Below are 72089 nucleotides of genomic sequence, written 5' to 3' on the forward strand. Positions count from 1 at the left end.
ATTATTTTGTGATTGTACATGTGTACCACGTAGTCACGTTCCATTGTTTGTTTATTTGATTTATTGTTATTAGCTTAAGTTTCACTTTGGAATAAATACATGGAACTCAATATCCGCTGCGCCTTGGTGCCATTCTTACGACAACCGTGACAAGTACGCAGTATAAACACAATGGGACAACGTAGGAGTCATACCGCTCAGTAAGAAGACTCGTTCTGTCTCCTCGAGATTAACGTACTTTGGTGCGAAAAGTGCAAATCAATCCCAGAACAACAGCAAAAGACCTTGTGAAGATGCTGGGAAAACAGGTATGAAAGTATTTATATCCACAGTAAAACGAGTCCTATATTGACAGCAAGGAAGAAGCCACTGCTCCAAAACGTCCATAATAACGCCAGATTACGGTTTGCAACTGCATATGGGGACAAAGTGACCATTGTTATGTTTGGAGGAAATAGGAGGAGGCTTGCAAGCGAAAAGAAAACCATCCTAACCGTGAAGCACGGGGGTGGCAGCATCATGTTGTGGGGTTGCTTTACTGCAGGAGGGACTGGTGCACTTCACAAAATAGATGGCTTCATGAGGCGAGAAAATTATGTGGATATATTGAAGCAACATCTCAAGACATCAGTCAGAAAGTTAAAGCTTGGTCGCAAATGGGTCTTCCAAATGGACAGTGTCACCAAGCATACTTCCAAAGCTGTGACAAAAATGGCCTATGGACAACAAAGTCAAGGTATTGGAGAGGCCATCACATAGCCCTGATCTCAATGCATTAGAAGATTTGGGGGGCAAAACTGAAAAAGCGAATGCGGGCGAGGAGGCCGACAAACCTGACTCAGTTTACAGTTACACAGCTCTGTCAGGAGGAATGGGCCAAAATTCACCCAACTTATTGTGGGAAGCTTGTGGAAGGCTACTCAAAATGTTTGACCCAAGTTAAACAATTTAAAGGCAATGCTACCAAATATTAATTGAGTGTATGTATAATTCTGACCCACTGAGGATGTGATGATAGATATTAAAGCTGAAATAAATCACTCTCTACTATTATTCTGACTTTTCACTTTCTTAAAATAAAGTGGTGATCCTAACTGACCTAAGAAAGGGAATTTTTACTTGGAATAAATGTCAGGAATTTTGAAAAACTGAGTTTAAATGTATTTGGCTAAGGTGAATGTAAACTTCTGACTTCAACTGTAAGTGAGGCAACGTGCCAAGAGGACTAGACTGTAGGGGAAATATAAGAGAGGAAGCTTACCAAGAGGACTAGACTGTATTGGAAATATAAGAAAGGAAGCGTACCAAGAAGACTAGACTTTTGAATAAATACTGTGTACTGCCAGCGTACCAAGAAGACTAGACTGTAGGGGAAATATAAGAGAGGAAGTGTACCAAGAGGACTAGACTTTTGAATAAATACTGTGTACTGCCAGCGTACCAAGAAGACTAGACTGTAGGGGAAATATAAGAGAGGAAGTGTACCAAGAGGACTAGACTTTGAATAAATACTGTGTACTGCCAGCGTACCAAGAAGACTAGACTGTAGGGGAAATATAAGAGAGGAAGTGTACCAAGAGGACTAGACTTTTGAATAAATACTGTGTACTGCCAGCGTACCAAGAAGACTAGACTGTAGGGGAAATATAAGAGAGGAAGTGTACCAAGAGGACTAGACTTTTGAATAAACACTGTGTAGAGAAATACTGTGTACTGCCAGCGTACCAAGAAGACTAGACTGTAGATGAAATACTGTGAAGAGCCAGCTTGCAAAGAGGACTAGGCTGTAGAGGAAATATAAGAGAAGCAGTGTGACAAATGGACTAAATTCTAGGGGAAATATCTTGTAGATCCAGTGTGCCAAGCGGACTAGACTGAAGAGGAATAACTGTGTAGAGCTAGCATACCAAAAACACAAGAGAGTTGGGGAAATACTGTGCAGATCCAGCATGCCAAGAGGACTAGACAGTAAGGGAAATATAAGAGAGGCTCATGGTTATTCTGTGTCTAATGTATGTTTATGTCTATCTAAACCATTACAGTCAACGTAGTTCTGATGTTGGTGCATCTCTATAGCTGAAATAAGCAGGTGAGCAGAGCAGCCTCTAGCCCCTCCCTCCTTGGCATGGCCATACCCACAGTGTGTCCCCCAGAGGAATCCACGCAGAGGTATGGTGGGTATTTAACCCAGAGTAGAGAGGTAACCTGACCTATATGGGTCTGTGTGGCGTTGTATTACTCCATACCTTCTACATATCAGGGGAATGAGGCTCTCTCCGTCTCGTGCTCTGGATCCAAGTCAGGCTGTTAGTCTGGTTCTACTACATCTAGCTGTGGTGGCTGGTGGGTTTGCCTTGCTCTCGTCTACCTCTGTCTCTGCCTCTGGGCTGGAGTCTGTCAGATGCAGGCTCCAAGGCACCCCTCGTCCTCCGGCGTTCTCCCAGGACGGGGACTTTGTCATCGGGGGTGTGTTCTCCATCCACAACTACATGCACACTGTGGATCACAGCTACACCAGGCTGCCTGAGCCCCTGCAGTGCACAGGGAGGTCAGTGAGCGCAAGAGGGAACAGGGGACAGGACTGTGGTTGTGTGGGGAGAGAGATACATTGTGTTTTAAAGACATGGGGACAGTGTGTTTAGAGACAGATAAATTGTGTTTTAAAGACAGGTGAACAGTGTGTTAAAGATAGAGAAACAGTGTTTTAAAGACAGAGAAACAGTGTGTTTGTATCTGAGAGAGTAGATAAAGCCTACTGTTACAAAGTGTCAAATTTCCAAATGAAGGCTATTGTCAGGACTTCCACCGAAGTTGGCTCCCCTGCTTGTTCGGGCAGTGCTCGTGTCACCATCCTACTAGCCCGCCACCGATCCCTTTTTCGTTTGTCTGTTTGTTTTGTCTTATTAGTTTCACCTGTGTTTCTGTTGTTTGGTTTGATGAGCTTCCCTATATTTAGTAGGTGGACCCGCCCTTGTTTTCTGCAAGATTGTCTTTATGTTACGTGTATTTTAGGTGGATTTATTTTCTTAACTTGGCACCCTGTGTTTCTTGAGTTGTCACGTTGTATGTCCGTGCCCTGTATTGTTGGGCTTATCATTTTGTGTGCCGAAGTAAAGAGCACTTTACCCCAGTGGAACTCTCTGTGTCTGATTCCTTCACCCACCTAGTCCCCGTGACAGCTATACTACAATGTCCTCAATTACCGATATCAAATGTGTAGGCATGTAAACAGTGAGGAAAATGAGGCTAGATATGAAGATGTTTGCCCTCGTATAACCATATATTCTATCGGCTAGTTTACCATTTAGTCAAGAAGTGCTCACTCACCTACCTTCTATTTACAGTTTGGATACTCGTGAGTTGCGCTTCTCGCGCGCCATGGTCTTCGCAGTTGAGGAGATAAACAACAGTTCAGACCTTCTACCCGGTGTCACACTCGGTTATCAAGTGCACGACTCGTGCACTTCGGTCCCCATGGCCATGAATGTGGCCTTCCAACTGGCTAACGGCCTGGACCCCATGTTTGATACTGGAGAACAGTGCTCGGGGTCGGCTACCGTGACAGCTATCGTGGGTGAGTCTGGCTCCACGCCAACCATCAGCATGTTGCGCATCATCGGCCCTTTCGGCATTCCTCAGGTAAACTCCTGTGGACAGAAATAATTCAGCTTCTTTTAATTTACTGTATTCCTACTTTATATTCTCCTCTCTTTCAGGAATGAGTTCTACTTTTATTAATTTACTGTATTCCAACTGTATTCTCCTCTCTTTCAGGAATATACATTTCTGTGTGAAATTATGTAGAGAAATGCATTTGAACGTAGACTGAGAACAATGAGTCTGGAGGACATCTTGCGGCATTAGAACATGATCTGAGGACTATAGGCTAGGTTGTTATGGGAGACCAGGGATTAGTGTCACACCTTTTACTCATGTTTTTCATAGCACCAGTATGTCTTATAATACTATTATCAATATGAATAGAACGACCAAGATAGAAACGGGCAGAAATATGTATCCTTTTCAATCTGGCCCAATGAAAAACAATACATTATTATTATTAATGTCTCCCTAACCTCATACCAAACATCTAAAGAAAAAAAGCAGAAAGTAGCCAATAACTGAGACTCGTTTGGCCGACATGATGATCTTTCTCATGTTTTCGACTGTCTGTTTTTACCAAGGTGAGCCACTTTTCCACCTGTGCGTGTCTGAGTGATAAGAAACAGTATCCAACCTTCTTCAGAACCATCCCCAGTGATCAGTTCCAGGCTGCTGCTCTGGCCCACCTCATCAGGCACTTCGGCTGGACCTGGATTGGGGCGGTCCGTTCCGACTCTGACTACGGTAATAACGGGATGGCTGCTTTCCTACAGGCAGCACAAGAGGAAGGCATCTGTGTGGAGTATTCTGAAGCCTTCTCCCGTACCAACCCACTCAGTAGAGTGCAACGGGTGGCTGACGTGATCCGCAGGTGATCCGTGATTACTTGTGAACTTTTCATTCACACAAATGCAAGACCATATTTATAAAATAAATACTATTGTTATTCATTTCTCTCTTTTCCCGAAGCTGATCTGTGAAACTAACATGATTTGCATATCTTAAGCATGTCAGAAGTGTTGATTAAAACTAATGTTCATGTTCACTTCACTGAGACATTGCAGTGAATGACAAACATGACCAGCATATTAAGCATATGATATACTCATGTTCCCCAGCTCCACAGCACGGGTGGTGGTTGCATTCACAGCCATTGGGGAAATGAGGATCCTGCTGGAGGAGATGGAACGCCTGCCCTCTCCACCCCGCCAGTGGATCGGGACTGAGTCCTGGGTCACTGATCCAGATATGCTGCGCTTCGGTCTGTGTGCCGGGGCCATCGGATTTGGCATCCAACGCTCTGTCATCCCCGGTCTTAGGGACTTCCTCCTGGACCTCTCCCCACAGAAGGTGTCCAACTCTCCCCTGCTGACTGAGTTCTGGGAGGGAGCCTTTGACTGTAGGCTGGGGACAGGTATCTATCTATCTATCTATCTATCTATCTATCTATCTATCTATCTATCTATCTATCTATCTATCTATCTATCTATCTATCTATCTATCTATCTATCTATCTATCTATCTATCTATCTATCTATCTATCTATCTATCTATCTATCTATCTATCTATCTATCTATCTATCTATCTATCTATCTATCTATCTATCTATCTATCTATCTATCTATCTATCTATCTATCTATCTATCTATCTATCTATCTATCTATCTATCTATCTATCTATCTATCTATCTATCTATCTATCTATCTGTCTGTCTGTCTGTCTGTCTGTCTGTCTGTCTGTCTGTCTGTCTGTCTGTCTGTCTGTCTGTCTGTCTGTCTGTCTGTCTGTCTGTCTGTCTGTCTGTCTGTCTGTCTGTCTGTCTGTCTGTCTGTCTGTCTGTCTGTCTGTCTGTCTGTCTGTCTGTCTGTCTGTCTGTCTGTCTGTCTCTCTCTGTCTGTCTGTAGGGACCTCTACAGGTGTTGGGGTTGAAGAGAAGGTGTGTGATGGCAGTGAGGATATACAGCAGCTACAGGCCCCCTACACAGATACATCCCAGCTGCGTGTCACTAACATGGTGTATAAAGCTGTTTATGCCATAGCACACGCCATCCACAGCATCGTTTGTGAAGAGAGAGAAAACTCCACTGTGAACTGTGACAAAAACCTCAATGTGAAGCCAACACGGGTGAATGACAAGATGATAATGTTCTGATTGATATGTTTATTTCAACTACATGTATGAAGGCCTAGGAGTTCTCATTATACTTTACAACTTGTTCTGAAGTAACGCATCTGATAAATATATGAGGTGAATTAATGTTCTGTTTCTCTCTCTCCCTCACTCCATCTCTCTCTTCCCTTCTAACCATCTCTCTTCTCACCTCTCCATCTCTCTCGTCCCCTCTCTCCCATGCCCTTCCAAACTCTAGGTCCTGGAGAGATTAAGGAGGGTGAACTTCTCTCGTAACGGGTACCAGGTGTCTTTCGATGCCAACGGGGACCCAGTGGCCACCTATGAGCTGGTCAACTGGCAGATACGGGAAAGTGGGAAGATGGAGTTTGTGACAGTGGGGCTCTATGATGCGTCCCTGTCTCCTGACCAGAGGTTTGACATCAACAGGGAAATCACCTGGGTAAAGAACAGTACAGAAGTACCTGTGTCAGTGTGCAGTGAGAGCTGTCCCCCAGGCACTCGTAAGGCTGTACAGAAAGGAAAGCCTGTATGCTGTTATGACTGTATCCAATGTGCAGAGGGAGAGATCAGTAATAACACAGGTAGGACTATAGGAACAGTTGTGTAGTAATTTCTATCACGGTTTACTAAGTATTGGTTTATTCATATTACCAGCACGACAAAGGTAGTATCTGTCAATCATGTTCCTGTTCTTATTATCTTATGTAAGCAGCACATTAATTAAACATTCTTTATTGTAACCTGACAAAGTGCAGCATTGTGGGACATGTATTTGTAAAAAATTAGACCTGAATCTATTATTATTAACATTTGATGTCTGTTGTTTTGTCCTGGTCAGATTCTTCAGACTGTCTGATCTGTCCCGAGGAGTACTGGCCCAACGCTGAGAGAGACCTCTGTATCCTTAAGCCTGTGGAGTTCCTGTCCTTCCACGAGGTTCTCGGAATCATCCTGACCGCCTGCTCTGTGGGCGGGGCTTGTCTGGCCATCGCCACTGCAACAGTCTTCTACCACCATCGAACTTCGGCCATCGTCAGGGCCAACAACTCTGAGCTGAGCTTCCTGCTGCTCTTCTCCTTGACTCTGTGTTTTCTGTGCTCTCTTACTTTCATTGGCCGGCCCTCTGACTGGTCCTGTATGCTGCGTCACACAGCGTTTGGGATCACCTTCGTTCTCTGCATCTCTTGTGTTCTGGGGAAAACAATAGTGGTGTTGATGGCCTTCAGGGCTACGCTTCCAGGCAGTAGTGTCATGAAATGGTTTGGTCCTCCACAGCAGAGATTGACTGTAGTGTCATTCACGTTTGTCCAGGCTTTGATATGCACTCTGTGGTTGGTCCTGTCCCCTCCCTTCCCCATTAAAAACCTCACTACCTACAAGGAAAAGATCATTCTAGAGTGTGATGTGGGTTCAGCTATTGGTTTCTGGGCTGTGTTGGGCTATATAGGACTCCTGTCTCTCTTGTGCTTTGTGCTGGCTTTTCTGGCTCGGAAGCTGCCTGATAACTTCAATGAGGCCAAATTCATCACCTTCAGCATGCTCATATTCTGTGCAGTCTGGATCACCTTTATCCCAGCTTATGTCAGCTCTCCTGGGAAGTTCACTGTAGCTGTGGAGATCTTTGCCATCATCACCTCTAGCTTTGGGTTGTTCTTTCTATTATTTGTTCCTAAATGCTTTATTATTCTGTTCAGGCCGGAGAAGAACACCAAGAAACACCTCATGGAGAAGACATCCAATGATATACATTATTAAGAAATGATTGAGTGGAAAAAACATTGTAACGTTCAGTTATATGGTTTATCATACAGTTAGGTAGAACTACTCTGACAGAGATGACCAACAATTTAGCAGATAATCATTGGTAAATGTGTAACTAGTAACATGACAGGTTCACTTTAGATATTCCAATGTTATGAGTGATTGTTCAAATCTAGAGTGTTAAAATCTAATTTGACCTGCTAAATGATGTGAATAGCAGTAGTCTACAGAGTGGAACCACTTCCATGTTGTTGGAGAAAAGCTTTATTCCTGAATGAATTGATATAACATTGAAGTGCATGTGTTCAATTTATAATGTAATTCATCATATTATGTATTATAATAATATAACACACATTTTCAGATACAGTTGAAGTCGGAAGTTTACATACACTTAGGTTGGAGTCATTAAAACACATTTTTCAACCACTCCACACATTTCTTGTTAACAACCAATACTATTATAGTTTTGGCATGTCTTTTAGGACATCTACTTTGTGCATGACACAAGTAATTTTTCCAACAATTATTTACACACAGATTATTTCACTTATAATTCACTGTATCACAATTCCAATGGGTCAGAAGTTTTCATACACTAAGTTGACTGTGCCTTTAAATAGCTTGGAAAATTCCAGAAAATTATTTAATGGCTTTAGAAGCTTCTGATAGGCTGATTTACATCATTTGATTCAATTTGAGGTGTACCTGTGGATGTATTTCAAGGCCTACCTTCAAACTCAGTGCCTCACATCATGGGAAAATCTAATGAAATCAGCCAAGACCTCAGAAAAATAATTAAATAAAGTCTGGTTCATCCTTAGGAGCAATTTCCAAATGCCTGAAGGTACCACGTTCATCTGTACAAACAATAGTATGCAAGTATAAACACCATGGGACCACGCAGGCATCATACCGCTCAGGAATAATACGCGTTCTGTCTCCTAGAGATTAACATAGTTTGGTGCGAAAAGAGCAAATCAATCCCAGAACAACAGCAAAGGACCTTGTGAAGATACTGGAGGAAACAGGTACGAAAGTATCTGTATCCACAGTAAAACAAGTCCTATATTGACATAACCTATAAGGATGCTCAGCAAGGAAGAAGCCACTGCTCCAAAACCAGACTACGGTTTGCAACTGCACATGGGGACAAACATCATTATGTTTGGAGGAGAAAGGGGAGGGGTCTTGCAAGCTGAAGAACACCATCCCAACCATGAAGCACAGGGATGGCAGCATCATGTTGTGGGGTTGCATTGCTGCAGTCGGGACTGGTGCATTTCACAAATTAGATGGCATCACGAGGAGAGGAAATTATGTGGATATATTGAGAAACATCAAGACATCAGTCAGGAGATTAAAGCTTGGTCGGATATGGGTCTTCCAAAGTCAAGGTATTGGAGTGGCCACCACAAAGCCCTGACCTCAATGCAATCAAACATCTGTGGGCAGAACTGAAAAAGTGTGTGCGAGCAAGGAGGCCTACTAACCTGACTCAGTTACACCAGCTCTGTCAGGAGGAATGGGCCAAAATTCACCCAACTTATTGGGAAAGCTTGTGGAAAGCAACCCAAAATGTTTGACGCAAGTCAAACAATTTAAGGCAATGCTACAACTTCTGACCCACTAGGAATGTGATGAAAGAAATAAAAGCTGAAATAAATGATTTTCTCTGCTATTATTCTGACTTTTTACATTCTTAAAATGAAGTGGTGATCCTAACTGACCTAAGACAGGGAATTTTTACTTGTATTAAATTTTGAAAAACTGAGTTTAAATATATTTTGCTAAAATTCCAACTTCACTGAGGCAACGTGCCAAGAGGACTCGACTGCAGGGGAAATATAAGAGAGGAAGCTTACCAAGAGGACTATACTGTAGAATAAATACTGTGTGCTGCCAGCATGCCAAGAGGACTAGACTTTAGAATAAATCACTGTATGCTGCCAGCGTGCCAAGAGGACTAGGCTGTAGAGGAAACATAAGTGTGGCAAAATGCAAAGCGGTCTTGGCTGAAGGGGAATCACCGTGTTGAGCCAGAACAAGAGGACTTGACTGTTGGAAAATATATGAGAGCCAGCATACCAAGAGGACTATACTGTAGGGGAAATAAAAGAGAGGAAGCTTGCCAGGAAGACTAGACTGTAGGGGAAACACCGTGAAGAGCCAGCTTGCGAAGGAGACTAGACTGTAGAGGAAATACTGTGTAGTGCCTGCATGCCAAGAGGACTAGATTATAGTGGTAAGGGAAGACCCCCATGTAATAAACAAAAATGAATGGCAACAATTTGCCATTGGGCGAAACACATACATGATCGCAAATACCACTCAAATGGATGGCAGTTCATTCAAAGCTTATGGCAAGTGGCATTTGGCAAATGTCAAGTGTCATACAGCAAAATCCCAAAGATGGCGAGCACGCCACTGTACATTTTCATATTGCAAATGGACATGAAGTCAAGAACCAAGGGACAAATTTTGAATATTATTTTATTTTTCTAAAATACATCTCCCTCTACAAAATTGCTTTCTGGACTGTTTTTGGAAGAAGAAAAATTGTCAGTAATGCATATATAGCAACCATATGAACATAACTTTGTCTTTTTTATTGAGTTTGTCCATAAGGCCTATGTTTTGTCCATTCGCAATATATGACGACAGGAAGTCAAAAGTCAGTGAAGCATGGCCAAATGTCATAAGAAATATCCACATGCCATACGTAAGTATTGAAAGTACCAAATCAGGACAAACACAACGATCACAGATAACACAAAAAAATACAGCAACAGATTACATTGACACATAGGTCATTCCCCTAACAGCACAAGAACTTGCATTACCAAAAACAGTTACAAGCAATACAAAAATAAAAATCCTCCAATAAATATTTAAAATGGGCAAGGGGGACAAGAGTCTCAAGTTTATGTTTAGTCTGCAGGCTATTCCATAGGCAAGGAGCTTAACAGGAAAAGGCAGCCATACCCAACTCTGTGGAAATCGCATGGGCCTCAAGTGTAATCCATGCTTGAGACCTGGTTTTAGGAATTCTAATTCTAATATTGATGAGTGATGATAAATAAGAAGGTAGCTTATTCAGAAGTGCTTTATAGACAAACACAAGAGCATGTTGTTCTCATCTCATGGACAGCGAAGTCCAACCCACATTTTGATATAAAACACAGTGGTGAGTTCTGTAGCTAGCACCTGTAATAAACCTAAGTGCGCAATGATAAGTAGCATCCAGCGATTTAAGTGTTGATGCCACAGCATCATAAATGATCAAATGATCATAGGAAGTCAGTTTCCAAACCCAAAGGTCAGTGAACCATGTCCAAATGGCATAAGACATGTCCAAATGCCATACATAAGTATTGAAAGTACCAAATCAGGATGTTATGTCCATTTACCATATATGATCATAGGAAGTCGGTTTCCGAACCCAAAAGTCAGTGAACCATGACCAAATGGCATGTATACTGCCCAAATCATATATATCCCTATGTTAAGCCCTGAATCAACCTAGAAGGTATATTTGTCATGTTTGATGCGAGAGGAGTGGGACTCTCATCTTTTAAAGATTATTTTTTAATCGTCCAAAATGACCAGGGGCGCCTACTCTATTGGTTTGGCACGGGTGAGGGATGCTCCCTTCCTGGCCATGGACCCCTTGCACCCCCATAAAAGCATTTAAAACATTTTCCAAAAATTTGCACCTGGTAGCCTGTTCAGGAAACCTGTTGCACGGATGTCCATTTGCACTGTCTTACAATGGGCATTTACCATCACGAATTATACATGCTCTAATATACTGCAGAAATGCCCAATTTACTGGCCAGTTGAACTCCAGATGGCTGGGCAGTGATAGTGGTTCCTCTCCATCGCTCATTGGTGTTGATTTGATAGTGTCCATTTGGTGATGGTAAATCCCTCATTAAAAACATTGGAAATGTACTATCCATTTCCACTGTGATATAATTGACATTACCTTCATGAATTTGACATGCTCTATTAAACTGGCCAGTTGAAATCGGGATGGCCGGGCAGTGATAGTGGTTCCTCTCCATCGCTCGTTGGTGTTGATTTCAGCATGTCCATTTGGTGATGGCAGAATCCTCATTAAAGCCCTGACTAAGGCCGTGAGGCCGATACTTAAGCTAATGAAAGTTCAGTGATACTATCAAGAGAAGAGAGCAGTATCCTTTTTCATAAATCCCTCATTAAAAACATTGGAAATGTACTGTCCATTTGCAATGTCTTTACCTATAGGTATTTAACTTCACAAATTTGACATGATCTAATATACCGCAGAAATGCCCAATTTACTGGCCTGTTGAACTCGGGATGAAATGCAATGATAGTGGTTCCTCTCCATCGCTCGTTGGAGTTGATTTCAGTCTGTCAATTTGGTGATGGTTAATCACGGTTTAAACTTATTGCAAAGGGACAAAGTCAGCCAGCAAGTCAAAGTCCATCAGTCAATAAGAATTCATTCTGACACCAAACTGATTCCTATTGACACCAAATCCACTTTGTCCAACTCGTTAGAAGCCAACTATCACATATTTCAGGTCAGGCCCATAATTCACAGCGCCTTCTGTTTAGACCACAATAAAAAACTTAAAACACATAGTTACGTTTTAGCCTAGCTGAGGCGACACCGAATCCCGAGTTTCGGCTCGATAGGTCATTCGGAGCCCGAGCAGTGGCCTTAATTTCTGGGCATTGCTATGGGGTCCCTGAAAGAGCTATCGGACAGAAACTTTAGGGTCAATCTGTGGAGCCGGTTTTAATCTAGACTTGTGACTCTGGGACTTTTTTAAATGTGATAATTTTCACGATGGTCAAAATGAATTGAAATCATTGCAAATGTACGAGGCTGTTTCTCAGCCTGAGAACTTTCTAGAGCCACATAACACACTGTGCACGATCAACTTAAGCTCTAGAACATGTATATAAAGAGTTCTAGGTCTGACGGTTCTTTGATAGTTCGAATGCAGGTAACTATTGCAGGCTCTGTGTGTCTTTAAGCCACTCACTGTGTTACTCCCCATTCATTGTGTGTGTGCAATTTCAGAAAATCACAGAAAGTCACAGAAATCACGTAGAGCTCCGAATCGTGTCTCAACGGATTCGTCTGAACACGCCACAACTGGATCTGTAACCTTTTTGGGAAAAACATTTATTGTAAATTATGATAGATAAATGTCTGATTATTTTTTTCCAGACACCGTAGGTTCATGTACCTTGACATGAAGTGGTCAAATTGGTGCTCTATGACCATTTTTGACTGTTAACTTTACTAGGGTAGGGGGCAGCATTTGCAATTCTGAATGAAAAGTGTGGCCAAATTAACCTGCCTGCTACTCAGGCCCAGAAGCTAGGATATGCATATACAGTGGGGCAAAAAAAGTATTTAGTCAGCCACCAATTGTGCAAGTTCTCCCACTTAAAAAGATGAGAGAGGCCTGTAATTTTCATCATAGGTACAATTCTGTCTAGGACTGGGGTTCCACTAGCTGAAACCCCCCGCAACAGTCAGTGAAAGTGCATGGCGCCAAATTCAAAACAACAAACATCTCATAATTAAAGTACCTCAAGCATACAAGTATTTTACACAATTTTAAAGATAAAATTCTCATTAATCCAGCCACAGTGTCTGATTTCAAAAATGATTTATAGCAAAAGCACCACAAACGATTTTGTTAGGTCACCACCAAGCCACAGAAAAACACAGCCATTTTTTCCAGCCAAAGAGAGGAGTCACAAAAAGCAGAAATAGAGATAAAATTTATCACTAACCTTTGATGATCTTCATCAGATGACACTCATATGACTTCATGTTACACAATACATGTATGTTTTGTTTGATAAAGTTCATATTTATATAAAAAAATCTGAATTTACATTGGCGCGTTACGTTCAGTAGTTCTAAAACATCCGGTGATACTGCAGAGAGCCACATCAATTTACAGAAATACTCATAATAAACATTGATAAAGATGCAACTATTATACATGGAACTTTAGATAAACTTCTCCTTAATGCAACCGCTGTGTCAGATTTCAAAAAAACTTTACGGAGAAAGCAAATCATGCAATAATCTGAGTACAGCCTTTAAACAACAAAGCAGCCAAAAAGATACCCGCCATATTGGGTAGTCAACATTACTCAGAAATAGCATTTTAAATATTCACTTACCTTTGATGATCTTCATCAGAATGCACTCCCAGGAATCCCAGTTCCACCATAAATGTTTGATTTGTTCGATAATGTCCATCAGTTATGTCCAAATATCTTCTTTTGTTAGGTCGTTTGGTAAACAAATCCAAAAGCGCGTTCAGGTCGTGCCGAACGTTGGATGAAAAGTTAAAAAAGTTCTGTTACAGCCCGTAGAAACATGCCAACCTAAGTATGGAATAAATCTTTAGGATGGTTTTATTATAAAACTTCATTAATGTTCCAACCGGACAATTCCTTTGTCTGTACAAATGAACTGGAACGTAGCTACCTTTCACATGAGCGCACCAGACCGAGGCTGTGGCACTCTGCCAGACCACTCTCTCAAAGAGCCATTATGAGCCCCACCTTTAGAGTAGAATCCTCAAAACAGGTTTCTAAATATTGTTGACATCTAGTGGAAGCCTTGGGAAGTGAAACATAACTAATATCACCATGTATCTTCAATGTGTGCTGAGTTGAAAAACTACAAACTTCAGATTTCTCACTTCCTGGTTGGATTTTTCTCAGGTTTTCTTCTGCCATTAGAGTTCTGTTACGGTCACAGACATCATTCAAACAGTTTTAGAATCTTCAGAGTGATTTCTATCCAATACTAATAATAATATGCATATATTAGCATCTGGGACAGAGTAGGAGGCAGTTCACTCTGGGCACGCTATTCATCCAAAAGTGAAAAGGCTGCCCCGTATCCCAAAAAGGTTAACAAGACGTTTATCTATAATCCTATGTATAAAACTTGTATTTTTCATCCATTTTCAAGTCCTGTGAGTGCCATCTGATGAAAATCATCAAAGGTTAGTGATTCATTTAATTGTTATTTCTGACTTTTGTGAGCCCTCTCCTTAGCTGGAAAATGGCTGTATGGTTTTCTGTGACTAGGCGCTGACCTAAGATAATCGCGTGGTGTGCTTTCACCGTAAAGCCTTTTTGAAATCGGACACTGTGGTTGGATTTACAAGAAGTGTATCTTTACAAGGGTGTATAATACTTGTATGTTTGAGGAATTTTTATTATGGGATGTCTGTTGTTTTGAATTTGGCGCCCTGAAATTTCACTGGCTGTTGTCGAGGTGGGACGCTACCATCCCACTGGTGCCAGAGAGGTTAATCCCAGAAAATGGACCTTAACTCAAAAAGCGCTGAGGCCTCAATGCCATCTTGTGTCTGGGCTAACAGCCCATTTGGCCAAACCCGTGCCAACTGAGTTTTGTCTTCAAAGTCTTTTCCGTTTAGGAGAAATGGCCATGTCATTTTGATGAAGTTTTGTACATTTGCAATAAGCAGCCAGTCGCCATCTGGTGTAATTTTCAGGAACAGCTGAAAAATTACCAAAATGTGAACATTTTGTAAAACGGAAACTAAATGTCCCAGAAACTTCATTTGATGACTTCCCGGAAGATCTGGCCCTGAGGCACGGCCTAAGGCCGTTGGCGTATTTAAAAAAAAATTGGGGACGTCTAGTAAGGGACAGTACATTTGCAATATGGAGATCATCATCATTCATACAGCAAATGCCATTTGCGTCTCTTATGTAGGAAATTTAAGAGAGGCAGCAAGCCAAGAGGACTAAACTGTAGGAGAAGTACTGTGTAGAGCCAAGAGGACGAGACTGTGGGGGAAATACTGTGTTGTGCCTGCTTGTCAAGGGGACTAGATTGTAGTGGAACTATAAGAGAGGCAGAGTGACAATAGGACTAGACTGTAGAGGAAATACTGTGTAGAGGCAGCGTGCCAAGAGAACTAGACTTTATAGGAAATGGAAGATAGCCAGCTTGCCAAGAGGGCTAGACTGTAGAGGAAATATAAGAGTTTAGTCCATTTGGCAGTGTGCAAAATGGACTAAACTTTAGGGGAAATACTGTGTACTGCCAGCGTGCCATGAAGACTAGACAGTGGGAAAAATACTGCGTAGAGCCAGTGTGCCAAGAGGACTAGACAGTAAGTGAATAAATATATATTTTACCTTTATTTAACTAGGCAAGTCAGTTAAGAACAAATTCATATTTTCAATGAAGGCCTAGGAAAAGTGGTTTAACTGCCATGTTCAGAATGACAGATTATTACCTTGTCAGCACGGGGATTCGATCTTGCAACCTTTCGATTAATAGTCCAACACTCTAACCACTAGGACAACTAAGAGAGGCTCATGGTTATTGTGTGTCTAATGTATGTTTATGTCTATAGAAACCATTACAGTCAATGTAGTTCTGATGTTGGTACATATTCTCTCTATAGCTGAAAGAAGCAGGACCTGACTGGGTGAGCAGAGCAGCCTCTAGCCCCTCCCTCCTTGGCATGGCATTACCCACAGTGTGGCCCCCAGAGGTATCCCCACAGAGGTACGGTGGGTATTTAACCCAGAGTAGAGAGGTATCCTGACCTATGTGGGTCTGTATGGCGTTGTATTACTCCATACCTTCTACACATCAGGGGAATGAGGCTCTCTCCGGCTCCTGCTCTGGATCCAAGTCTGGCTGGTAGTCTGGTTCTACTACATCTAGCTGTGGTGGCTGGTGGGCTTGCCTTGCTCTCGTCTGCCTCTGTCTCTGCCTCTGGGCTGGAGTCTGTCAGATGCAGGCTCCAAGGCACCCCTCGTCCTCCGGCGTTCTCCCAGGACGGGGACTTTGTCATCGGGGGTGTGTTCTCCATCCACAACTACATGCACACTGTGGATCACAGCTACACCAGCCTGCCTGAACACCTGCAGTGCACAGGGAGGTCAGTGAGCGCAAGAGGGAACAGGGGACAGGACTGTGGCTGTGTGGGGAGAGAGATACATTGTGTTTTAAAGACATGGAGACAGTGTGTTTAGAGACAGATAAATTGTGTTTTAAAGACAGATGAACAGTGTGTTTAAAGACAGGTAAACAGCATTTTAAAGACAGAGAAACAGTGTGTTTAAAGACAGGTAAACAGTGTTTTTAAGACAGATACAACTTTTGTTTGTATCTGAGAGAGTAGGTAAAACCTACTGTTACGAAAGGTCACATTTTCAAAATGAAGGCTGTACTACAATGTCCTCAATTACCGATATGAAAGTGTAGGCATTTGTGTGGAAATTGGCTAGATATTAAGATGTTTGCCCTCGTGTAACCATATATTCTATAGGCTAGTTTACCATTTAGTCAAGAGGTGCTCACTCACCTACCTTCTATTTACAGTTTGGATTCCCGTGAGTTACGCTTCTCGCGCGCCATGGTCTTCGCAGTTGAGGAGATAAACAACAGTTCCTACCTTCTACCGGGTGTCAAACTTGGTTATCAAGTGCACGACTCCTGCTCCTCGGTCCCTATGGCCGTGAAAGTGGCCTTCCAGCTGGCTAACGGCCTGGACCCCATGTTTGATACCGGAGAACAGTGCTCAGGGTCGGCTACAGTGACAGCTATCGTGGGCGAGTCTGGCTCCACGCCAACCATCAGCATGTTGCGCGTCATCGGCCCTTTCGGGATTCCTCAGGTAAACTTCTATGGAAAGAAATCATTCAGCTTCTTTTAATTTACTGTATTCCTACTGTACATACTCCTCTCTTTCAGGAATGAGTTAAACTTTTAATTTACCGTATTCCTACTGTATATTCTCCTCTCTTTCAGGAATGAGTTCAACTTTTAATGTATTGTATTCCTACCGTATATTCTCCTCTCTTTCAGGAAATAAATCCTCTTGTCCTGTATTCCAACTGTATTCTCCTCTCTTTCAGGAATAGACATTTCTGCGTGAAATTTTGTGTAGAAAGTTTGGAGAACAATAGGCATTTAAACATGATCTGAGGATTATCTTTCATAGGCTAGGTTGTTATGGGAGACCAGGGATTAGTGTCACACCTTTTACTTATGTTTTTCACAGCACCAGTATGTCTTATAATACTATTATCAATATGAATAGAACGACCAAGATAGAAACAGGTAGAAATATGTATCCTTTTCAATCTGGCCCAATGAAAAACAATACATTATTATTATTAATGTCTCCCTAACATCATACAACACAGCTAAACAAAACAGCAGGAAGTAACCAATATCTGAGACTCGTTTGGCCGACATGATGTTCTTTCTCATGTTTTCGACTGTCTGTTTTTATCTAGGTTAGCCACTTTTCCACCTGTGCGTGTCTGAGTGATAAGAAACAGTATCCAACCTTCTTCAGAACCATCCCCAGTGATCAGTTCCAGGCTGCCGCTCTGGCCCACCTCATCAGGCACTTCGGCTGGACCTGGATTGGGGCGGTCCGTTCCGACTCTGACTACGGTAATAACGGGATGGCGGCATTCCTAAAGGCAGCACAAGAGGAGGGTATCTGTGTGGAGTATTCTGAAGCCTTCTACCGTACCAACCCACTCAGTAGAGTGCAACGGGTGGCCGACGTGATACGCAGGTGATCCATGATTACTGGTGAACTTTTCATTCACACAAATGCAAGACCATATTTATAAAAAATACTATTGTTTTTAATTTCTCTCTTTTCCCAAAGCTGACCTGTGAGACCAACATGATTTGCATATCTTAAGCATGTCAAAAGTGTTAATGCTAATGTTCATGTTCACTTCACTGAAACATTCCAATGAATGACAAACATGACCAGCATATTAAGCATATGATATAATCATGTTCCCCAGCTCCACAGCCAGGGTGGTGGTTGCATTTGCAGCCATTGGGGACATGAGGATCCTGCTGAGGGAGTTGGACCGCCTGCCCTCTCCACCCCGCCAGTGGATCGGGAGTGAGACCTGGGTCACTGATCCAGATATGCTGCGTTTCGGCCTGTGTGCCGGGGCCATCGGATTTGGCATCCAACGCTCTGTCATCCCCGGCCTCAGGGACTTCCTCCTGGACCTCTCCCAACAGAAGGTGTCCAACTCTCCCCTGCTCACTGAGTTCTGGGAGGGAGCCTTTGGCTGTAGGCTGAGGATAGGTATCTATCTATCTATCTATCTATCTATCTATCTATCTATCTATCTATCTATCTATCTATCTATCTATCTATCTATCTATCTATCTATCTATCTATCTATCTATCTATCTGTCCATTTACACATTTATCAATCTATTTGTATCTCTATCATTCTGTCTCTCTCTCTTTCTCTCTCTCTCGCTGTCTGTCTGTCTGTCTGTCTGTCTGTCTGTCTGTCTGTCTGTCTGTCTGTCTGTCTGTCTGTCTGTCTGTCTGTCTGTCTGTCTGTCTGTCTGTCTGTCTGTCTGTCTGTCTGTCTGTCTGTCTGTCTGTCTGTCTGTCTGTCTATCTGTCTGTCTCTCTCTCTGTCTGTCTGTAGGGACCTCTACAGGTGTTGGGGTTGAAGAGAAGGTGTGTGATGGCAGTGAGGATATACAGCAGCTACAGGCCCCCTACACAGATACATCCCAGCTGCGTGTCACTAACATGGTGTATAAAGCTGTTTATGCCATAGCACACGCCATCCACAGCATCGTTTGTGAAGAGAGAGAAAACTCCACTGTGAACTGTGACAAAAACCTTAATGTGAAGCCAACACAGGTGAATGACAAGACGATAGTATAATGTTCTGATTTATATGTTTATTTAGACTACATGTATGAAGGACATTACAGCTGGTTATCTAGTAACACTTCTGATAAACATGTGAGTTAAATGAATGTCCTGTTTCACTCTCTCCCTCACTCCATCTCTCTCTTCCCCTCTATCCATCTATCTCTCCATCCCTCTTCCCCTCACTCCATCTCTCTCTTCCACTCTATCCATCTATCTCTCCATCCCTCTTCCCCTCTATCCATCTCTCTTCACCTTTCTCCTTCTCTCTCGTCCCCTCTCTCTCTCCCTTGCCCTTCCAACCCCCAGGTCCTGGAGAGATTGAGGAGGGTGAACTTCTCTCGTAACGGGTACCAGGTGTCTTTCGATGCCAACGGGGACCCAGTGGCCACCTATGAGCTGGTCAACTGGCAAATACGGAAGAGTGGGAAGATGGAGTTTGTGACAGTGGGGCGCTATGATGCGTCCCTGCCTCCTGACCAGAGGTTTGACATGGAGAAGGAAATCACCTGGGTAAAGAACAGTACAGAAGTACCTGTGTCAGTGTGCAGTGAGAGCTGTCCCCCAGGCACTCGTAAGGCTGTACAGAAAGGAAAGCCTGTATGCTGTTATGACTGTATCCAATGTGCAGAGGGAGAGATCAGCAATAACACAGGTAGGACTATAGGAACAGTTGGCATAAAATGTGTAGTAATTTATATCCCGGTTTATTAAGTAGTGGTTTATTCATATTACTTTCACGACAAAGGTAGTGTCTGTCAATCATGTTCCTGTTCTTATTATCTCATGTAAGCAGCACATTAATTCAACATTCTTTATTGTAATCTGCAGAAGTGCAGCATTGTGGGACATGTATTTGTAAATAAATAAAATCTAATTCTATTATTATTAACATTTGATGTCTGTTGTTTTGTCCTGGTCAGATTCTTCAGACTGTCTGATCTGTCCCGAGGAGTACTGGCCCAACGCTGAGAGAGACCTCTGTATCCTCAAACCTGTGGAGTTCCTGTCCTTCCACGAGGTTCTCGGAATCATCCTGACCACCTGCTCTGTGGGCGGGGCTTGTCTGGCCATCGCCACGGCAACCGTCTTCTACCGCCACCGAACTTCGGCCATCGTCAGGGCCAACAACTCTGAGCTGAGCTTCCTACTGCTCTTTTCCTTGACTCTGTGTTTTCTGTGTTCTCTTACTTTCATTGGCCGGCCCTCTGAATGGTCCTGTATGCTGCGTCACACAGCGTTTGGGATCACCTTCGTCCTCTGCATCTCTTGTGTTCTGGGGAAAACAATAGTGGTGTTGATGGCCTTCAGGGCTACACTTCCAGGCAGTAATGTCATGAAATGGTTTGGTCCTCCACAGCAGAGATTGACTGTAGTGTCCTTCACGTTTGTCCAGGCTTTGATATGCACTCTGTGGTTGGTCCTGTCCCCTCCCTTCCCCATTAAAAACCTCACTACCTACAAGGAAAAGATCATTCTAGAGTGTGATGTAGGTTCAGCTATTGGTTTCTGGGCTGTGTTGGGCTATATAGGACTCCTGTCTCTCTTGTGCTTTGTGCTGGCATTTCTGGCTCGGAAGCTGCCGGATAACTTCAATGAGGCCAAATTCATCACCTTCAGCATGCTCATATTCTGTGCAGTCTGGATCACCTTTATCCCAGCTTATGTCAGCTCTCCTGGGAAGTTCACTGTAGCTGTGGAGATCTTTGCCATCATCACCTCTAGCTTTGGGTTGTTCTTTCTGTTATTTGTTCCTAAATGCTTTATTATTCTGTTCAGGCCGGAGAAGAACACCAAGAAACACCTCATGGAGAAGACATCCAATGATATACGTTATTAAGAAATGATTGAGTGGAAAAAACATTGTAACGTTCAGTTATATGGTTTATCATAGAGTTAGGTAGAACTACTCTGACAGAGATAAACAACAATTTAGCAGGTGATCATTGGTAACATTGTAACTATTAACGTGTAACAGGGTCACTTTAAATATTCCAATGTTATGAGAGATTGTTCAAATCTAGAGTGTTAAAATCTGATTTGACCTGCTAAATGATGTAATTAGCAGTAGCCTACAGAGTGGAACCACTTCCATGTTGTTGGAGAAAAGCTTTATTCCTATATGAATTGATATAACATTGAAGTGAGTGTGTTCAATTGATATTGTAATTCATCATAGTGTATATTATAATAGTATAATAAACATTGTCAGATATATTGGTGTCTTGTCAATGATTGCTTGGCCAGTCAATCCACATTTGTACCTTGTTTTTACATTCTTTACATGTGATTAATTACAGATCACAAATATGCCAAACCTTATTCACATTATTGCAACCCCTTCCACCCAGTGTCCAGTGATGATCTTCTCATGCTTACATCCCCTACTAGAGCAGTTAATTAAGACACACACTGTTCAAGAAGCCAAATAGTTTCTAGTGCAATGTAGAGTACTTCATTGCATTTAAGACCAATTCTTATTTACAATTACAGACCCAGCCAATCCCTAACACGGACGACCCTGGGCCAATTGTGCATTGCACTATGGGCCTCCAAATCACGGCCGATTGTGATGCAGCCCGGAATCAAACCAGGGTCTGTAGTGACGCCTCTAGCACTGATATGCATTTCCTTTGACCGCTGCACCCCTCTGGATCACAAGGACTGTAGTGGGCAGCAACCATTATGAGTTGTGGTTATGAGACACACTTAACACTAAGTTGTTCTTTACTTGCAGTACCAGTCAAAAGTTTGAACACACCGACTCATTCAAGGGTTTTCTTCATTTCTATTATTTTCTACACTGTAGAATAATAATAATGACATCAAATCTATGAAATAACACATATGGATTCAGGTAGTAATCAAAAAAGTGTTAAACAAATCCAAAAATAATTTATATTTTAGATTCTTCAAAGTAGCTTGCCTTGATGACAGCTTTGCACACTCTTGGCATTCTCTCATCTAGCTTCACCTGGAATGCGTTTCCTACAGTCTTGAAGTAGTTCCCAAATATGCTGAGCACTTTTTGGCTGCTTGAGCTGTGTTGGGTCATTGTCCTGATGAAGAACGAATGATAGTCCCACTAAGCGCAAACCAGATGCGATGGTGTATTGCTGCAGATGCTGTGGTAGTCATGCTGGTTAAGTGTGCCTTGAATTTAAAAAAAATCACAGACAGTGTCACCAGCACCCCCACATCATCACACCTCCTCCTCCATGCTTCATGGTGGTAACCATAGATGTGGAGATCATCCATTCACTTACTCTGCATCTCACAAAGACAGTTGGAACCAAAAATCTAAAATTTGGACTCATCAGACCAAAGGACATATTTCCACCGGTCTAATGTCAATTGCTCGTATTTCTCGTATTTCTTGGTCAAAGCAAGTCTCTTTTTATTATTGGTGTACTTAAGTAGTTGTTCCTTTGCTGAAAATTAATTCCACAAATGAACTTTTAACAAGGCACAATTGTTAATTTAAATGCATTCCAGGTGACTACCTCATGAAGCTGGTTGAGAGAATTCCAGTGTGTGCCACGTTGTCATCAAGAAAAAGGGTGGCTACTTTGAAGAATCTCAAATGTATAATATATTTTGATTTGTTTAACACGTTTTTGGTTACTACGTGATTCCATGTGTTATTTCATAGTTTTGATGTCTTCACTATTATTCTACAATGTAGAATGAGAAGGTGTGTCCAAACATCTGACTGGTACTGTATGTAATAACTTTAAATCTCAACTTTGATCATTTCTGGTTTTCCTGTTGTTTCCCTGTCATCCCTTTCTTAGTGTTTTCTTAGTGTTCCTCTCTGGTCTCAGTAAGATGATGTAACATTTAGGGGCAAAGATGCACAGCAGCAGTCCAAAACTAGAGGCTAAGATGGCAAATATCTCCACAGCTACAGTGTACTTCCCAGGAGAGCTGACGTAGGCAGGGACGAAGGAGATCCATACAGCACAGAAGATCAACATGCTGAAGGTGATGAGCTTGGCCTCGTTGAAGGTGTCAGGGAGTTTGCGTCCCAGGAAGGCTAAGAGGAGACAGAGAGAGGCCAGCAAGCCTATGTAGCCCAGCACCAAATAGAACCCTGGGGGCCAGGGCTCCTTACACTCCAGCACTACCATGCCAGTCAGACCCTGGTACGAAGAGTTCTTGAACGGGATGGAAGGAGCCATGGAGAGCCAGCCAGCACAGAGACACACCTAGGAGAAGGAGTGGAACAACAAGTATCATGTGGCTGACCAACATGACAAACATCAAAAGATTATTTAGTAGGACTACTGTTTAATGAGTTCAACGGTTCTACCTGAGGTGCGGTGGAGCAGAGAATCAGTGTCCTCTGCTGGGAAGGTCCGAACAGTTTCATCAGAGCACTGGAGCCTGGTACAGTGGCCCTGAAGGCCAGCAGCACTACTATGGTCTTGACCAGGAGGCAGGAGAGGCAGAGCACGAAGCTAACCCCAAACGCTGCCTGGCGTAACCCACACGACCACGCAGAGGGACGCCCAATGAATAGCAGCGAGCACAAGAAGCAAAGCTTGAGTGACAGAAGAAGCAGGAAGCTCAGCTCTGAGTTGTTGGCCTTGACAACGGGTGTGGCCCGGAAAAGGTGGAAGATGGCTGTGACGGTGGTTGTCGAGACAACACCCAGCAGGGAGAGTGACACCAGGATGATTCCCATGGTGTCATAGAAGGACAGGAAGTCTTCTATCCCAGCGACGCACTTCACCCTGTCTCTGTCTGACCAGTAGAACTCAGGACATCTAGTGCAGTCTACAGAACCTGCATGAGAGGACACAATGCGCACACACATTGGTCTACATGAAAGTATATAGAAATAAGAGCACTACTTTCAAATCGTGGTGCGTTGTGTCACCGTGTGTGTACCTGTCTGGTTGCTGATCGCCCCAGCTGCACAGGGCAGGCAGTCAAAGCAGCAGGGAGGCTCTCCTGGACGACGGGCCTGTCTGCTGCCTGGAGGGCAGGGGGCACTGCACAGAGACACTGGCACCTGGGGAGAGATACAGGGCACAGTCACACACATAGGTCTTCCACTGTGCCTCTTAAATACTGCATAGGGGAGAACACTCTGATTCCACACAAAGGCCCCTCATTTACTTTAGTTCTAGTTAAGTCTTATTTGTGGAAAGTTACTACTCCATTCCACACCTCAGCTTCCAGTACAACCCACCTGTGATTGCCCTCCTATCCACACGATGGCGCTCTCTTCAATCTGCAATTGTTGGCTGAGGGGGGCAGAGCCGTCATAGCTTCCCACCTTTTGGAACTTGATATCTCCACTGCTGACCTTCTGCCAGTTAATAATGTCATAGAGAGGAACTGGCTCCCCGTAGGCATCGAAATGCACCTTTTCCCCAAACTGATTGGTGAAATTCACCCTCTTCAGGTGGTGTAAGAGCTGGAGGAAACCAGAGGGTGAGGGGAGGAGATAATGTCTTAAAAACATGTCACGTAGAAGGATTATTAAATATTACTGGAAATATATTAATAAATAATCATACTTACTTACTCTCTCTCTCTCTCACACACACACACACACACACACACACACACACACACACACACACCCCCTACCTGTCTGGGTGTAAAATATGTGCTGGTGTTACACTTCTCCTGAGCTTGTCCGTGTCCAGTAGGGTCACACTGTAGCAGCTGGTGTAGTGCGTGGGCTATAGCATACACTGCCTTATACACGTTATAGGAGATCCTGACCCGAGACACGTCAGAGTAGCTGCTCTCTGTGTCTCTCAGGTCTTCTGTACCAGTACACATAGCAGTCAGCCCAGAACTCTTTGAGCTGCTGCCCGCCCCAAAATCCAACTTGCAGCCAAACAGTTCCTCCCAGAACATATTGATGAACTCAGACCCCGGTGTGGGCGAGGGCCTGACCTTCAGCAGGAAGTCCCCCAGTCCAGGGATACTGACTCCTGGGAAGGAGAAGCCCAGGGTGCCCTGTAGCAGTGGGTGGAACTGAGGGGAGGTGAGCAGGCTAGCCGTAACCCAGGCCTCGCTGGCAACCCACTGGAATCCTGTAATGTTTCTCGCTGCCAGCTGAGAACAAGGAATTATACCGTTGGTACATTGCTTATCCACTCAGAGAGTTTCTACATCGTTTTATTTAGCACAATAAAAGTAGAAGAAAGGAAGATAAATGAATCCAAATCAAGTAAATACCTGACAGAATATTTTAAAGAGAAGAACTCACCTCAGAGAGAAACTCCAGCAGCTGGCCCTCTGTAGCGAAGGCTACCACCACGCGAGCCCTGGAGCTCTGCAGGGTGTCGGCCATGGCACGTAGCCCAGCTGGGGAGGGTGAATTGGGGATGGTAAGGTGGAACGCCAGGCAGCCTCCCTGGTCCTTCAGCTGCTGGGTAAAGGCCTGGATGCCATAGCGACTGTAGTCGTCCGAGGTGCCCAGGATGCCAACCCAGCGCCAGCCGAAGTGGCTCACCAATTGGACTAAACCCCGAACCTAGGATGAGATAAAGAAGGATTAGACAGAGAGCATGGCATAAGAGAAATTATGGTGGGACATTTTCAGAGCAGCAAAAGCAATGTTTTGAGAGAAACATTTCCCATAAACCTCATTGTAATCTGGCACCGTAATTAAATTTGATATTCTTTCTTTAGCAATTTGCATTATAAGGAGGTGATTATTTAACTGGAGTTTAGTAAACTGAGCAATACATGAAGACATAAAAGTCCACTTAACACATTGCTTTTGCACTACTTATGTCAAACTTTCTCATCGTCCTTCACACCTGGAACAGGTCACTGGGCACAGTCCGCAGGAACGAGGGGTAGGAGAGTTTATCTGTCAGACAGGTACAGGTCGCAAAGTAGCTCACCTGTGGGGAGAACAATATATTATACATGTTAAACTATCTATCTCTGTCTCTGTCTCTCTCTCACCAGTGGGATATTGAAGGGGCCTAGGGTGTGAGCCACAGCCCCTGTAGGGGTGGAGGAGGCTAGACCGACGACAGCAGGTACAGGGGCTCCAGCCAAGCACCCAGGCATCCTCTCCTCCACCCCCTTCTCTATGTGCTCCTCAGTCCTCTTCCCAGTGACCACGGAGAGCGCCCCTCTCAGGCTGGTGTGGACGTGGTCACAGCTGTCCAAGATTCTGTAGCCTAGCCTCACACCTGGCAGTAAGGTTGAGTTACGGTTAATCTCATCCACCGTAAACACCATGGTCATCATCCAACGGAAGGCTCTGTGGTCAAAACTACACAGAGAGGCAGGCAGAGAGAGACAGAGAGAGACAGACAGGGAAAGGGCGACAGAGAGGGAGGCAGAGAGAGAGAGAGAGATACAGAGAGATACAGAGAGATACAGAGAGAGAGATGGAGAGGTAGAATGAGAGGGAGAAAGAGAGGGGCAGAGAGTGAGGCAGAGAGTGAGGCAGAGAGCGAGGCAGAAAGGGAGAGAGACAGAGAGAGAGAGAGAGAGAGAGAGGGAGACAGAGAGAGAGGCAGAGAGGGAGAAAGGGAGACAGAGTGAGAAAGGTTAAGAACAGCAGGAAGACTGTTTGAAAATATATTAATTCCGTGCTCTCGGCTAGATAAAAAATGTTCTCAACAGGAGAAAAGAACATCCCGCCGTAACAATCCACTAATGTACCAAGCAGAACCCTTGCTTCACTCACCCGTTGCACTGTGTGTGTTGGGGCTTTGTCCTGTAGCTGTGCTCTGGCTCTAGGGCCAGGTAGTGGAGAGGGAACAGACCACCTATCACTACGTCCCCCTCAGACTGCAGCTCAGGCAGCTCACTGTCACCCAGACTCACACACCCTAGACCCAGACCAGCCCCAACCCTGGATCCGGACCCACCAGCTGTAGCCAGAGAGGTGGGGTAGAGCACCAGGAGGCTGAGCAGAACCCACAGATGTGTTCTGTTGGCTGCCTGACACAGTGTCAGGACCCAGAAGATACATATCCTGCTAGGTGTCTGTGGAGGTGCCTGCCGCAGTGTCCACTGTTGCTCCATGACGATGGGAGATGGAACAGATGATGCAAATTGGGATATCCCAAAAGACTGTTACCGCAATGTGGATAAAGCCGAGGACAACTTACCTGGCTGGCATGTAGACTGAGAGTGGGTGAGAGAGTGACACTATATAGAGTTTATGTTAGAGAGGAGGGCTCCCTGTGATGTGTGTCAGATAGGTAGACGACCCGCCTTATGAAGGTAATCACATCTGCATCACTGGTTAAACAGATGATTGACAGCAGGCGAGGCCAATCCGTGGGACACACACAGAACCAAAGAGCAGTGCTTGATGACTATCACACTCCAATAGAAGCCCTCATTGTCATGACACAAAATGCTGAACTGCAGGAAAGTACCAAGTCGTGTAATATCAGAGTGCATGGAGACCACTAAACAGATAAGAGGTGAGAAGATACCGATTCACATTCATATCATTTAACACTCTGCAGTTTTTATTATTTCTACATTCCGTAAATGTACATTGTACAATGAAATGAAAGTAATCTCTCTGTAGTGAGATGGAGAGGGAGAGTTGCAGAGAGTCTGTGTTGTGAAAGGCAGACAGAGTAGACAGACTGAGCGCTGTCAGGGGAAAGGGCATTCAGCAGCATTGATATCAGAGAGATAATCAGTGGGAAAAAACACACATGGGGGTGAGCACACACACGCGTGTGTTTCTGTGTGTGTGTGTGTTTCTGTGTGCGTGTGTGTGTGTGTTTCTGTGTGTGTGTGTGTCCGCAGGGAAGCTCAATTGAGATGTGTGAGGCTTTGTGCCCAGATATGTTCCCTGCAGGTGCAGATATGGATGGAGAGTGAGAGGGAGAGGGACAGTGAGAGGAAGAGATAGAGGGAGAGGGACAGGGACAGGGACAGGAAGAGGGACAAGGAGAGGGACAGGGAGAGGGAGAGGAAGAGGGACAGTAAGAGGGAGAGGAAGATGAAGAGGGACAGGTACAGTGAGAGGGAGAGGAAGATGGACAGTGAGAGGGAGAGGAAGAGGGAGAGGGAGAAAAACAACTGTGACTGACACCTACAGGACACAGGGTGAAATAGTTTGGAGGTCATCAATATTTATGTCTCTGACACTCTCGTGTCTCATCACCAACCTGCAACCTCTGACCCCTTGCCACCCCTGCCACATGTCAAACATTTACGTTAACCTACAGTTTCACAGAGACCACTATAAAACAGAGGTAGAGCGAGAGAGAGAGAGATAGAGAGGAGAGAGAAAGAGAGAAAGAGAGAGAGAGAAAGAGAGAGAGAGAGAGAAAGAAAGGCCCCAGAACAGCAACACAATTAGACCCAAACAAATCATGAGAAAAAATTTATTTTATTTTATTTTATTTCACCTTTATTTAACCAGGTAGGCAAGTTGAGAACAAGTTCTCATTTGCAACTGCGACCTGGCCAAGATAAAGCATAGCAGTGTGAACAGACAACACAGAGTTACACATGGAGTAAACAATTAACAAGTCAATAACACAGTAGAAAGTCTATATACATTGTGTGCAAAAGGCATGAGGAGGTAGGCAAATAATTAAAATTTTGCAGATTAACACTGGAGTGATGAATGATCAGATGGTCATGTACAGGTAGAGATATTGGTGTGCAAAAGAGCAGAAAAGTAAATAAATAAAAACAGTATGGGGATGAGGTAGGTAAAAATGGGTGGGCTATTTACCGATAGACTATGGAAAGAATTAACAAAAAAGCTGAGCAAACTAGAATGCTATTTGGCCCTAAACAGAGAGTACACAGAGGCAGAATACCTGTGCACTGTGACTGACCCAAAATTAAGGAAAGCTTTGTCTATGTACAGACTCAGTGAGCATTGCTTTGCTATTGAGAAAGGCCGCCGTAGGCAGACCTGGCTTTAAAGAGAAGACAGGCTATGTGCTCACTGCCCACTAAATGAGGTGGAAACTGAGCTGCACTTCCTAACCTCCTGCGAAATGTATGACCATGTTAGAGACACATATTTCCCTCAGATTACACAGATCCACATATAATTTGAAAACAAATCACATATTGATAAACTCCCATATCTAGTATGTGAAATACCAGATACTGTGTGCCATCATAGCAGCAAGATTTGTGACCTGTTGCCACAAGAAAAGGTCAACCAGTGAAGAACAAACACAGTTGTAAAATACAACCCATATTTATGTTTATTTATTTTCCCTTTTGTACTTTAACTAGTTACATATGGTTAAAACACATAGTATGACATTTGAAACGTCTCCATTCCTTTGAAACGTTTGTGAGATGTTTACTGTTCATTTTCTTATTTTATTTCCCTTTTGTTTCTTGTATATTCATCTTGCTTTGGCAATGTTTCCCATGCCAATAAAGCCCTTTGAATTGAATTGAACTGAGAGAGGTAGAGATGAAGGAAGGGTCTAGATATATATATTTAAAGGCCCATTCACAACCACTCCACAGAGCTGCATAGGATTGTGGGTTGAGATCAAGCAGTCCTCTGCTCTGGTGATGGTGGTTCTCCAACGAGGCCTACTTGCTCCCTCTGGTGGACGGAATGAAGTGGTGAAATACATCATTAGAGTGTGGTGGTTCTCCAACGACGTCTACCTGCTCCCATGCATGGCCCTGCATGGCCTACTGCAGAGAGGACCTTTCAGTGGTGGGATATATTCACACACACACACACACACACACACACATATATATATGGCCTACTTGCTTCTAACGATGTATTTCATGTGCTTCTACACCTGCTTCTGTACAGCACTTTGAGATATCAGCTGATGTACGAAGGGCTATATAAATACATTTGATTTGATATATATATACAGTGGCTTGTGAAAGTATTCACCCCCTTGGAATTTTAGTTTTGTTGCCTTACAATCTGGAATAAAAATTTATTTTGGGGGTGGTTTTGTATCATTTGATTTACACAATATGCCTACCACTTTGATGATGCAAAATATGTTTTATTGTGAAACCTACAAGAAATAATAAGAAAAAAAACAGAACACTTGAGGGTGCATTACTATTCACCCCCCAAAGTCAATACTTTGTAGAGCCACCTTTTGCAGTGCTCCAGCTCCTTCAAGTTGGATGGGTTCCGCTGCAATCTTTAAGTCATTCCACAGATTCTCAATTGGATTGAGGTCTAGGCTTTGACTAGGCCATTCATGTTATGCGTAGCGACACAGGGGAACACAAGAGCAGACTCATATGAGGAAACAGGGATGAAAATAATCAAAATATTTATTGTTACACAGGAAGATATGGAGTGCAGATCCGGGGAAGCTTGGATGAGTTGCAGAAAAAAACAGATGTGGAGACTGAGGTTGGAGTTGGCTGAGTAGAACAGGGTAAACAGGTCCTGAGGGGAATCCAAGGTAGTGGTGGTGAGTAAAATCCAGAGCAAGGTAGTTAGATGGTGAGATGTGGAACAGGAGACAGGAGCCAGAGACAGAGCGGTAACTGCAATACGAGGATAAACAGTGTCAGGCAGGGAAACAGGCACAGCAGAGTAACAGGATCTTGAGTAATCATAAATGGCTAAAATCATGAACTGACTGAGCAGAGATTACGGCAGGCGAAAACCTGAGAAGAATCCATTCAGGAAGTAGAATTTTTGGGGGTTTTGTAGTTTTCTATTCAATGCCAGTACAGTATCCATTGACGTAGGACTCAAATTGCAGTTTCTATTCCTTCCACTAGATGTCAACAGTCTTTAGAAATTGTTTCAGACTTGTATTCTGAAAAATGAGGGAGTAAGAGCAGTCTGAATGAGTGGACCCTGCATTGTCACAGAGCTTTTTCATGCGTGCGACCGAGAGCCTTTCTTGTTTACCTTTTATATTGACGACGTTATTGTCCGGGTGAAATATTATCGATTATTTAGGCTAAAAACAACCTGAGGTTTGAATATAAACATCGTTTGACACGCAATTGTAAATGAGAACTTGTTCTCAACTTGCCTACCTGGTTAAATAAAGGTGAAATGAATAAATAAATAAAAATGTTTTTATGAATTTTACGGATACAATTTTGATTTTTTTGTCTGCCTGTTGTGACTGCGTTTGAGCCTGTGGATTACTGAATAAAACTTGCAAACAAAACAGAGATTTTTGGATATAAAGAGAGACTTTATTGAACAAAAGGAACATTTATTGAATAAATGAATGTCTTCTGAGTGCAACCATATGAAGATCATCAAAGGTAAGTGATTCATTTGATCTCTATTTCTGACTTGTGTAACTCTTCTACTTGGCTGGTTACTGTAATGATTCGTCTGCTGGGCGATGTTCTCAAATAATTGTAAGGTATGCTTTCACCATAAAGCATTTTTGAAATCTGACACCGTGGTTGGATTCACAAGAAGTTCATCTTTAAACCTATGCAAAATAGGTTGTATCTTTTCTGAATTTCTATAATGAGTATTTCTGTATTTGAATTTGGCGCTCTGCAATCTCACTGGAATGATGGCCAGGTGGGACGCGTCCCACATACCCTAGAGAGGTATTAATTAATGCCCTCCTTGCCTGGTCCGTGAGTTTTGGTGGGCGGTTCTCTCTTGGCAGGTTTGTTGTGGTATCATATTCTTTCCATTTTTTAATAATGGATTTAATGGTGCTCCGTGGGATGTTCAGAGTTTGGGATATTTTATTTCAAACCCAACCCTGATCTGTACTTCTCCACAACTTTGCCCCTGACCTGTCTGGAGAGCTCCTTGGTCTTCATAGTGCCACTTGCTTGGTGGTTCCCCTTGCTTAGTGGTGTGGCAGACTCTGGGGCCTTTCAGAACAGGTGTATATATACTGAGAATATGTGACAGATCATGTGACACTTAGATTGCACACAGGTGGACTTTATTTAACTAATAATGTGACTTCTGAAGGTAATTGGTTGGACCAGATCTTATTTAGGAGCTTCATAGCAAAGAGGGTGAATACATACAGTATGTATTACTACTAGTACATACAGTATGTATTACTACTAACACATACAGTATGTATTACTACTAACATACAGTATGTATTACTACAAACACATACAGTATGTATTACTACTAACACATACAGTATGTATTACTACTAGCACATACAGTATGTATTACTACTAACACATACAGTATGTATTACTACTAACACATACAGTATTACTACTAGCACATACAGTATGTATTACTACTAACACATACAGTATGTATTACTACTAGCACATACAGTATGTATTACTACTAACACATACAGTATGTATTACTACTAGCACATACAGTATGTATTACTACTAACACATACAGTATGTATTACTACTAGCACATACAGCATGTATTACTACTAACACATACAGTATGTATTACTACTAGCACATACAGTATTACTACTAACACATACAGTATGTATTACTACTAACACGTACAGTATGTATTACTACTAGCACATACAGTATGTATTACTACTAGGACATACAGTATGTATTACTACTAGCACATACAGTATGTATTACTACTAACACCTACAGTATGTATTACTACTAGCACATACAGTATTACTACTAACACAAACAGTATGTATTACTACTAACACATACAGTATGTATTACTACTAGCACATACAGTATGTATTACTACTAGCACATACAGTATTACTACTAACACATACAGTATGTATTACTACTAACACGTACAGTATGTATTACTACTAGCATATACAGTATGTATTACTACTAGGACATACATTATGTATTACTACTAGCACATACAGTATGTATTACTACTAACACATACAGTATGTATTACTACTAGCACATACAGTATGTATTACTACTAGCACATACAGTATGTATTACTACTAACACATACAGTATGTATCACTACTAACACATACAGTATGTATTACTACTAACACATACAGTATGTATTACTACTAGCACATACAGTATGTATTACTACTAGCACATACAGTATGTATTACTACTAACACATACAGTATGTATTACTACTAGCACATACATTATGTATTACTACTAACACAAACAGTATGTATTACTATTAGCACATACAGTATGTATTACTACTAGCACATACAGTATGTATTACTACTAGCACATACAGTATGTATTACTACTAACACATACAGTATGTATTACTACTAGCACATACAGTATGTATTACTACTAGCACATACAGTATTACTACTAACACATACAGTATGTATTACTACTAACACATACAGTATGTATTACTACTAGCACATACAGTATGTATTACTACTAACACATACAGTATGTATTACTACTAACACATACAGTATGTATTACTACTAACACATACAGTATGTATTACTACTAGCACATACAGTATGTATTACTACTAACACATATAGTATGTATTACTACTAGCACATGCAGTATGTATTACTACTAGCACATACAGTATTACTACTAACACATACAGTATGTATTACTACTAACACATACAGTATGTATTACTACTAGCACATACAGTATGTATTACTACTAACACATACAGTATGTATTACTACTAACACATACATTATGTATTACTACTAGCACATACAGTATGTATACTACTAACACATACAGTATGTATTACTACTAGCACATACAGTATGGATTACTACTAGCACATACAGTATGTATTACTACTAGCACATACAGTATGTATTACTACTAACACAGACAGTATGTATTACTACTAACACATACAGTATTACTACTAACACATACAGTATTACTACTAGCACATACAGTATTACTTACAACACATACAGTATTACTACTAACACATACAGTATGTATTACTACTAACACATACAGTATTACTACTAACACATACAGTATTACTACTAGCACATACAGTATTACTACTAACACATACAGTATGTATTACTACTAACACATACAGTATTACTACTAACACATACAGTATGTATTACTACTAACACATACAGTATGTATTACTACTAGCACATACAGTATGTATTACTACTAACACATACAGCATGTATTACTACTAACACATACAGTATGTATTACTACTAACACATACAGTATGTATTACTACTAACACATACAGTATGTATTACTCCTAGCACATACAGTAAATATTACTACTAGCACATACAGTATGTATTACTACTAACACATACAGTAAGTATTGCTACTAACACATACAGTATGTATTACTACTAACACAAACATGATGTATTACTACTAGCACATGCAGTATGTATTACTACTAGCACATACAGTATTACTACTAACACAAACAGTATGTATTACTACTAACACATACAGTATGTATTACTACTAGCACATGCAGTATGTATTACTACTAGCACATACAGTATTACTACTAACACATACAGTATGTATTACTACTAACACATACAGTATTACTACTAACACATACAGTATGTATTACTACTAACACATACAGTATGTATTACTCCTAGCACATACAGTATGTATTACTACTAGCACATACAGTATGTATTACTACTAACACATACAGTATGTATTGCTACTAGCACATACAGTATGTATTACTACTAACACAAACATTATGTATTACTACTAGCACATGCAGTATGTATTACTACTAGCACATACAGTATTACTACTAACACAAACAGTATGTATTACTACTAACACATACAGTATGTATTACTACTAGCACATACAGTATTACTACTAACACATACAGTATGTATTACTACTAACACATACAGTATTACTACTAACACATACAGTATGTATTACTACTAACACATACAGTATGTATTACTACTAGCACATACAGTATGTATTACTACTAACACATACAGTATGTATTACTACTAACACATACAGTATGTATTACTACTAACACATACAGTATTTATTACTACTAACACATACAGTATGTATTACTCCTAGCACATACAGTATGTATTACTACTAGCACATACAGTATGTATTACTACTAACACATACAGTATGTATTGCTAGTAGCACATACAGTATGTATTACTACTAACACAAACATTATGTATTACTACTAGCACATGCAGAATGTATTACTACTAGCACATACAGTATTACTACTAACACAAACAGTATGTATTACTACTAACACATACAGTATGTATTACTACTAGCACATGCAGTATGTATTACTACTAACACATACAGTATGTATTACTACTAACACATACAGTATGTATTACTACTAACACATACAGTATGTATTACTACTAGCACATACAGTATGTATTACTACTAGCACATACAGTATGTATTACTACTAACACATACAGTATGTATTACTACTAGCACATACAGTATGGATTACTACTAGCACATACAGTATGTATTACTACTAGCACATACAGTATGTATTACTACTAACACATACAGTATGTATTACTACTAACACATACAGTATTACTACTAACACATACAGTATTACTACTAGCACATACAGTATGTATTACTACTAACACATACAGTATTACTACTAACACATACAGTATTACTACTAGCACATACAGTATTACTACTAACACATACGGTATGTATTACTACTAACACATACAGTATTACTACTAACACATACAGTATGTATTACTACTAACACATACAGTATGTATTACTACTAGCACATACAGTATGTATTACTACTAACACATACAGTATGTATTACTACTAACACATACAGTATGTATTACTACTAACACATACAGTATGTATTACTACTAACACATACAGTATGTATTACTCCTAGCACATACAGTATGTATTACTACTAGCACATACAGTATGTATTACTACTAGCACATACAGTATGTATTACTACTAACACATACAGTATGTATTACTACTAACACATACAGTATTACTACTAACACATACAGAAATACTACTAGCACATACAATATTACTACTAACACATACAGTATTACTACTAACACATACAGTATGTATTACTACTAACACATACAGTATTACTACTAACACATGCAGTATTACTACTAGCACATACAGTATTACTACTAACACATACAGCATGTATTACTACTAACACATACAGTATTACTACTAACACATACAGTATGTATTACTACTAACACATACAGTATGTATTACTACTAGCACATACAGTATGTATTACTACTAACACATACAGTATGTATTACTACTAACACATACAGTATGTATTACTACTAACACATTACAGTATTACTACTAACACATACAGTATTACTACTAGCACATACAGTATTACTACTAACACATACAGTATTACTACTAACACATACAGTATGTATTACTACTAACACATACAGTATTACTACTAACACATACAGTATTACTACTAGCACATACAGTATTACTACTAACACATACAGTATTACTACTAACACATACAGTATGTATTACTACTAACACATACAGTATGTATTACTACTAGCACATACAGTATGTATTACTACTAACACATACTGTATGTATTACTACTAACACATACAGTATGTATTACTACTAACACATACAGTATGTATTACTACTAACACATACAGTGTGTATTACTACTAGCACATACAGTATGTATTACTACTAACATATACAGTATGTATTACTACTAGCACATGCAGTATGTATTACTACTAGCACATACAGTATTACTACTAACACATACAGTATGTATTACTACTAACACATACAGTATGTATTACTACTAGCACATACAGTATGTATTACTACTAACACATACAGTATGTATTACTACTAACACATACAGTATGTATTACTACTAACACATACAGTATGTATTACTACTAGCACATACAGTATGTATTACTACTAGCCCATACAGTATGTATTACTACTAGCACATACAGTATGTATTACTACTAACACATACAGTATGTATTACTACTAACACATTACAGTATTACTACTAACAGCATACACATACAGTATTACATCACATACAGTATTACTACTAACACATACAGTATTACTACTAACACATACAGTATGTATTACTACTAACAACATACAGTATTACTACTAACACATACAGTATTACTACTAGCACATACAGTATTACTACTAACACACACAGTATGTATTACTACTAACACATACAGTATTACTACTAACACATACAGTATGTATTACTACTAACACCTACAGTATGTATTACTACTAACACATACAGTATTACTACTAACACATACAGTATGTATTACTACTAACACATACAGTATGTATTACTACTAACACATACAGTATGTATTACTACTTACACATACAGTATGTATACTACTAACACATACAGTAGGTATTACTACTAGCACATACAGTATGTATTACTACTAGCACATACAGTATGTATTACTACTAGCCACATACAGTATGTATTACTACTAACACATACAGTATTTATTACTACTAACACATACAGTATTACTACTAAACATAGAGTATTACTACTAGCACATACAGTATTACTACTAACAATACAGTATTACTACTAACAAATGACAGTATGTATTACTACTAACACATACAGTATACTACGAACACATAAGTACTACTACCCCTAGCAAATACAGTATTACTACTAACACATACAGATGTATTACTACGAACACATACTAACACATACAGTATTACTACTAACACATACAGTATTACTACTAACACATACAGTATTACTACTAACACATACAGTATGTATTACTACTAACACATACAGTATTACTACTACTAACACATACAGTATTACTACTAGCACATACAGTATTACTACTAACACATACAGTATGTATTACTACTAACACATACAGTATGTATTACTACTACACATACAGTATTTACTACTAGCACATACAGTATGTATTACTACTAGCACATACAGTATGTATTACTACTAACACATACAGTATGTATTACTACTAACACATACAGTATTACTACTAACACATACAGTAATACTACTAGCACATACAATATTACTACTAACACATACAGTATTACTACTAACACATACAGTATGTATTACTACTAACACATACAGTATTACTACTAACACATACAGTATTACTACTAGCACATACAGTATTACTACTAACACATACAGTATGTATTACTACTAACACATACAGTATTACTACTAACACATACAGTATGTATTACTACTAACACATACAGTATGTATTACTACTAGCACATACAGTATGTATTACTACTAACACATACAGTATGTATTACTACTAACACATACAGTATGTATTACTACTAACACATACAGTATTACTACTAACACATACAGTATTACTACTAGCACATACAGTATTACTACTAACACATACAGTATTACTACTAACACATACAGTATGTATTACTACTAACACATACAGTATTACTACTAACACATACAGTATTACTACTAGCACATACAGTATTACTACTAACACATACAGTATTACTACTAACACATACAGTATGTATTACTACTAACACATACAGTATGTATTACTACTAGCACATACAGTATGTATTACTACTAACACATACAGTATGTATTACTACTAACACATACAGTATGTATTACTACTAACACATACAGTATGTATTACTACTAACACATACAGTATGTATTACTACTAGCACATACAGTATGTATTACTACTAACATATACAGTATGTATTACTACTAGCACATGCAGTATGTATTACTACTAGCAAATACAGTATTACTACTAACACATACAGTATGTATTACTACTAACACATACAGTATGTATTACTACTAGCACATACAGTATGTATTACTACTAACACATACAGTATGTATTACTACTAACACATACAGTATGTATTACTACTAACACATACAGTATGTATTACTACTAGCACATACAGTATGTATTACTACTAGCCCATACAGTATGTATTACTACTAGCACATACAGTATGTATTACTACTAACACCTACAGTATGTATTACTACTAGCACATACAGTATTACTACTAACACAAACAGTATGTATTACTACTAACACATACAGTATGTATTACTACTAGCACATACAGTATGTATTACTACTAGCACATACAGTATTACTACTAACACATACAGTATGTATTACTACTAACACGTACAGTATGTATTACTACTAGCATATACAGTATGTATTACTACTAGGACATACATTATGTATTACTACTAGCACATACAGTATGTATTACTACTAACACATACAGTATGTATACTACTAGCACATACAGTATGTATTACTACTAGCACATACAGTATGTATTACTACTAACACATACAGTATGTATCACTACTAACACATACAGTATGTATTACTACTAACACATACAGTATGTATTACTACTAGCACATACAGTATGTATTACTACTAGCACATACAGTATGTATTACTACTAACACATACAGTATGTATTACTACTAGCACATACATTATGTATTACTACTAACACAAACAGTATGTATTACTATTAGCACATACAGTATGTATTACTACTAGCACATACAGTATGTATTACTACTAGCACATACAGTATGTATTACTACTAACACATACAGTATGTATTACTACTAGCACATACAGTATGTATTACTACTAGCACATACAGTATTACTACTAACACATACAGTATGTATTACTACTAACACATACAGTATGTATTACTACTAGCACATACAGTATGTATTACTACTAACACATACAGTATGTATTACTACTAACACATACAGTATGTATTACTACTAACACATACAGTATGTATTACTACTAGCACATACAGTATGTATTACTACTAACACATATAGTATGTATTACTACTAGCACATGCAGTATGTATTACTACTAGCACATACAGTATTACTACTAACACATACAGTATGTATTACTACTAACACATACAGTATGTATTACTACTAGCACATACAGTATGTATTACTACTAACACATACAGTATGTATTACTACTAACACATACATTATGTATTACTACTAGCACATACAGTATGTATTACTACTAACACATACAGTATGTATTACTACTAGCACATACAGTATGGATTACTACTAGCACATACAGTATGTATTACTACTAGCACATACAGTATGTATTACTACTAACACAGACAGTATGTATTACTACTAACACATACAGTATTACTACTAACACATACAGTATTACTACTAGCACATACAGTATTACTTACAACACATACAGTATTACTACTAACACATACAGTATGTATTACTACTAACACATACAGTATTACTACTAACACATACAGTATTACTACTAGCACATACAGTATTACTACTAACACATACAGTATGTATTACTACTAACACATACAGTATTACTACTAACACATACAGTATGTATTACTACTAACACATACAGTATGTATTACTACTAGCACATACAGTATGTATTACTACTAACACATACAGCATGTATTACTACTAACACATACAGTATGTATTACTACTAACACATACAGTATGTATTACTACTAACACATACAGTATGTATTACTCCTAGCACATACAGTAAATATTACTACTAGCACATACAGTATGTATTACTACTAACACATACAGTAAGTATTGCTACTAACACATACAGTATGTATTACTACTAACACAAACATGATGTATTACTACTAGCACATGCAGTATGTATTACTACTAGCACATACAGTATTACTACTAACACAAACAGTATGTATTACTACTAACACATACAGTATGTATTACTACTAGCACATGCAGTATGTATTACTACTAGCACATACAGTATTACTACTAACACATACAGTATGTATTACTACTAACACATACAGTATTACTACTAACACATACAGTATGTATTACTACTAACACATACAGTATGTATTACTCCTAGCACATACAGTATGTATTACTACTAGCACATACAGTATGTATTACTACTAACACATACAGTATGTATTGCTACTAGCACATACAGTATGTATTACTACTAACACAAACATTATGTATTACTACTAGCACATGCAGTATGTATTACTACTAGCACATACAGTATTACTACTAACACAAACAGTATGTATTACTACTAACACATACAGTATGTATTACTACTAGCACATACAGTATTACTACTAACACATACAGTATGTATTACTACTAACACATACAGTATTACTACTAACACATACAGTATGTATTACTACTAACACATACAGTATGTATTACTACTAGCACATACAGTATGTATTACTACTAACACATACAGTATGTATTACTACTAACACATACAGTATGTATTACTACTAACACATACAGTATTTATTACTACTAACACATACAGTATGTATTACTCCTAGCACATACAGTATGTATTACTACTAGCACATACAGTATGTATTACTACTAACACATACAGTATGTATTGCTAGTAGCACATACAGTATGTATTACTACTAACACAAACATTATGTATTACTACTAGCACATGCAGAATGTATTACTACTAGCACATACAGTATTACTACTAACACAAACAGTATGTATTACTACTAACACATACAGTATGTATTACTACTAGCACATGCAGTATGTATTACTACTAACACATACAGTATGTATTACTACTAACACATACAGTATGTATTACTACTAACACATACAGTATGTATTACTACTAGCACATACAGTATGTATTACTACTAGCACATACAGTATGTATTACTACTAACACATACAGTATGTATTACTACTAGCACATACAGTATGGATTACTACTAGCACATACAGTATGTATTACTACTAACACATACAGTATGTATTACTACTAACACATACAGTATTACTACTAACACATACAGTATTACTACTAGCACATACAGTATGTATTACTACTAACACATACAGTATTACTACTAACACATACAGTATTACTACTAGCACATACAGTATTACTACTAACACATACGGTATGTATTACTACTAACACATACAGTATTACTACTAACACATACAGTATGTATTACTACTAACACATACAGTATGTATTACTACTAGCACATACAGTATGTATTACTACTAACACATACAGTATGTATTACTACTAACACATACAGTATGTATTACTACTAACACATACAGTATGTATTACTACTAACACATACAGTATGTATTACTCCTAGCACATACAGTATGTATTACTACTAGCACATACAGTATGTATTACTACTAGCACATACAGTATGTATTACTACTAACACATACAGTATGTATTACTACTAACACATACAGTATTACTACTAACACATACAGAAATACTACTAGCACATACAATATTACTACTAACACATACAGTATTACTACTAACACATACAGTATGTATTACTACTAACACATACAGTATTACTACTAACACATGCAGTATTACTACTAGCACATACAGTATTACTACTAACACATACAGCATGTATTACTACTAACACATACAGTATTACTACTAACACATACAGTATGTATTACTACTAACACATACAGTATGTATTACTACTAGCACATACAGTATGTATTACTACTAACACATACAGTATGTATTACTACTAACACATACAGTATGTATTACTACTAACACATACAGTATTACTACTAACACATACAGTATTACTACTAGCACATACAGTATTACTACTAACACATACAGTATTACTACTAACACATACAGTATGTATTACTACTAACACATACAGTATTACTACTAACACATACAGTATTACTACTAGCACATACAGTATTACTACTAACACATACAGTATTACTACTAACACATACAGTATGTATTACTACTAACACATACAGTATGTATTACTACTAGCACATACAGTATGTATTACTACTAACACATACTGTATGTATTACTACTAACACATACAGTATGTATTACTACTAACACATACAGTATGTATTACTACTAACACATACAGTGTGTATTACTACTAGCACATACAGTATGTATTACTACTAACATATACAGTATGTATTACTACTAGCACATGCAGTATGTATTACTACTAGCACATACAGTATTACTACTAACACATACAGTATGTATTACTACTAACACATACAGTATGTATTACTACTAGCACATACAGTATGTATTACTACTAACACATACAGTATGTATTACTACTAACACATACAGTATGTATTACTACTAACACATACAGTATGTATTACTACTAGCACATACAGTATGTATTACTACTAGCCCATACAGTATGTATTACTACTAGCACATACAGTATGTATTACTACTAACACATACAGTATGTATTACTACTAACACATACAGTATTACTACTAACACATACAGTATTACTACTAGCACATACAGTATTACTACTAACACATACAGTATTACTACTAACACATACAGTATGTATTACTACTAACACATACAGTATTACTACTAACACATACAGTATTACTACTAGCACATACAGTATTACTACTAACACACACAGTATGTATTACTACTAACACATACAGTATTACTACTAACACATACAGTATGTATTACTACTAACACATACAGTATGTATTACTACTAACACATACAGTATTACTACTAACACATACAGTATGTATTACTACTAACACATACAGTATGTATTACTACTAACACATACAGTATGTATTACTACTTACACATACAGTATGTATTACTACTAACACATACAGTATGTATTACTACTAGCACATACAGTATGTATTACTACTAGCACATACAGTATGTATTACTACTAGCACATACAGTATGTATTACTACTAACACATACAGTATTTATTACTACTAACACATACAGTATTACTACTAACACATAGAGTATTACTACTAGCACATACAGTATTACTACTAACACATACAGTATTACTACTAACACATACAGTATGTATTACTACTAACACATACAGTATTACTACGAACACATAGAGTATTACTACTAGCACATACAGTATTACTACTAACACATACAGTATGTATTACTACTAACACATACAGTATTACTACTAACACATACAGTATTACTACTAACACATACAATATTACTACTAACACATACAGTATTACTACTAACACATACAGTATTACTACTAACACATACAGTATTACTACTAACACATACAGTACGTATTACTACTAACACATACAGTATTACTACTAACACATGCAGTATTACTACTAACACATACAGTATTACTACTAACACATACAGTATTACTACTAACACATACAGTATTACTACTAACACATACAGTATGTATTACTACTAACACATACAGTATGTATTACTACTAACACATACAGTATTACTACTAACACATACAGTATTACTACTAACACATACAGTATGTATTACTACTAACACATACGGTATTACTACTAACACATACAGTATTACTACTAACACATACAGTATTACTACTAACACATACACTATTACTACTAACACATACAGTATTACTACTAACACATACAGTATTACTACTAACACATACAGTATGTATTACTACTAACACATACAGTATGTATTACTACTAACACATACAGTATGTATTACTACTAGCACATGCAGTATGTATTACTACTAGCACATACAGTATTACTACTAACACATACAGTATGTATTACTACTAACACATACAGTATTACTACTAACACATACAGTATGTATTACTACTAACACATACAGTATGTATTACTCCTAGCACATACAGTATGTATTACTACTAGCACATACAGTATGTATTACTACTAACACATACAGTATGTATTGCTACTAGCACATACAGTATGTATTACTACTAACACAAACATTATGTATTACTACTAGCACATGCAGTATGTATTACTACTAGCACATACAGTATTACTACTAACACAAACAGTATGTATTACTACTAACACATACAGTATGTATTACTACTAGCACATACAGTATTACTACTAACACATACAGTATGTATTACTACTAACACATACAGTATTACTACTAACACATACAGTATGTATTACTACTAACACATACAGTATGTATTACTACTAGCACATACAGTATGTATTACTACTAACACATACAGTATGTATTACTACTAACACATACAGTATGTATTACTACTAACACATACAGTATTTATTACTACTAACACATACAGTATGTATTACTCCTAGCACATACAGTATGTATTACTACTAGCACATACAGTATGTATTACTACTAACACATACAGTATGTATTGCTAGTAGCACATACAGTATGTATTACTACTAACACAAACATTATGTATTACTACTAGCACATGCAGAATTACTACTAACACAAACAGTATGTATTACTACTAGCACATACAGTATTACTACTAACACAAACAGTATGTATTACTACTAACACATACAGTATGTATTACTACTAGCACATGCAGTATGTACTACTACTAACACATACAGTATGTATTACTACTAACACATACAGTATGTATTACTACTAACACATACAGTATGTATTACTACTAGCACATACAGTATGTATTACTACTAGCACATACAGTATGTATTACTACTAACACATACAGTATGTATTACTACTAGCACATACAGTATGGATTACTACTAGCACATACAGTATGTATTACTACTAGCACATACAGTATGTATTACTACTAACACATACAGTATGTATTACTACTAACACATACAGTATTACTACTAACACATACAGTAATACTACTAGCACATACAATATTACTACTAACACATACAGTATTACTACTAACACATACAGTATGTATTACTACTAACACATACAGTATTACTACTAACACATACAGTATTACTACTAGCACATACAGTATTACTACTAACACATACAGCATGTATTACTACTAACACATACAGTATTACTACTAACACATACAGTATGTATTACTACTAACACATACAGTATGTATTACTACTAGCACATACAGTATGTATTACTACTAACACATACAGTATGTATTACTACTAACACATACAGTATGTATTACTACTAACACATACAGTATTACTACTAACACATACAGTATTACTACTAGCACATACAGTATTACTACTAACACATACAGTATTACTACTAACACATACAGTATGTATTACTACTAACACATACAGTATTACTACTAACACATACAGTATTACTACTAGCACATACAGTATTACTACTAACACATACAGTATTACTACTAACACATACAGTATGTATTACTACTAACACATACAGTATGTATTACTACTAGCACATACAGTATGTATTACTACTAACACATACTGTATGTATTACTACTAACACATACAGTATGTATTACTACTAACACATACAGTATGTATTACTACTAACACATACAGTGTGTATTACTACTAGCACATACAGTATGTATTACTACTAACATATACAGTATGTATTACTACTAGCACATGCAGTATGTATTACTACTAGCAAATACAGTATTACTACTAACACATACAGTATGTATTACTACTAACACATACAGTATGTATTACTACTAGCACATACAGTATGTATTACTACTAACACATACAGTATGTATTACTACTAACACATACAGTATGTATTACTACTAACACATACAGTATGTATTACTACTAGCACATACAGTATGTATTACTACTAGCCCATACAGTATGTATTACTACTAGCACATACAGTATGTATTACTACTAACACATACAGTATGTATTACTACTAACACATACAGTATTACTACTAACACATACAGTATTTCTACTAGCACATACAGTATTACCACTAACACATACAGTATTACTACTAACACATACAGTATGTATTACTACTAACACATACAGTATTACTACTAACACATAAAGTATTACTACTAGCACATACAGTATTACTACTAACACACACAGTATGTATTACTACTAACACATACAGTATTACTACTAACACATACAGTATGTATTACTACTAACACATACAGTATGTATTACTACTAACACATACAGTATTACTACTAACACATACAGTATGTATTACTACTAACACATACAGTATGTATTACTACTAACACATACAGTATTACTACTAACACATACAGTATGTATTACTACTTACACATACAGTATGTATTACTACTAACACATACAGTATGTATTACTACTAGCACATACAGTATGTATTACTACTAGCACATACAGTATGTATTACTACTAGCACATACAGTATGTATTACTACTAACACATACAGTATTTATTACTACTAACACATACAGTATTACTACTAACACATAGAGTATTACTACTAGCACATACAGTATTACTACTAGCACATACAGTATTACTACTAACACATACAGTATGTATTACTACTAACACATACAGTATGTATTACTACTTGCACATACTGTATGTATTACTACTAACACATACAGTATGTATTACTACTAGCACATACAGTATGTATTACTACTAGCACATACAGTATTTATTACTACTAACACATACAGTATTACTACCAACACATAGAGTATTACTACTAGCACATACAGTATTACTACTAACACATACAGTATGTATTACTACTAGCACATACAGCATGTATTACTACTAACACTTACAGTATTACTACTAGCACATACAGTATTACTACTAACACATACAGTATGTATTACTACTAGCACATACAGTATGTATTACTACTAGCACATACAGTATGTATTACTACTAACACATACAGTATTACTACTAACACATACAGTATGTATTACTACTAACACATACAGTATGTATTACTACTAACACATACAGTATGTATTACTACTAACACATACAGTATTACTACTAACACATACAGTATGTATTACTACTAACACATACAGTATTACTACTAACACATACAGTATGTATTACTACTAACACATACAGTATTACTACTAACACATACAGTATTACTACTAACACATACAGTATTACTACTAACACATACAGTATTACTACTAACACATACAGTATTACTATTCCATCCCCCTCATCTGGTCAGCTGGGAGCGTTCAGGCTGTGGTCGACTAATCAGCCCCCGCAGGAACGGGAGCTCACACCGGACGAGAATACAATATTCTGTAACTTTGAGTCACAAAAGGTCATTTGAAAAGTGAAATAACATATTTCACTACTGCAAAAGCTAAAGTGTAAAACATTGGAGAGGAAATAAGCAATACATTTGGGTGTATAAACGTAGGTGTATAGATATGGATGTATAAATGTGTGTGTATACTGTAAATATGGGCGTATAAAAGTTTGCTATTCCCTCTCACTGTCGCCCTTATAGCCCCTCCCACCCCCAATCAGTGTGCAGAGAGAGCCGCCTCCCAGGCACCCTTATAGCCCCCCCCCCCCCCCCCCCCCCCCCAATCAGTGTGCAGAGAGAGCTGTCGCCCAGGCACCCTTATAGCCCCTCCCCCCCCAATCAGTGTGCGGAGAGAGCCGCCTCCCAGGCACCCTTATAGCCCCCCCCCCAATCAGTGTGCGGAGAGAGCCGCCTCCCAGGCACCCTTATAGCCCCTCCCCCCCCCAATCAGTGTGCGGAGAGAGCCGCCTCCCAGGCACCCTTATAGCCCCTCCCACCCCCAATCAGTGTGCAGAGAGAGCTGTCTCCCAGGCACCATTATAGCCCCTCCCACCCCCAATCAGTGTGCAGTGAGAGCTGTCTCCCAGGCACCATTATAGCCCCTCCCACCCCCAATCAGTGTGCAGAGAGAGCTGTCTCCCAGGCACCCATGTAGCCCCCCTCCCGCCCCCAATCAGTGCAGTGAGAGCTGTCTCCCAGGCACCCATGTAGCCCCCCCCCCCGCCCCCGATCAGTGTGCAGTGAGAGCTGTCTCCCAGGCACCCATGTAGCCCCCCCCTGCCCCCGATCAGTGTGCAGTGAGAGCTGTCTCCCAGGCACCCATGTAGCCCCCCCCTGCCCCCGATCAGTGTGCAGTGAGAGCTGTCTCCCAGGCACCCATGTAGCCAGGAAGAAGCAGGAGCCTGTCTGCTGAATGCATCCTCTGTGCTGAGGGGGAGGTCAGCAACACTCCATGTCAGTGAACTGAATATCATTTAAATAATTTCTGGGTAGCTTTGGGTCTGTGGAAAAGGTTTTCCAAATGATCTTTGTCTCTGTCTTTCTGTCAAACTTGGCCGAGTGTTTCTGATCTTGTTGCTAGGAGCCCTCATCTGTACAGTGGTCCTCGGGAATCTTCACCCGCTACCGGAACACACCTGTTGTCAAGGCCAATAACTCTGAGCTGAGCTTCCTGCTTCTGCTGTCACTCAAACTCTACTACTTGTGCTCGCTGTTCGTTGGTCAGCCGCGGCTATGGACGTGTCAGCTGAGGCACGCAGCGTTTGGTATCAACTTTGTTCTCTGTGTCTCCTGTATAATGGTGAAGCCCACAGTGGCGCTGGCTGTGTTTAGGATCACTAACCCCGGGGCGAGTTCAGCTTGGCAGCATAGAAGAACAGTCCTGGTTCTCACAGCCCGGCTGGTCTTAGCTTCTCCAACTCCACACAAAAACACACACTACCATAATGATAAGATTGTATATGAGTTTGTGGTGGGGACAATAGCAGGGTTAGGAGCGTTGCTAGGCTACATCGGCCTGCTGCCGATCCTCAGCTGCCTCTTAGCCTTCCTGGCCAGGAAACTCCCTGACAACTTCAACGAGCCCAAGCTCCTCATCTTCAGCATGCTGATCATCTGTGCCGTGTGGATGTCCTTCGTCCCTGCATACGTCAGCTCTCCTGGGAAGTACGCAGGCGCTGAGGAAATATTTGCCATCTTAGCTCCCAGATTTGGCCTCCTGGTGGCGCTGTTCGGCCTAAAGTGTTACATCAATCTGCTGAGGCCAGAGAGGAACACCAAGAAGGCTCTGATGGTCCGGGCCACAACTAATACATAGGGAGAATTTTCTTTCAATTCCTTTATTCTTCGAATCCTCTTTCCTTCTTTTCAAAACCCATTGGATGAGAAGGTCATTGGGCCGGGGCATCTGACCCTCTCATCCAATGGATTTGAGAAGGAGAGTGAGGAGAGAGGACACAATTAATCAAGGAAATTAAATTGAGATTCTCACAATGGCTTATGTAATACCATACCAATAGTCTACAGTGGAATCCTCTCCTTGTCTCCTTTAGCTGACAAGGTAAAGATATGTCTTTCTGCCCCTGAACAAGGCAGTTAACACACTGTTTCTAGGCTGTCATTGTAAATAAGAATTTGTTCTTAACTGACTTGCCAAGTTAAATACAGGTTGAAATAAAAATTAAAGTTCCTCTCTCCACTGATCTGAAATATGACCACTAGGTGGAAGTATTATCCCTGCTAGGTATTTGCTTGGCACTCTTTCAACATAAATAAAGGATAATAAATAAATAAATAAAGATAATAAACAAGTATAGTAACAGAGTATGATTGTCTCAAATTGTTTTAAGTAGCTCTTTTTCCTTCTCCAACATTCTATTTCTTTCACGCCAAGATAGTTTCCACTTCTGTCAGAAAAGGAAAGAAGAACCTTTTAATGTTTTGAGTTTGATGACGAGAAAGCTATTTCATTTTTTATTTTGTCAGTACCCTAGTGATGTGTAGTGATCTACTATTGATTATAATTATGTTCTGTGATTAAATATCAATCAGATTCATACATGATTAAGTTATTTGGGCTGTTAAGTAGGCTTTTGATTTCATCTGTATACGTGTGTGGCTTTAATCTTCATTATCCCTGATGAGTGGATCCCTGATGAGTGGATTTCTGATGAGTGGATCCCTGATGAGTGGATCCCTGATGAGTGGATTTCGGCATACATTTTTTTTTTATCAATCAATTAATTAACGAATGAAACAGCATAACATTCCTCCCTCTAAAGGGTTCTGCTTCCATATTCATTCATCCATGAATGAATTAGTAATCAAAGTACATTTTTTTTATTAAATGAAACATTCTGACTTCAAAGGAGTGTGTTTTTATTGAACCTTAGCAAAGATTTATGTCATTAAAAACAGTCTCATACGGGAAGAGAATTACACACTTCATAAAATGTGAAAGGAATTAACATTTTTATTAACATACCTAATTTAAATGGCTTGGTGTGTGTTTTCAGAACTGGCTTTCAGGTGAGAAATGGAATTAATTCAAGTCCATTGATGATGGTTTGTGAAAAGTTTGTGTCCATCAACTTGTTTAGGTTTTGTCTGAAAAGTTTGTGTCCATCAACTTGTTTAGGTTTTGTCTGAAAAGTTTGTGCTAGTGGGTTTTATACAATGTCTTTATTTGTTCTGTTTAACCATACATGTGATTAACTAAACACATTGAAGAGTATACTATATTATAAACTGGTTGGTTCGAGCCCTGAATGCTGATTGGCCGAAAGCCGTGGTATATCAGGCCATATACCACGGGTATGACAAAAATGTATTTTTACTGCTCTAATTACATTGGTAATTATAATAGCAATAAGGCACCTCGGGGGTTTGTGTCATATGGCAAATATACAAAGGCTAATGGTTGTGTCCTAGTACTCCATGTTGTGTTGTGCCTAAGAACAGCCCTTAATCGTGGAATATTGGCCATATACCACACCCTCTCCTGATTGTTTAATTATATAATGTGTTTCTTGGTGGTTTCTAATTGGACATCATGTGTTTCTTGGTGGTTTCTAATTGGATATAATGTGTTTCTTGGTGTTTTCTAATTGGATATAATGTGTTTCTTGGTGGTTTCTATTTGTCCATCATGTGTTTCTTGGTGGTTTCTAATTGGACATCATGTGTTTCTTGGTGGTTTCTAATTGGATATAATGTGTTTCTTGGTGGTTTCTAATTGGATATAATGTGTTTCTTGGTGGTTTCTAATTGGATATAATGTGTTTCTTGGTGGTTTCTAATTGGATATAATGTGTTTCTTGGTGGTTTCTAATTGGATATAATGTGTTTCTTGGTGGTTTCTATTTGTCCATCATGTGTTTCTTGGTGGTTTCTAATTGGACATCATGTGTTTCTTGGTGGTTTCTAATTGGACATCATGTGTTTCTTGGTGGTTTCTAATTGGACATCATGTGTTTCTTGGTGGTTTCTAATTGGACATCATGTGTTTCTTGGTGGTTTCTATTTGTCCATCATGTGTTTCTTGGTGGTTTCTATTTGTCCATCATGTGTTTCTTGGTGGTTTCTATTTGTCCATCATGTGTTTCTTGGTGGTTTCTATTTGTCCATAATGTGTTTCTTGGTGGTTTCTAATTGGACATCATGTGTTTCTTGGTGGTTTCTATTTGGACATCATGTGTTTCTTGGTGGTTTCTAATTGGCCATCATGTGTTTCTTGGTGGTTTCTAATTGGACATCATGTGTTTCTTGGTGGTTTCTATTTGTCCATCATGTGTTTCTTGGTGGTTTCTATTTGTCCATCATGTGTTTCTTGGTGGTTTCTATTTGGACATCATGTGTTTCTTGGTGTTTCTCTCTGGTCTCAGGAGGATGATGAAACACTTTGGAGCAAACAGACAGAACAGCAGCCCAAAGCTGGATGCTAAGATGGCGAATATCTCCACCGCATCTGCGTACTTCCCAGGAGAGCTGACGTAGGCAGGGACGAAGGAGATCCATACAGCACAGAAGATCAGCATGCTGAAGGTGATGAACTTGGCCTCGTTGAAGTTGTCAGGGAGTTTCCTGGCAAGGAAGGCTAAGAGGAGACAGAGAGAGGCCAGCAAGCCTATGTAGCCCAGCACCAGAGAGAAGCCGGCCACAGAGCCCATCTCACATTCCAGGATGACCTTAGACCCCTTGAGGCCTAGGTCACGGTAAGGCAGGGGAGGACTTATCGACAACCACACGGCGCAGATGATCACCTGCGTTTACAAACACAATTACAAACTCATCGTTACTCATCTTATACAGTAAAATACTGATTCATTCAGTTAGGTGACTTGAAGTTATTTCAATGTTAAAGCTCTCACCTGAACACTGGTAAAGAGGAAGACACTCCCTCTCTGCTGCACAGGTCCAAACCACCTCATCAGCTGCCCAGCACCGGGCCTGGCTGAGCGGAACGCAGCCAGAACCACGATGGTCTTGACAAGGAGGCAGGAGAGACAGAGCACAAAGATGACCCCAAACGCCGCCTGGCGGATCTGACACGCCCACACCGAGGGACGCCCAATGAACACCAACGAACACAGGAAGCAGAGCTTGAGTGACAGGAGAAGCAGGAAACTCAGCTCTGAGTTGTTGGCCCGCACCTGAATTGAGAAGAATGGTTAGACATACATGATACCATAGAAGAGTTCTCCATTTGATCCCGATGTAACACTGTATCAAAGCTCTTACCAGAGGGGTGTGGCGGTGGTACACAAAGAGCATAAACACAGCCGCCGTTGCCACAGCGCCGCACACGGCAACAGTGGTCAGGGTGACGCCCATGGTGTCGTTGAAGGAGAGGAACTCGAGCTGACGAGGGATGCAGGCCGTCCGATTGCCGTTGGACCAGAACTCCAGAGGACAGCGGTCACATTGTAGAGAGCCTGGGAGATTGAACACATTACAATGATAATTGAAAAACATAAATTACTTATTCAGTCTAATTAAGTCTTAATTAAAGTAGAATATTTTATTCGAGAGAGATCAGGTCAATAACGGCTAATTAAGAATGCCCTTTCATTGTTTAAAATTATATTCTACCCCAACATCACAGTTCACTGACCTGTGGTGTTGCTGACCTCTCCCTCAGCACAGGAGATGCAGTCGAAGCAGCAGACAGGCTCCCCTTTCTTCCTGGCTACACGGGTGCCTGGGGAACAGCTGTCACTGCACACTGACACAGGCACCTGTACATGCCATGAAATGAATTTCAATTGAACAAAACCTTTCAGTTCATGTTTTAAAAATGGTCTTTCTTACCATATTAGATCCTGCGTTCCACTGGATGGCTGATTGGTCGATGAGGATATTGGACCCTTCTACTCGGCCAATCGTGACAAGTTTGAGCAACCCCTGGGGCGTGGCCTGCCAGTTCACAAGGTCGTAGACAGCAGGGACATCCGCGCCCTGGAAGTAAAACGGCTCCCCAAGTGGAGTGGTGAAGTTAACCTGGTTCAGGTGCTGCAACAGCTTGGAGGAGAGGAGACACAAACATTACCATTACACTGTTAATATGATGTAATAACTAAAAACCAGGGTAGGGTAAGTTACCTTCTAAATGTAATCTGTTACAGTTACTAGTTACATGTCAAAAAATTGTAATCAGTAATGTAACTTGTGGATTACCCAAACTCAGTAACGTAATCTGATTTACTTTCCCCTTAAGAGGCATTGGTGCTTTGCTGGTGACTGTCTGTGATGTATTTACAGTTCAAGGCTAAATTAACCAGCATTGCTACCACAGCATTCTGCAGCGATACGCCATCCCATCTGGTTTGCGCTTAGTGGGGACTATCATTTGTTTTTCAGCAGGACAATGACCCAACACACATCCAGGCTGTGTAAGGACTATTTGACCAAGGAGAGTGATGGAGTGCTGCAACAGATGGCCTGGCCTCCACAATCACCCAACCTTAACCCAATTGAGATGGTTTTAGATGAGTTTGACCACAGAGTTAAGGAAAAGCAGCCAACGCGTCCTTAGCTTATGTGGGAACTCCATCAAGACTGTTGGAAAAGCATTCCAGGTGAAGCTGGTTGAGAGAATGTCAAGAGTGTGGAAAGCTGTCATCAAGGCAAAGGGTGGCTACTTTGAAGAATCAAACATCTAAAATATATTTTGATTTGTTAAACCCTTTCTGGTTACTTCATGATTCCATATGTGTCATTTCATAGTGTTGATGTCTTCAATATCATTCTACAATCTGGAAAATAGTAAAAAATTAAGAAAAACCATTGAATGAGAAGGAGTGCCCAAACTTTGGACTGGTACTGTATATAAAGGATGTATATGTCAAAAAATGGATGTAGCAACTAGAGCAGGGCTGCCCAACCCTCTTCCTGGAGATCTACTGTCCTGTAAGTTTTCAGTCCAACCCTCTTCCTGGAGATCTACTGTCCTGTAGGTTATCACTCCAACCCTCTTCATGGTGATCTACTGTCCTGTAGGTTTTCAGTCCAACCCTAATTTAGCATATCTGATTCAGCTAGTTAAGGTCTTGTTGAGCAGCTAATTAGTAGAATCAGGTGTGTTAAATTAGTGTTGGCCTAAAAACCCACAGGACAGTAGATCTCCAGGAACAGGGTTGGAGTGAAAACCTACAGGACAGTAGATCACCAAGAAGAGGGTTGGAGTGATAACCTGCAAGACAGTAGATCTCCAGGAAGAGGGTTGGAGTGATAACCTACAGGACAGTAGATCACCAGGAACAGGGTTGGAGTGATAACCTACAGACACTTTTTCAGCCAACATCATTTATGAATTTAAAAGTAATCTTCAAGGTAATTGATTTGATTTGATTTGATAGTCTAGTTTTTCAAAAGTATCTGTAATCTGATTACAATATTTTTGCTGGTAGCAGACATGTATCTGGTAACAGACATGTATCTGGTAACAGACATGTATCTGGTAACAGACATGTATCTGGTAACGGACATGTATCTGGTAACAGACATGTATCTGGTAACAGACATGTATCTGGTAACGGACATGTATCTGGTATCAGACATGTATCTGGTAACAGACATGTATCTGGTAACGGACATGTATCTGGTAACAGACATGTATCTGGTAACAGACATGTATCTGGTAACAGACATGTATCTGGTAACGGACATGTATCTGGTAACGGACATGTATCTGGTAACGGACATGTATCTGGTAAGGGACATGTATCTGGTAACAGACATGTATCTGGTAACAGACATGTATCTGGTAACGGACATATCAAATTACATTTAATTCATTACTCCCCAACCTTGCTCGAAACATATCCCCATAGCAACTATTAAGTGGACATGAATATTTAATTATATTAATTAGCATTTGCATAAGCAATTCTACTGAACATGCAATAGATGTGTGTGTACCTCTGCTGGGCTGATCTTGTGAGGAGGGGAGCAGGTGAAGCTGTTACCCCAGGAAGGGCTGTCTCTCTGGGGACAGGACAGCAGGCTGTGGAGGGCGTGGGCTGCAGCATACACAGCCAGATACACATTATAGGTTACTCTCAGCTGAGAGGTGTCTGTGAAAGGGCTCTGCACCACCTCCAGAGTCTCTGCCCCACTGCAGGAGGCCAGGCTTATACGGGAGGAACTGGAGGTGGGAGGAGGGGGATGTGGTAGTGACTCCGAGGGGGTTGGAGGAAGGGGAGAGGGGAGCAGAGACGTGTCGTGTCCATGTGCTACTCCAGGGCTACACCCAAACTCCGTTTCCCAGAGTTCCTTCAACAGGACGTCTCCGGGGCGACGAGAGGGGTGGAGACTTCGAAGGTGGGCTTCAAAGCCAGGCATAGGTGCACTACGGATAGCCACACCCACGACGCCCCGAGCGACGTTAAAGAGGGCGGGGTTCCGTAGCAGTTGTCCGCTGGTGCTCCATGCCTCACTGGCCAGGAACTGCCTGTCCGTCACGTTTCTTCTCCCCAGCTCCAGGAGTAACGCCCCTATGTCAGTGTACCAGAGGAAGACTAGGATGACCCGCGCTGTCGAGGCCTGGACCGTGTCTGCTGCTCGCTCCACATCCCTCACCAGGTTCGCCCGGTTGAGGGTCTCAAAGAACGCCAGGCAAACCCCCGTCCCCCGAACCGCCGCCTCAAACACCTGGGGATCAAATATGAAGCACAGGGAGACAAATAATCAAAATAGTGATGTAGAAGTTCACAATAAAATACAGCAGGATGTAGTATTAGAAATAACATCCATTTCCTTTTAGTATGTAAATTATACAATTTGACCAAGAATTAATAAAGTCAAAGTCAAAAGTCAAAGTTAATATAAACAAACATATAATTAACTAAATAATAATAAATAAATCAACAGACAAGTGTTTGCAATAAAGAAGAGCAGCAACCAACAACAAAATGAAAAGATAAAGATAAACCTGTATGGCCTGACGACCGTAGTCATTGTCTGCAGCGATAGCCCCGACCCAGGTCCATCCCAAGAGCCAGGTGAGCCGGGCCATGGTGAGGGCCTGGTAGACATCACTGGGGATGGTCCTGAAGAAGTTAGGGAACTCCTGTCTGTCACTGAGACAGCCACAGCTGGCCTGGTAACTGATCTGAGGACAACACCATTAAATCAATCATTTCTCACTGAATACTAGACCAGCTGAATTATAATTAATTAAAGCATAATGGCAATGTTTCTAGGTATGTATTTCCTGGTTGTAGAGAGAGACTGAGGGCATATCAACACAATAACATCAATCACATTTTAATGAAGTACTAAATACCCTCTTAAAATGTCTCAGTAAATACTAGACAATCTGAAATATGATGAATTAAGCAATATGGTAATGTTTCTAGCCACAGTATTTCCTGGTTGTGTAGAGAGGGAGAGAGAGAGACTGACCACAGGCACAGAGAGGGGCCCCAGGGTCCTGGCCAGGACGATGGCCTGAGTGGACGATGCATCACCAATGAGCAGAGGAACGTGGGAGTCGCTTGATGGCCATGCTGGACAGGATACACATAACATTTTAACATGATTCTATAATCAGAACGACATGATAGCATACATGACCTATTTGCTATTCATTTAGTGTAGGATCTTCACAATATTAATGGCTATTTGGCAAATACTTTTCAATAGATATTAATTTTAGGTTAAAATCACATTTGAGGTTAGAAAGCTCTGTAGATTCACATCTAAGGCTCCCCCCTGACACCAAGGCCAGTGCCCCTCGCAAGCTCCAGGGGTGCTGACCACAGCTGTCCAGGACACGGTAGCCCAGCCGGACTCCCGGCAGCAGGAAGGGGTTACGGTTAATCTCATCCACTGCAAACACCAGTGCATGCACCCATCTCAACGGTTCCTCCTGGAAACTGAGAACAGGGATGTGAGATGAGAAGGTAAACATGAGAGATAGAAAGACAGGGAGAAAGAGAAGGATAGAGAGAGTGAGAGAGAGGGAGAGAGAGAGGGCAAGAGAGAGAGAGGGAGAGAGAGAGAGAGAGAGAGAGAGAGAGAGAGAGAGAGAGAGAGAGGTAGAGAGAGAGAGAGAGAGAGAGAGAGAGAGAGAGAGAGAGAGAGAGAGAGAGAGAGAGAGAGAGAGCGATGACAGAGCAAAATTCATGTGTAAATGAGCATGGTGTAACCTTGTAATCAGATTAATGTGATTGATCATGAGGAGAAACAACATTCAACCTTAATAAACAGCACAAAAAAAACGGATTTAATGTTGAACATCAATCTTATCCGTCTAAACTGAGAATCAAGTTGACAACGGAAAAATACCACACTCTATAACATCAAGATTATTTAAGTGTTTTGCATTTTCAAGAAATATGCCTTCTCTCATTGTACTCAGATAGAGAGAGAACTGTGCTAAACATCTGAGGAGAAAACAATGGCACTTTAAGAAAATAAGTTAGACAAAAAACAAAGATCATTATTAAATGTTAATTGTTTTTGCAGACAATTTGTTAACATCAGATTTGAAATTGATTGCAAAAAATGATGAACATTTCATTTTTGACGTGATTACGATTCTGTGTAAAACAAAAGCAAAAGGAACATTTTCCATTTTTCAGTACCGTGAAACAGTGGAAGGACAAAACACCTTCTGAAGAGAACAACATTCAGATCAAATCAAACTCGAAAGAAAAAAAAGTTTTCAAAGAAAGATGATTCAAATGAAGGAAAAGTAACCCCTGCTAAAAAGAAATGCTGTTATAAAATAAAAAAGGACTCATCAAAAGAATAAACAAAGATAGAATTTCAACATCCTTTGAAAAAGAAAGTCACAAGAAAAGGTCAAAGTGCGATTAAAAAAACGAGAACAGAAATAACCAAAGGAACGTACTTGACACAGGACTGCAGGTTAGGGTGTTGGCTGAAGCTCAGGTCTGGAGCAGGGGGGAGGTTATGGATAGGGAAGACAGCCCCGATCACCACATCACCTTCCTGGGATAGACCAAGGTCATCCAGACCGACCGAATGGTCCCACCGTGAACACACAGTTGCCTGAGCCATCGCTACCCCAACCCTGACCAGCCAGGGCAGTAGCAGGGGAATGGCCTGTGTCAGCCAGGTGAACCAGGGGGACATGGGGAAGCTCCTCTGGACACACAGGCAGGCAGGAAGTTGACCAGACCAGACCAAAACCACCCCCAATGCCGTTTCTATATACTGGTAAAAACATGAAACGCTACAGCACAGTGATATTGATCAAACGTACAGATGAGTTACAAGAGTGTGAAGATTATGATCATAAATCCTCCGTGTCTGAACATCCAGCCTGTTAACTGACTTCCTCCCTGCTAAGATGTAGCACAGATCAGCCTAAGTGGTTCTCCGTCAGGTGAAGACAAGCTTGAGCTGTTTGGGCAGTCAACAACAAGTCTCTATCTCCCAGCATTGGGTCTGACAGCAGCCTTCCCTGATCTGGCCCAGTGGAGGATAAGGGAGGTTATTTATAATGACCAGAGATCATAGAGAATACATGGAGTCAACAAGATGACACACTGAGAACCTAAATCGCAGGCCTCCTGAGTGTTGCTGTTAGTGGCAACGGCTTGACACAGAAAGATAAGTAAGGGAGACAGGGGGACTTGTTATTTTGAACAATATGTTTTTTGAGGATTTAGATGGTCACAGGTGTGCTATTTCTCATCTGAATTACTGCTCATTTCACAAGAAATGACATCCTATTATCTACCCATTAGCCACACACAGCAAGATACAATAACACTGAGGGAGGGGGGGGGGCTGTGTGTGTGAGTGTGTTGTGTGTACATACCATGGCAAGAGCACTTGTATACCTCAGTAGTTGCAACCTCGTTAAACAATTAAAAGAGTGTGAGAGAGACCGCTGGAGAGAAAGATTGTGGAATATAAAGACTAAGAGAGAAGAGAATACACAATCAAGATAGAAAATTTGAGGGACAAACAGACACAATTGCCGTGTAAAAAAAAGTTTCAGAATTTTATTCCATCGGTAGGAAAATGCTGACATGAATCTTCTGAGGGACCATAACAAAGAAAAACGATGGGTTTAACACTGAAAAGAAGAATAAAATCACGCAGCCTGATCCAGCCCAAAGGCCTCATCTACCTAGTCCACTGTGTTTCTGTTCTTGTGAAGAAAACAGAAATGTAATAACCAGACCCCAACATGGTTTTATTCCTTCTTTCTTTTTGTTTGCAGTCTGTATTAAAGTAATTATTATAAAAAAATATTAAAGCATTTTAAACTCAAAAAAGTAGGTGATAGTGTTTCAAATCGTAGAAAGCAAGAAGTCCGAGCAAGCAAGTCTATGTACTGTGTTGTACTAATTATGTATTGTATTGTACAGTCTATGTACTGCATTGTACTTATTGTACTGTCTATGTACTGTATTTTACTGTATCTGTACAGCATTGTACTGTATTGTACTGCATTGTACTCTCTATGTACTGTATTGTACTGTATATGTACTGTGTAGTACTGTATTGTATAGTATATGTACTGTATTGTACTGTAGTGTACTGTCTATGTACCCTATTGCACAGTAATGCACTGTATTGTACTGCATTGTACTCTCTATGTACTGTATTGTACTGTATATGTACTGTGTAGTACTGTATTGTATAGTATATGTACTGTATTGTACTGTAGTGTACTGTCTATGTACCCTATTGCACAGTAATGCACTGTATTGTACTGCATTGTACTCTCTATGTACTGTATTGTACTGTATATGTACTGTGTAGTACTGTATTGTATAGTATATGTACTGTATTGTACTGTAGTGTACTGTCTATGTACCCTATTGCACAGTAATGCACTGTATTGTACTGCATTGTACTCTCTATGTACTGTATTGTACTGTCTATGTACTATCTATGTACTGTATTGTACTGTATTGTACTGTATTGTACTGTCTATGCACGATCTATGTATTGTATTGTACTGCATTGTACTCTCTATGTACTGTATTGTACTGTCTATGTACTGTATTGTACTGTCTATGTATTGTATTGTACTGTATTGTACTGTCTATGTACTGTATTGTACTGTCTATGTACTGTATTGTACTGTCTATGTACTGTATTGTACTGTATTGTACTGTCTACATACTGTATTGTACTCTCTATGTACTGTATTTCATCCAATCCCACTATTACGTGTTCTGTACAAAGACAGTAGTGCACTGTGATGTCTACAGATCGATGCATAGTCATGCTGGACATGTCCACGTTTAACATGCAGAAAACAGCTGTACCGTCAACTAAATAACACCACCGTCCATTAAAAACGAATGTACAGTAGAATATTTACAAACAACACACTGAGAGGAGAAAGGAAGACTTGAGGAAGCTCTCTGATGAAACAGATCACACTCCTTAAAAGTGCCTCACACTGGTTGAATCAACGTTGTTTACACATCATTTCAACTAAATGACGTTGAACCAACGTGGAAGAGACGTTGAATTGACGTCTGTGCCCAGCGGGCCTCTGATAATACCAATACATATTTAAAATGTACAAACACCAAGACAACACTTCCCTTCAGAGTAAAACACATTTGGAAAGTTTCCAATTTTTTGCTTCATTGTAGGTGGAGTTAGCTTGAACAGGAAGTAGAATTACAAGGAACAGGCAGGACAGGAAACAGGTACAATCAAAGTAGGAAGTGGTTTACAGTCTGTTACAAATGACATTTACAGAACATTCTGATCAGGACATTTTTACATTCACAGACAAAATGTCAGACCCAATCAGGTAGTTAACTTTATACCTGTATTACTGGACAGACCAACCAGGATATATATTTTCTTTTTTCTCAGTTATAAGCAGGAAGCTGATTTTCTGTGTTCAGGAAGTACATTATGCATCATTCCTGATAACCAGGAAGTGGGTTCAGAGTCTGAGCAGGAAGTAGACTTCCGGTTCTGATCTTATACAGGAGTCTGTGGGCAGCAGAGAGTCATCATGATAATGATCACCATAGTGATCTCCGTATCCGTACCCCAATGTGTTGCACGCCCCCTCAGGCAGCCCCCTGTCCTCCAGCTGGTCCAGGTAGCCCGCTATGTAAGAGCCTGTGGAGTGTCTGTTAGCTGGGGGGTTCTGACCTGCTGCTACTTTAGTACGCAGCACTACCCCTCCCACGCTGGAGGGGGCGCTCATGTCCCGGGACTTCAGAGCCTCCTGTTGCCTCTCTCGAGCGCGATTGTTGATGTGACGCACACGGCTCTGGCTCCGAGAGGAAAGGCGGCGGGAGAGGAGCGGGGGGGAGTCCTCCTGGGCATCAGGGACAAAGTTTGAGGGGGGGCAGGGGCGTGTTGGGGGAATGAAAGGTTTGAGGGTTAACTGAGGTAACTGGGGCAGCTGGGGAGACTGGAGTCTGTCCCGGTCTCTGTCATCCCCCTCCAGGTTGACTAGTTTGCGGAGCTGCTCAGTGAGGGGGTCTGCAGACTGCAGCCGTTGGGACAGACCCCCCAGGCCCCTCATCCTCCTCCGCTCCTTCATACAGGGGGTGATGAAGCTGCGGCTGATGATGTTGTACTTGCTGTGGAAGTTGCAGGAGATGTCCTCTGATGTCAGGTCACCCAGAGACTTGGACTTGCAGGGGCTGGGGGCTGTGGGTGGTCTGGGGATAGGTAGAAGAGGGGCAAGGGTGGGGCCCGAGAGGGGCAGCGGAGGGGGGCCAGAACGGAGTTGGAACTGGAGCTGGGCCTGGGTGTGTGATTGGGGTCGGGGTTGGGTGTGTGATTGGGGTTGGGCCTGGGGTAGAGGCTGGGTATTTGATTGGGGCTGGGGTTGGGTGTGTGATTGGGGTTGGGTCTGGGGTAGAGGCTGGGTATTTGATTGGGGCTGGGGTTGCAGATGGGTGTAGGGGGATGCCGAGGCAGCGGAGGGCCTGAAGCAGTTGTAGTCTAGATGGCTGTAGGCCACATCACAGTCTGAGATAGGGGAGTACAGGCCTCGGTCTCTTGGGAAGCTAACATACCTTGAACCAGACATACTAGACAGACCAGTCAGACACTCAGAGGAGGACAACCCATTCTGGAAGCAGGTTGATGCTTCACCCTGATCCTGACCTTCCCCTGTCCCACCCTGGTAGCCCCTGGTCTGGTCCTGGGTGTGCCCATCCTGGTAGCCCTTGATCTGTAGCTGGGTGTGCCCACCCTGGTAGCCCCTGGTCTGTGGCTGGGTGTGCCCACCCTGGTAGCCCCTGATCTGGGCCTGGGTGGGTCCACTGTAGCTGTGCTGCTGGGTGTAGGCTCTGGTAATGTCTCTGCTGTTCTCAAAGGAGAGCTCAGCCCTGCTGTGGGTGGAGGGGTGGCTGTTCAGGCGGAGGGTGCTGGGGTTGGGGGGCCTTTCGAAGAGGGAGGGCTGGGTTTGAGGGGTTATTGATGGGGTGTTGCGAGGGGAGGGCTGGTGTGAGGATTGTACGAGGGGGGAAGGACACTGGGAGAGTTGGGGTGCGTACCGGTGAGAGGGGTTTAGTTGGTTAAACTGGCTATGGGGAGCAGCGTATTGTTTGGTTGGGCTGGTAGCGACCCAGGTGCAGTTGTGTCTCGGTAAAGTGAGGGTAATCTCCAGTGGATCCTCGTCCACGTTAATCTCCACCTCCATCAGATGACTTCCTGCTGAATCCTGGCACAACAGCAACCGGTCAGACACTGTGCTGTTGACAGATGGGCACCTGTAACCCCATGACGACCCCCACTCCCCCCCTGACCCCAGCTCTGTAGGATCACTGACACCCCCATAGCCCTGCCCTGGCTCCTCCACCTCCACTACACCCCTCCGTGAGCCCACCCAGCTGTCCTCTGCCCCCAGGCGAGGAGGCACCTTGGTTGGGGATGGCTCCAGGCTGCCCATGGGTGTGCTCTCCTCAGAGTCAGCCTGGATGTTGCCTACGGTCTGCTCCCTCAGGTTGTAGACAGAGACTGGAGACAAGACCTCCTCATCCAGGATGGTATAGACCTCCTCCAGCTCCGTGGTCTCAGGACTGGAGAAGAGAAGGGGGGCAGGGGGGTCTGCGTGGGAGGTCTTGGGGTGGGGTGGGAGTAGGTTGTGATTTGCTTGGTTTGGGGTCTGGCTTGCCTTTCGAGGAGTGATAGGTCCGTTCGTTGCCTTGCGGGGGGAGGTGGTGGTCTGTGGGTCTTTATATGGGGTGGTACAGTCCACTGTGACCTTATAGGGTGTGCTGGAGTCCTGGACAGTGGGATGGAACAGACAGGACATGACACTGAGGACGTGGGGGTCAGAGTTCGTTGTGAGGTCATTCTGGTCAGCGGTGAGGTCAAACTGGCCAATCAGAGCGGAGATCGAGCCGCAGCTGGTGTCGTTGCCGAGGGATACGGCATCAATGAGTCGCGAGATGGTGCTGTCCTGCCGGGAGACGGGGCTCTGAAGATCGGACCGGTCCACGTTGGGTGGGGAGAGGGGGGGCACAGAGGAAGAGGGGACAAAGGAAGAAGAAGAGGAGGAAGGTGCTGGCGTGTTTGTTGTACTATGTAATGTTGTCTCTGGTCTGCTCTCAGTAGGTACGTGTAAACAGTTGCTCTCTGTCTTTGTTGACCTGCTTAGGTAACACAACGTCCTTTGGCGAGAGGAAATGCCCTCAGCTTTGATGGGTGGGTTGACTCTGTCCTTTAATTGCTCTCTGGAGTCACCATTTACACTTCCTCCTCCTTGGCCAATGACCAGGTAGGAGGTCTCGTCTAATTGGTCAAGCTCTGTGGTCCTATCCCGCGTGTTGTTGTGATTGGTGGAAGGGGTGGACACACTGTGTTCAAGGGAGGCGGATGATTCGATGAGGAGTTCCACAGAGTGGGACCTGGGCCGATCAAAGGGGGATGTTCCTATGTAAAACAGACAAGTTAGACAGTCAGTAGAAGTTCAAACACTTTCACAGACGTACGTAGAACACCAAGCCAACCAACAACCAACCGGCACATTCCGTCCAACACGAGCCAATAGCAACACAAAGACGAATGGAATGTACCACCAAATACGACTGTGAGAGGGGGTTGGAAAATGAGGCTGTGCAGGTAACAGAAGGAACATCCATTTTTGGGGGGAAACATCCATTTCGGAAGAGATGGTCAAATGGGATCAATTTTGTCAGTAAAAAAAAAAAGGAGAATTCTGATTTTGAAATAGTACTTTATCAGTGGGATGATGTAATACTGGGATGTTTTAGGATGAGGCAACCTTAGGAGGTGTCTTGGTTTACCTGGCGGGATATCCTAGTCAGTTCTCTACTACAGAGAAGCACCACAGAGTGAAGAAGGAACAGAAAAGGCATGTTAAAGTATTGAGGAACAATAGATTGCCTGGATTTGTCAATTTAAACAGATTTTTCTTCTTCTATGTTTTTGGAAAAAAGGACAAGTTAGAAACAAGAGAACGGTTGACATTTCCACATAAGACCCATAGCACTGTTTGTTTCAATGAGAGTGCAACACAACCAATGACCACTTCAACTCTAAGCATGATGTCACATGTAGCAACCAAACCAGACAAGACTAGTTGCTCTGCTATTACAGGTAAACCAGGATCATGTATTGCTCTGAGAAATAGGTAACATGATGCTGTAACCTCATTCAAACAGAGAAAAACACTGTTGTTTCTTCTTCGATATCTATTTTAACATATTCCTTGTTACAGAACATATTGTTTTTTATTATCATGGTTGATGTAAGAGTGTGTGAGGTCCCCAGAGGAGGTCTACCCACCGATGAGTGTGTCTGCACCCAGGTCAGTCTGCTCCTGGTCGGGGGAGCAGAGGGAGAGCTGTCCCTGCAGTAGCCTCTCCAGAGGCATGGAGATGGGTCTGTGGGAGACGGGGGCGTGAGGTGGGGGGCTCTTCTCCACCATTACCCTCTCTCTGTCCCTTTCACTGTCCTTGGACCCCTCCCAGACCCTCCCAGACCCTTCCCCGGCCCCCACTCTGTCCTTGCCGTCTGATATGGAGGCCTTGCGGTCTGATATTGAGGTGGAGGACTCAGCGAGCTTCATCTTGGATTTCTTGCGTCGGTTGGTGGGGGCGCTGGCGGTGCGTCGGAGGAGGAGGTCGCTGATGGAGCGTTTCCTGATGGCCGAACCACAGCTGGTGTCTACTGACGACTTAGAGGACCTGTTGAACAAGCCTCTGATGCCTCGCAGCTGACGACCCTGGTGGATGGAGAGAGGGAGGGGCAAAGGGGAGGGGGAGAGAGGGATAGGGAGACCGGGAAGGGGAGAGAAGGACATGGAGATAGATAGGGAGAGAGAGGGAGGGGAGATAGGGAGGGGAGAGAGAGGGAGGGGAGATAGGGAGGGGAGAGAGAGGAAGTATGAAGAGATAAGAGAGAGAGAGAGAAATTGTGTTCAGCTTTTTGCATGAAAATATGAATTGCATGATGCGAGGGAGAAGGTTAAATAACATTTGCCATGCTTTTCAAGCACAGTATTCCAACCACAATGCACACAATATAGACTGAAAACACAGTAACACACTTCACTTTTCACAAAACGAAATGTTTTCAGCAAATCAACACAAATTCTTTACATTCATTCAAATTAATTCAAATTAATTGCAGAGTTGGCATTTCCCCTTCCCCCCAGGTTAATAACAGGCAGAACACATGGGGAGAATCTCAATTGCATTTCCTTGATTCCTTGCATCATCGCTCCTCGTCTCCTCCTCAAAATCCATTGGACGAGAACGTCAGAGGTCCTTGCCCTCTGACCTTCTCATCCAATCGGTCTTAAGAAGGAGGCGAGGAGAGAGGATGTGGGGAATCAAGATAATACAATTGAGAATTTCCCATGGGTAAAAATATCACACGTCATGACAAAGACATCCCAATAGATGGCACTAGAGCATCCCAGTAACCACCCTCTCCTTCGCAATGCATTCTTTTTTATTTACCTGGGCAAGCCAGTTAAGAACTAATTCTTATTTACAATGACTGCCTGCCCCAGCCAAACCCAGACGACGCTGGGCCAATCGTGCGCTGCCCTATGGGGACTCCCAATCACGGCCAGACGTGATGCAGCCTGGATTCAAACCAGGGACTGCAGTGATACCTCTTGCACTGAGATGCAGTGCCTTAGACTACTGCCCCACTCGGCAATCGTTGCACATATTCCCTCTTTGGACAATGATCTGTGTTGTTAGTAACGCCATGAGCTCGGATTTTCATGAACCAAATCATTACTGACAGAAAATGCTTTGAAAATCACCTAAAAAGAAAACACATTCACAAAAATACCAATCTAAAAAGAATACCAATCTTAGATGTTGTAAACATACAGAAATAATCTGAAACCATATACACTTCACCACACCCACACACATTAGAAACCATGCAGATGCCATGCAGCACACATAATCTACCCAGGATACCTTGTTGGCTCCTAGAAAGTGCATTATGGTAAAGCTGGGGTTCAGGACTAGTGGACTCCACTGGAAAGGAAGAATGTACCAGCTTAGCTTGGGAGAGTTGTATGGATGACAATTAACTGTCAAATATATATGTAGAAGCTGAAACTGATGATTCCCCTTCAGACCAATACTTCTCTATAGGGTCAGAGTAGCAGAAACCTGGTCCTAGATCTGATCTCACTAGCCTGGTCCCAGATCTGACCTCACTAGCCTGGTCCCAGATCTGACCTCACTAGCCTGGTCCCAGATCTGATCTCACTAGCCTGGTCCCAGATCCGATCTCACTAGCCTGGTCGCAGATTTGATCTCTCTAGCTTGGTCCCAGATCTGATCTCACTAGCCTGATCTCACTAACCTGGTTCCAGATCTGATCTCACTAGCCTGGTCCCAGATCTGATCTCACTAGCCTGGTCCCAGATCTGATCTCACTAGCCTGATCTAACTAACCTGGTCCCAGATCTGATCTCACTAGCCTGGTCCCAGATCTGATCTCACCAGCCTGACCTCAATAACCTGGTCCCAGATCCGATCTCACTAGCCTGGTCCCAGATCCGATCTCACTAGCCTGGTCGCAGATTTGATCTCTCTAGCCTGGTCCCAGATCAGATCTCACTAGCCTGGTCCCAGATCTGATCTCACTAGCCTGATCTCACTAACCTGGTCCCAGATCTGATCTCACTAGCCTGGTCCCAGATCTGATCTCACTAACCTGGTCCCAGATTTGATCTCAATAGCCTGATCTCACTAACCTGGTTCCAGATCTGATCTCACTAGCCTGGTCCCAGATCTGATCTCACTAGCCTGGTCCCAGATCTGATCACACTAGCCTGGTTCCAGATCTGATCACACTAGCCTGGTTCCAGATCTGATCTCACTAGCCTGGTCCCAGATCTGATCTCACTAGCCTGGTCCCAGATCTGAGTTATCTAGCCTGGTCCCAGATCTGATCTCTCTAGCCTGGTCCTAGATCTGATCTCATTAGCCTGGTCCCAGATCTGATCTCACTAGCATGATCTCACTAACCTGGTCCCAGATCTGATCTCACTAGCCTGGTCTTAGATCTGATCTCACTAGCCCTGGTCCCAGATCTGATCTCAATAACCTGGTCCAAGATCTGATCTAACTAACCTGGTCCCAGATCTGATCTCAATAGCCTGATCTCACTAAGCAGGTGCCAGATCTGATCTCACTAGCCTGGTCCCAGATCTGATCTCTCTAGCCTGGTCCCAGATCTGATCTAACTAGCCTGGTCCCAGATCTGATCTCACTAGCCTGATCTCACTAACCTGGTCCCAGATCTGATCTCACTAGCCTGGTCCCAGATCTGATCTCACCAGCCTGACCTCAATAACCTGGTCCCAGATCTGATCTCACTAGCCTGATCTCACTAACCTGGTCCCAGATCTGATCTCACTAGCCTGGTCCCACATCTGATCTTACTAGCCTGGTCCCAGATCTGATCTCACCAGCCTGACCTCAATAACCTGGTCCCAGATCTGATCTCACTAGCCTGGTCCCAGATCTGTTTGTGCTTTGCCTACTCCGTTGGCATTGTCAAGACAAAATAGTTGTCAAGAGACCATAAACAGACTGGCACCCAGGCTATATTAGAGAGACCAGAAACAGGCTGGCACCCAGGCTATATTAAAGAGACCAGAAACAGGCTGGCACCCAGGCTATATTAAAGAGACCAGAAACAGGCTGGCACCCAGGCTATATTAAAGAGACCAAAAACAGGCTGGACTAGACTATATTAAAGAGACCAGAAACAGGCTGGACTAGACTATATTAAAGAGACCAGAAACAGGCTGGACTAGACTATATTAAAGAGACCAGAAACAGGCTGGACTAGACTATATTAAAGAGACCAGAAACAGGCTGGACTAGCCTATATTAAAGAGACCAGAAACAGGCTGGACTAGACTATATTAAAGAGACCAGATACAGGCTGGACTAGACTATATTAAAGAGACCAGAAACAGGCTGGACTAGAATATATTAAAGAGACCAGAAACAGGCTGGACTAGACTATATTAAAGAGACCAGAAACAGACTGGACTAGACTATATTAAAGAGACCAGAAACAGGCTGGACTAGACTATATTAAAGAGACCAGAAACAGGCTGGACTAGACTATATTAAAGAGACCAGAAACAGGCTGGACTAGACTATATTAAAGAGACCAGAAACAGGCTGGACTAGACTATATTAAAGAGACCAGAAACAGACTGGCACCCAGGCTATATTAAAGAGACCAGAAAAAGGCTGGACTAGACTATATTAAAGAGACCAGAAACAGGCTGGACTAGCCTATATTAAAGAGACCAGAAACAGGCTAGACAACACTATATTAAAGAGACCAGAAACAGGCTGGACTAGACTATATTAAAGAGACCAGAAACAGGCTGGACTAGCCTATATTAAAGAGACCAGAAACAGGCTGGACTAGACTATATTAAAGAGACCAGAAACAGGCTGGACTAGACTATATTAAAGAGACCAGAAACAGACTGGAACCCAGGCTATATTAAAGAGACCAGAAACAGGCTGGACTAGACTATATTAAAGAGACCAGAAACAGGCTGGACTAGACTATATTAAAGAGACCAGAAACAGACTGGAACCCAGGCTATATTAAAGAGACCAGAAACAGGCTGGACTAGACTATATTAAAGAGACCAGAAACAGGCTGGACTAGACTATATTAAAGAGACCAGAAACAGGCTGGACTAGCCTATATTAAAGAGACCAAAAACAGGCTGGACAACACTATATTAAAGAGACCAGAAACAGGCTGGACTAGACTATATTAAAGAGACCAGAAACAGGCTGGACTAGACTATATTAAAGAGACCAGAAACAGGCTGGACTAGACTATATTAAAGAGACCATAAACAGGCTGGATAGACTATATTAAAGAGACCAGAAACAAGCTGGACTAGACTATATTAAAGAGACAGAAACAGGCTGGACTAGACTATATTAAAGAGACCAGAAACAGACTGGAACCCAGGCTATATTAAAGAGACCAGAAACAGGCTGGACTAGACTATATTAAAGAGACCAGAAACAGGCTGGACTAGACTATATTAAAGAGACAGAAACAGGCTGGACTAGACTATATTAAAGAGACCAGAAACAGACTGGAACCCAGGCTATATTAAAGAGACCAGAAACAGGCTGGACTAGACTATATTAAAGAGACAGAAACAGGCTGGACTAGACTATATTAAAGAGACCAGAAACAGACTGGAACCCAGGCTATATTAAAGAGACCAGAAACAGGCTGGACTAGACTATATTAAAGAGACCAGAAACAGGCTGGACTAGACTATATTAAAGAGACCAGAAACAGGCTGGACTAGACTATATTAAAGAGACCAGAAACAGGCTGGACTAGACTATATTAAAGAGACCAGAAACAGGCTGGACTAGACTATATTAAAAAGACCAGAAACAGGCTGGATAGACTATATTAAAGAGACAAGAAACAGGCTGGTACCCCGGCTATATTAAAGAGACCAGAAACAGGCTGGACTAGACTATATTAAAGAGACCAGAAACAGGATGGACTAGACTATATTAAAGAGACCAGAAACAGGCTGGACTAGACTATATTAAAGAGACCAGAAACAGGCTGGTCTAGACTATATTAAAGAGACCAGAAACAGGCTGGACTAGCCTATATTAAAGAGACCAGAAACAGGCTGGACTAGCCTATATTAAAGAGACCAGAAACAGGCTGGACTAGACTATATTAAAGAGACCAGAAACAGGCTAGACTAGACTATATTAAAGAGACCAGAAACAGACTGGCACCCAGGCTATATTAAAGAGACCAGAAACAGGCTGGACTAGACTATATTAAAGAGACCAGAAACAGGCTGGACTAGCCTATATTAAAGAGACCAGAAACAGGCTGGACTAGACTATATTAAAGAGACCAGAAACAGGTTGGACTAGACTATATTAAAGAGACCAGAAACAGGCTGGACTAGACTATATTAAAGAGACCAAAAACAGGCTGGACTAGACTATATTAAAGAGACCAGAAACAGGCTGGACTAGCCTATATTAAAGAGACCAGAAACAGGCTGGACTAGACTATATTAAAGAGACCAGAAACAGGCTGGACTAGACTATATTAAAGAGACCAGAAACAGA

At 41.0% G+C, this 72089-nt stretch overlaps 5 protein-coding genes across 5 annotated transcripts in view; 2 read left to right on the forward strand and 3 right to left on the reverse strand.

Moving 5' to 3' along the window:
* The first annotated feature begins 2235 nt into the window (after positions 1 to 2235).
* Positions 2236 to 7588, forward strand: LOC116352892 (extracellular calcium-sensing receptor-like). The gene is made up of 7 exons (XM_031795424.1): positions 2236 to 2548; positions 3345 to 3639; positions 4185 to 4474; positions 4722 to 5002; positions 5522 to 5730; positions 5975 to 6320; positions 6578 to 7588. The coding sequence occupies exons 1-7, from the start codon at positions 2265 to 2267 to the stop codon at positions 7492 to 7494; spliced, it is 2622 nt and encodes an 873-aa protein (XP_031651284.1). The 5' UTR covers positions 2236 to 2264; the 3' UTR covers positions 7495 to 7588.
* Positions 7589 to 16132: 8544 nt separating this feature from the next.
* Positions 16133 to 21456, forward strand: LOC109878822 (extracellular calcium-sensing receptor-like). Its single transcript, XM_031795418.1, has 7 exons — positions 16133 to 16460; positions 16904 to 17198; positions 17824 to 18113; positions 18355 to 18650; positions 19009 to 19229; positions 19551 to 19896; positions 20165 to 21456. Exons 1-7 carry the CDS (start codon positions 16177 to 16179, stop codon positions 21079 to 21081), a joined length of 2649 nt encoding a protein of 882 aa, XP_031651278.1. The 5' UTR covers positions 16133 to 16176; the 3' UTR covers positions 21082 to 21456.
* Positions 21457 to 22903: 1447 nt separating this feature from the next.
* LOC109878831 (extracellular calcium-sensing receptor-like) lies at positions 22904 to 26496 on the reverse strand. The gene is made up of 8 exons (XM_031795421.1): positions 26181 to 26496; positions 26030 to 26116; positions 25474 to 25740; positions 24843 to 25319; positions 24439 to 24666; positions 24135 to 24258; positions 23554 to 24029; positions 22904 to 23449 (listed from the first exon to the last, which is right to left on the reverse strand). The coding sequence occupies exons 1-8, from the start codon at positions 26469 to 26471 to the stop codon at positions 23021 to 23023; spliced, it is 2379 nt and encodes a 792-aa protein (XP_031651281.1). The 5' UTR covers positions 26472 to 26496; the 3' UTR covers positions 22904 to 23020.
* Positions 26497 to 51368: 24872 nt separating this feature from the next.
* On the reverse strand, positions 51369 to 61091 carry LOC109878833 (extracellular calcium-sensing receptor-like). Its single transcript, XM_031796451.1, has 10 exons — positions 59360 to 61091; positions 58171 to 58379; positions 57907 to 58010; positions 57434 to 57613; positions 56422 to 57153; positions 54313 to 54522; positions 54116 to 54239; positions 53743 to 53936; positions 53373 to 53654; positions 51369 to 53264 (listed from the first exon to the last, which is right to left on the reverse strand). The coding sequence occupies exons 1-10, from the start codon at positions 59602 to 59604 to the stop codon at positions 52842 to 52844; spliced, it is 2703 nt and encodes a 900-aa protein (XP_031652311.1). The 5' UTR covers positions 59605 to 61091; the 3' UTR covers positions 51369 to 52841.
* A 1307-nt stretch (positions 61092 to 62398) lies between these two features.
* LOC109878823 (1-phosphatidylinositol 4,5-bisphosphate phosphodiesterase eta-1-like) overlaps positions 62399 to 72089 on the reverse strand; it is a 106468-nt gene continuing 96777 nt past the window's right edge. Inside the window, 3 exon segments of the mRNA XM_031796452.1 lie at positions 62399 to 65355; positions 66232 to 66670; positions 67887 to 67946. Coding sequence (XP_031652312.1) covers positions 62399 to 65355; positions 66232 to 66670; positions 67887 to 67946 — 3456 coding nt within the window.

This window comes from Oncorhynchus kisutch, linkage group LG18 (assembly GCF_002021735.2).
Source record: "Oncorhynchus kisutch isolate 150728-3 linkage group LG18, Okis_V2, whole genome shotgun sequence".
In the NCBI taxonomy this organism is placed as follows: Eukaryota; Metazoa; Chordata; class Actinopteri; order Salmoniformes; family Salmonidae; genus Oncorhynchus; species Oncorhynchus kisutch.

What these genes read in the sequence shown, in the direction of transcription:
- LOC116352892 (XM_031795424.1), top strand. Translation starts at nt 2,265, where the DNA reads ATGAGGCTCTCTCCGTCTCGTGCTCTGGATCCAAGTCAGGCTGTTAGT. An exon ending in GTGGCTGACGTGATCCGCAG is followed by an intron (nt 4,475 to 4,721) that starts GTGATCCGTGAT and finishes CATGTTCCCCAG; the next exon opens with CTCCACAGCACGGGTGGTGG. An exon ending in CTGGGAGGGAGCCTTTGACT is followed by an intron (nt 5,003 to 5,521) that starts GTAGGCTGGGGA and finishes GGACCTCTACAG; the next exon opens with GTGTTGGGGTTGAAGAGAAG.
- LOC109878822 (XM_031795418.1), top strand. Translation starts at nt 16,177, where the DNA reads ATGAGGCTCTCTCCGGCTCCTGCTCTGGATCCAAGTCTGGCTGGTAGT. An exon ending in GCCCTTTCGGGATTCCTCAG is followed by an intron (nt 17,199 to 17,823) that starts GTAAACTTCTAT and finishes GTTTTTATCTAG; the next exon opens with GTTAGCCACTTTTCCACCTG. An exon ending in TGGCTGTAGGCTGAGGATAG is followed by an intron (nt 18,651 to 19,008) that starts GTATCTATCTAT and finishes GTCTGTCTGTAG; the next exon opens with GGACCTCTACAGGTGTTGGG.
- LOC109878831 (XM_031795421.1), bottom strand. Translation starts at nt 26,471, where the DNA reads ATGATGACCATGGTGTTTACGGTGGATGAGATTAACCGTAACTCAACC. An exon ending in TGCTGGAGTTTCTCTCTGAG is followed by an intron (nt 25,320 to 25,473) that starts GTGAGTTCTTCT and finishes CCTTGTTCTCAG; the next exon opens with CTGGCAGCGAGAAACATTAC. An exon ending in CATATTTTACACCCAGACAG is followed by an intron (nt 24,667 to 24,842) that starts GTAGGGGGTGTG and finishes GGTTTCCTCCAG; the next exon opens with CTCTTACACCACCTGAAGAG.
- LOC109878833 (XM_031796451.1), bottom strand. Translation starts at nt 59,604, where the DNA reads ATGTCCCCCTGGTTCACCTGGCTGACACAGGCCATTCCCCTGCTACTG. An exon ending in ACGGTCGTCAGGCCATACAG is followed by an intron (nt 57,154 to 57,433) that starts GTTTATCTTTAT and finishes TTTGATCCCCAG; the next exon opens with GTGTTTGAGGCGGCGGTTCG. An exon ending in TCCTCTTTACCAGTGTTCAG is followed by an intron (nt 53,265 to 53,372) that starts GTGAGAGCTTTA and finishes TTGTAAACGCAG; the next exon opens with GTGATCATCTGCGCCGTGTG.